The sequence below is a fragment of the Lissotriton vulgaris genome, chromosome 1_1 (genome assembly GCF_964263255.1).
Source record: "Lissotriton vulgaris chromosome 1_1, aLisVul1.2, whole genome shotgun sequence".
NCBI classification, from domain to species: domain Eukaryota; kingdom Metazoa; phylum Chordata; class Amphibia; order Caudata; family Salamandridae; genus Lissotriton; species Lissotriton vulgaris.
Window position 1 is genome coordinate 88377993 of NC_141685.1, and position 72089 is coordinate 88450081.

Sequence of the window (72089 nt, forward strand, 5' to 3'; positions counted from 1 at the left end):
CCCGCATCTGCAGCCTGCACCTCGGCACGAGCCTCCCCTCCCCAGAGAGGCTCGCACCGCTCCTGGCCCCCCGAGACCCCCCTGACACTCCCCGTGGCCGGTGCCCCCTCCGCCTCGAGTCGCGCACAGAAGTTTGACTCAATCTGAAAGCCAGACCCGGTCGTGCCCTTCGCCGCTCACGCGAGAAGCGTGAGCTTTGGCAGGCCGGGCCCGATTCCCTCACCAGAAGTGCACAGAGGCGTGGGGAAGCGCACAGAAGCGCTAAGGGGCACTATACTTGGCAGGAACTGGGCAAAAGGCCCCAAAGAACACCTTTGAAAGACTAGAAGAAGCAGAATAAGAACTGTGGCCTATTAAAAATTAACTGGAACCATTTTTTTGTACAAAGACCGTATTTACAAGCCTGCTTTAAAAATATATATAAAGAAGATATTTTTACAAAAATACAGTCTAGTGTCATTGTGTGGTGGGTTGAGGATTATTGTGTGTGATACTGCAAATGTTTAACCCTATGTACTCCAGAGTTTAGCCTAGACTGCTTGCGCCACACTACCTAGAGGGTGAGCAGGGGTTATTTCTGGGAGTAATCCTTTGCCCTGACTTAGAGGAGAGGGTCCCTGCTTGTCGCAAGTACATACCTGCGCCAACCAGAGACCCCCAATTCTAACACATACCAATTAATTTTGTTGGTCTCGCCACAGGGTTCATGACGGACTGCCTAGAAAACAAGGAGGAAAGAGACCTAGTGGACATCCTACTGACAGCGGCAGTGAAAATCATATTAACAAACTGGAAGAACACGGCCAAAGCCACTTTCAAAAACTGGATAATCTGGGTCACCTTCCTCAGAGGCGCAGATAACATCACTGGCAAATTCTCGAAGGAGCACAATGCCAAAAACGACACGTGGGAAGCCCTCGACGCACACTTGGAAACACGCCGGACCTAAAACGCGACCCCCACCCCCTCTCCTCCCCACTATCTTCATCTCCGCTTTCTTTCTCTCTCCAGGGGGGGTAATGTTATGTTATGTTATGTTATGTTATTGGTTCTTGTACCGCGCACAGCTGCCCCAGCAAAGGGGCGTCCTGGCGCCAGGAGAGATAAACACAACATCACAGAACGCAGCAAAGTCAGGAAAAATTAGTTAAAAAGAAAAGTTTTGATGGCACGTCTGAATAGCAGTAGATCTTCCAAAGCTCGGATTTCACTGGGAAGAGAGTTCCACAATTTGGCCGCCACTACCCGGAAGGAGCGGCCACCCATCCTGCTAAGCAGAAAGCGTGGGACAACAGCCAAATTCTGACCCATCGATCTCAATGATCGAGAAGGAACATATGGGGTCAGTAAATTACTCAAGATAGGTGGAGCCATACCTTTCAAAATTTTAAAAGCTAGGCAGAGCACCTTGAACTCGATCCGGCGAGCGACAGGCAACCAGTGAAGCGATTGCAATGCTCTAGACGCCGAGCAACGACGAGGCAATCCTAATACCGCTCTTGCGGCGGCATTCTGCACTCGTTGTAGCCGCATGAGTTCTGCCTTGTTCGTACCTGCTAGTAAGACACTGGCATAGTCTATCCTGGATAGGATCGCGGCCTGGACTACAAGCTGTCTAGTGGGGGCGTCGAAAAATTTAAGCACCGGCCTGATACCCCTAATTATGCCGAAACAGGAGGCAGCCACCCTCTTAGTTTGGCAGATGAAGTTCAATGTAGGGTCCAGCCATACCCCGAGATTTTTTATCTCGATGGCAGGAGAAGGAATTGTTCCTAGCTCGGGGGGCCACCAGTTGTCATTCCACCATCCAGGTTGCTTACCCACCACCATCACCTTGGTCTTCCTTGTGTTCAATTGGAGGCAGTTTAGGTTCATCCAATTGGCCACGGCACGTAGCCCCTCACAGAAGTTGTGGGCGTCCACGGCTGAGTCCCCACTTAGTGTGACCGCCAGCTGCGTGTCGTCCGCATAGGACACCATTGTTAGGCCCCAGCGTTTGACTACCGCAGCCAGCGGGCTCACATAAAGGTTAAAAAGCGTGGGGCTCAGAGATGAACCCTGTGGAACTCCCAGGGTGAGCGGGTGAGAGGTGGATTTGCCAGGTGGTATCGCAACCTGAAAGGATCTGTTGGTGAGGAGAGAGCGGAACCATCCTAGAGCCGAACCCCTAACCCCAGCTTCAGCTAATCTCCGCAAAAGGATCTCGTGGGACACCGTGTCGAAGGCGGCACTCAGATCTAACAACAGGAGTGCCGCTGTTCGTCCGGTGTCCAGCACGGAGCGCAGATGTTCAACCATGTATAACAAGGCAGTCTCCGTGCTGTGGCCTGCACGGAATCCATTTTGCGTGGGATCCAAGATGTTAGCTATGGCGAGATGGTCGGCCAGGATCCTATTCACGTGGGCTTCGGTAACTTTAGCAGGCCACGGCAGCAATGAGATGGGGCGATAGTTCTCGGGTTTTACCGGATCTAGGGTAGGCTTTTTTAGGATGGGGGTAACTACCGCTTGCTTCCACTTGGTGGGCACCATCCCTGAGGTCAGAGAAGTGTTAATAAGGGCCAGCAAAGGAGAGCGACATGTTGCCTGCATGTTTTTGAACTGAGTCGGTATGAGGGGGTCTGCTGGGGAGCCAGATTTAATTTTTTGGCTCAATAGATCGAAACCCTCCTCAGAGAGGGGGGCCAGCATATCCAAAGTTGGAGCATTGCCCTTAGGACCGACATCTAAGTCCAAGTGGTGCACGGCAGTTGGGAAGGTGCGATAGATTGTATGCACCTTTTGGACAAAGAAAGAGGCCAGACTCTCACAATGAGAGTCTGTACAAATTTCTGCAGCAGAGGCCCTCTTTGTCGTCAGATCTTTTAGGACCTTGAAGATAAGTTTAGAGGGGTTAGGGCTGTTCCGGAACTCCTTCGCATAATATGCAGCCCGCGTTCGGCAGACCGCTCTATGATATGCCTTGGATACGGTAAGGTAGCAGGATTTGCACACTGGATCATAGGCTTTCCTCCATTGCCTTTCCGCTTGCCTGCACTCTCTCTTGAGAGACGCCAAGGTCTCATCATACCACGGGCTATGAGCCTTAGTGCGGCACTTAGAGCGTACCAAGGGGATAAGGGAATCCAGGGCCGTTTCAATCCAGTTGCAGAAAGAGTCAAAACCCTCCGTCGACATCCGAAAAGGTAGGTAAGGGAGTCTTTCCAAGTAGGGAATGAAAATCTTCTAGTTTTAGTTTGCTCCACTGGCGAGAGAAAGAGGTTTTGTTTTGTGCCACAAAGATAGGGTCAGTCACAGGAATAGCTGCCTTCACCAGCATATGATCAGTCCATGTCAGCGGGACAGGTGGATACAAAATTATGTCCTCTAAGGTGGTAAAGAACGGGTCCAGAGTATGGCCGCCTGTTGTACACTCAAGGACGGGCCAAGCCCATACCTTAACTATGTTTACAGTGCACAACCTGGCGACGAACCAAGCCCAAACCACCCCCGCATTGCTCTGTACTGTTTGTATCTTCTGATATGCAAATGTATATATTTTAATTGAAATACTCATAAATGTGTCTCAGTGGAGCACTTTGGCGCTGAATACAGCTCAGAGATGTGCCATGTTTTGGGGTGATTCTAAAATCTCGGATCTGTTGAAAAAGCACAGCGTTTACAACAGTGGCAGTGAAATTCCCTTTATTTCAGGACAATGCATGTAAAGCATACATGAATTTCTATCGGTTTTAAAGGAAATAAAGTCATGAAAAAGAGGAACGCGCTTTTGGCGCCTTTCTTGTGAATGTCATGAAAGTTTTTCATGTTTTAGGTGCATCCTGTGTAGACGATAAAAGAAAGGGCGTACTCCAGCCATCCAGAGGGTTTGGAAGGAAACTCAAGGCAGGACTTCAGAAGGGCAGGCCAGAGCTGCAAATGCAGGTCTGTGCATAACAAAAGGGCCATGCTCTGTGTGGGCCTTGATTGCAGCAGGGAGGGGGCGGGGGGTGCAGACAAACACTGCCTGTGAACAGAAGCTCCATCCAAAAAGAAGGGCACAGCTGCCACAATCACACAGCTGGGAGAAGTGACTTTAAAGTGCAATGACATCATTGTAATGATTGTGGTTAAATAGCTGCAGTGCCTGCATGCCTGTGTTCACTGGGAAAGGGTCTCACATCTCTTTGAGCTGTGTTTCCTCAAGATGGTGAGATAGAAGGAAGGCGAACGCAGCAGAGCTCGGAACTATAACATATAAGGGGAAGACGGCGGAGACTCATACCATAGGAGCATACACATGTAGAGTTGCTTTATGAAGAGGTGTGAAAAGTGTATCGAACTATATATGTGTTAATACGTGTAAGGCTTTAGAGGGATTTGAAGGAGGGACGAGAATCACAGGAATGGCGTGAGGAATGTCGGGAAGTACAGATGGAAGGATTTGGGGTGAGCCTGGTGATATGGGTAAGAGGCACTTTACATCCAACGTTTAAAAGAATCCCTGCAGGCCTCCCTCCCTGGTATTGTAATAGGTTGTAATTTGGCACCTAGCTCATGCAAACTAATAATGGAAACCAAACTGCGTCCCTACTACTCTGTATGATGTGAACTGACCTATTAGTACATTGGTTGGTTCTGCAAATTGTAACCCCTTTTACCAAATGCATTCTCTGTACATAAGTCAAGGCAATGATTTGCTAAAATATCACACCGTGCAGTGCAGCAGCCCCAAATGCGGCACCGCATGAGAAGGAGAGAGCAAGGAGCACCGTATTTACAGAAATATGGCGCTGTACTCCACTCTCCCTAGCGTCAGTGCAGGAATATGCTGCTGTGCGCCATGCACACACCTTAGCACAATAGTGCCAGGGCGCCTGCATGAGCCTGCCATATGTTTTGTACTAAAAGGATAAAGCCTAGAGCCTGCCGCCTTTATAGCGCCTAGAGCCTGCCGCCTTTATAGTGCCGAGCCTGCTGCCTTTATAGTGCCTAGAGCCTGCCGCGTTTATAGCGCTGAGGCTGCTGACTTTATAGCGCCTAGAGCCTGCCGCCTTTATAGCGCCGAGCCTGCTGCCTTTATAGCACCTAGAGCCTGCCGCCTTTATAGCGCCTAGAGCAGGGGTACTCATAGTACGGCCCGCGGGCCTGGGGCGGCCCGGCAAGCCTTTCCTGGCAGCCCGCGGACCCCCGAGACATCATACCTGTGTTTTTTAAGTGTCTGCAGCAGCGCGAGAGACTCTGCTGCTCTGTGGGGGCTGCCGGCCGGCGATCCTAGCAAGGGCCAGAGTAAAGCTGCAGGGGCCTAGGAAGAGGTGAAATACAAAGGGCACATTAACATGCAAATGGTCTTTTAACCCCATCCATGCGACCTAGATTCCCCTCCGGTGCTGAGCCCTTATGCAAACGGGCGTGGTCATGACGGAACGGTTCCGCCATGAGCATCGAAGGGGTTAGAGACCTGTTAAGTGCTCGGGTGCGGTTGTGAGTCTGTGCACGCCCCGGCTGGCACACAGGCAGGGTGAGATGACAGGGGGAGTGGGAGGGAAAGGGAGGGGGAGGGGGAACGGAGAGGGAGTGAGTGAGTGAGAGGGAGTGAGTGAGTGAGAGGGAGTGAGTGAGTGAGAGGGAGGGAGGGAGTGAGAGTGAGTGAGAGGGATGGAGTGAGTGGGAGGGAGGGAGAGGGAGTGAGTGAGTGAGTGAGAGGGAGTGAGTGAGTGAGTGAGTGGGAGTGAGTGAGAGGGAGGGAGGGAGTGAGAGGGAGTGAGTGAGTGAGAAGGATGGAGTGAGTGGGAGGGAGGGAGAGGGAGTGAGTGAGTGAGTGAGAGGGAAGGAGTGACTGTGAGGGAATGAGAGGGAAGGAGTGAGTGAATGAGAGGGAAGGAGTGAGTGAATGAGTGGGAGGGAGTGAGTGGGAAGGAGTGAGTGGGAAGGAGTGAGTGGGAGGGAGTGAGTGGGAGGGAGTGAGTGGGAGGGAGTGAGTGGGAGGGAGTCAGTGAGTGGGAGGGAGTCAGTGAGTGGGAGGGAGTGAGTGGGAGGGAATGAGTGAGTGGGAGGGAGTGAGTGAGTGGGAGGGAGTGAGAGGGAGTGAGTGAGTGAGAGGGAGTGAGAGGGAGTGAGAGGGAGTGAGTGAGAGGGATGGAGTGAGTGGGAGGGAGGGAGAGGGAGTGAGTGAGTGAGAGTGAGTGGGAGGGAGTCAGTGAGTGGGAAGGAGTCAGTGAGTGGGAGGGAATGAGTGAGTGGGAGTGAGTGAGTGGGAGGGAGGGAGTGAGTGGAAGGGAGTGAGTTAGTGGGATTGAGTGGGAGGGAGGGAGGGAGTGAGAGGGAGGGAGTGAGGGAGGGAGTGGGAGGGAGGGAGTGGGAGGGAGGGAGGGAGTGAGAGGGAGGGAGTGAGAGAGAGACGGACAGGGAGGGAGAGAGACGGAGAGGGAGTGAGATGGACAGGGAGGGAGAGGGAATGAGGTGGAGAGAGGGAGGGAGAGGGAGGGAAAGGGATGGAGACGGAGAGGCAGTGAGAGGGAGGGAAAGGGAGGGAGACGGAGAGGGAGTGAAAGGGAGGGAGACGGAGAGGGAGGGAGAGGGAGGGAAAGGGAGGGAGACGGAGAGGGAGGGAGAGGGAGGGGAAGGGAGGGAAACGGAGAGGGAGTGAGGGAGAGGAAGGGAAATGGAGGGAGAGGGAGGGAAAGGGAGTGAAAGGGAGTGAGGGAGACGGGGAGGGAGGGCGAGAGAGAGGGAGGGAGAGAGAGAGGGAGAGAGAGAGAGAGGGAGGGAGAGAGAGTGGGAGTGAGAGAGAGGGAGTGAGACAGTCAGAGTGAGACAGAGGAAGACAGAAGAGAGGGAGGGAGAGTAGGAGAGAGAGGGAGAGAGAGCTATAGAGAGGGAGGGAGACCGAGAGAGAAATAGAGAGAGAGATGTGTGTATGCCGGGACGGCTCAGTGGACGAAGGCGTCCGCTGCAGGGACCTGTGATCAACCTCATGGTCAGTTTTATGTTGTTGCTCTAGCCCGCCCCTCCCCCACTGACCCCGCCCCCCAACGATGCGGCCCTCGGACAAAAACCAAACTGTAAATTTGGCCCCCGAGAGAAAGTTTGTGAGTACCCATGGCCTAGAGCCTGCCGCCTTTATAGCGCCTAGAGCCTGCTGCCTTTATAGCGCCTAGAGCCAGCCACCTTTATAGCGCCGAGCCTGCTGCCTTTATAGCGTCTAGAGCCTGTCGCCTTTATAGCGCTTAGAGCCTGTTGCCTTTATAGCGCCGAGCCTGCTGCCTTTATAGTGCCTAGAGCCTGCCGTCTTTATAGCGCTGAGTCTGCTGCCTTTATAGCACCTAGAGCCTGCCACCTTTATAGCGCCTAGAGCCTGCCGCCTTTATAGCGCCGAGCCTGCTGCCTTTATAGCACCTAGCGCCTGCCGCCTTTGTAGCGCCTAAGAGTCTGCTGCCTTTATAGCGCCTACAGTCTGCCACCTTTATAGCGCCTAGAGCCTGCCGCCTTTATAGTGCCTAAGAGTCTGCTGCCTTTATAGCAAGTTCAAGTTCAAGTTTATGAATTTGTATAGCGCACTACTCACCCAGAGGGTCTCAAGGCGCTTGAGGGAGGGGGGGGAGCTTTACTTATCAAATATCCAAGTTTTAAGTTCTTTTCTGAAGGAAATGTGGTTCTGTGTGAGGCGGAGGTGAGTGGGGAGAGAATTCCAGGTCTTGGCCGCCAGGTAGGAGAAAGATCTTCCTCCCATGGTGGATCTGTGGATGCGCGGAATTGCGGCGAGGGCTTGATTGGAGGATCTTAGTTGGCGGGTGGGTGTGTAGAAGGACAGTTGTGTGTTGAGGCATTCGGGTCCTAGTTTGTAGAGGGCCTTGTGTGCGTGGGTGAGGAGACGGAACGTTATTCTCTTGTTGACGGGAAGCCAGTGGAGGTCTTTCAGGTGGCCGGTAATGTGAGCTTGGCGAGGGATGTCCAATATGAGTCTGGCTGATGCATTTTGGATGCGTTGGAGTTTTTTCTGTAATTTGGCTGTGGTTCCGGCGTAGAGGGTGTTTCCATAGTCCAGTCGGCTCGTGACCAGTGCGTGGGTGACAGTCGTTCTTGTTTCTGTGGGGATTCAACTGAAGATTTTTTTGAGCATACGAAGTATGTTGAAGCATGAGGATGAGACGGCGTTGACTTGTCTGGTCATCGAGAGGGAGGAGTCTAGGATGAAGCCTAGGTTACGTGCGTGGTCTGTGGGTATGGGTGCTGTGCCCAGGGCCGATGGCCACCATGAGTCGTCGCAGGCAGAGGGGAATGATCCTAGGATGAGGACTTCCGTTTTGTCTGGGTTAAGTTTTAGGCGGCTGTTTTTCATCCATTCAGCTACTTCTTTCATGCCTTCATGAAGATTGGTTTTGGCGGTGTTAGGGTCTTTGGTGAGGGAAAGGATCAGCTGGGTGTCGTCTGCGTAGGAGATGATGTTGAGGTTGTGTTCTCGCGCGAGGGGGCTCATGTAAACGTTGAAGAGGGTGGGACTGAGTGATGATCCTTGTGGTACTCCGCAGATGACTTCGGTGGCCTCTGATTTGAATGGGGGGAGTCGGACTCTCTGGGTTCTCCCGGCGAGGAATGAGATGATCCAGTCCAAGGCTTTTCCTTGTATTCCGACGTTGCTGAGGCGTTGTATGAGGGTGCTATGACAGACTGTGTCGAAGGCGGTGGAGAGGTCGAGTAGGATGAGGGCAACTGTTTCTCGGTTGTCCAGTAGCGTGTTGGCGCGCGATGGATGCGAGTGGGCTCATGTATACGTTGAAGAGGGTGGGACTGAGTGATGATCCTTGTGGTATGCCACAGATGACTTCAGTTGCCTCTGAGATGAATGGGGGAAGACGGACTCTTTGAGTTCTCCCGGTGAGGAATGAGATGATCCAGCCCAGGGCTTTTCCTTGTATGCCGATGTTGCTGAGGCGTTGTATAAGGGTGCTGTGGCAGACTGTGTCGAAAGCGGCGGAGAGGTCGAGTAGTATGAGGGCCGCTGTTTCTCCGTTGTCCAGTAGTGTTCGGATGTCGTCTGTCGCTGCAATGAGGGCGGTTTCGGTGCTGTGTTTAGCTCGAAAGCCGGACTGTGAGGAGTCGAGGGAGTTGTTGGATTCAAGGAAGGCGGCGAGCTGGCTATTGACGGCTTTCTCAATGACTTTAGCAGGGAATAGGAGGAGGGAAATGGGGCGGTAGTTCTTAAGTTCAGAGGGGTCTGCTGTGGGTTTCTTCAGGAGGGCGCTGAGTTCGGCATGTTTCCAGCTTTCTGGGAAGGTAGCGGAGTTGAAGGAGCAGTTGATGACATCACGGAGATGGGGTGCGATGATGGAGTCTGCTTTGTTAAAGATGTGGTGGGGACAGGGGTCGGTTGGCGAACCTGAATGGATGGAGTTCATTAGGCGGATGGTGTCTTCAGTGGTGATTGGGTTCCAGGCGCTAAGGTTGCTAGAGAGCGGTTTAGGTTCGGAGGTGGGTGGGGTGGACTGTTCTTTGGAAATGTTCTTAAAGCTGTTATGTATGTCGGCGATTTTGTTGTAGAAGAAAGAGGATAACGAATCGCATAGGTCTTGGGAGGGAGTAATGTCGTTTGAGGCTGCGGTGGGATTGGTAAATTCTTTTACGATGTTGAAAAGTTCCTTGCTGTTATGGGCGTTGTTGTCGAGTCGATCCTTAAATGCTGATTTCTTGGTGGATCGGATCAATTAGTGGTGTTTGCGGGTGGCTGCCTTGAAGGTGGTCAGGTTGTCAGTGGTTGGGTTTTTTCTCCATGTTTTCTCGAGAGTACGGCATAGTTTCTTGGATTTCTTAAGGTCATCGATGAACCAGGGGGCCTTTTTGCTACCCTGTTTGGTTTGATGGTTTTTCAAGGGTGCTAATTCGTCAACGCTGTGAGTGATCCATTGTTTGAGTTTGGTGGCAGCTTCGTTTGGGTCCGATGAGAGGGTGCGAGGGTTTTGGTTGAGCGATGTGAGGAGTTGGTTGGTGGTGATTTTGTTCCAGTTTCTTCGAGGAATAGGTTGTTGGGGGTTGTGGATCGTGGTAGTTTTGTAGCTGAAGTGAACACAGCTGTGGTCCGTCCAATGGAGAGCTGTGGTGTGATCAAAGGAGATGTGTTTGCAGGAGGTGAAGATAGAGTCGAGCGTATGTCCTGCTACATAGGTGGGGGTGTCAACGAGTTGTTTGAGTCCGAGATTGGCCAGGTTGTCCAGAAGGGTGGTGGTGTTGCTGTCGTTTTTCTTTTCCAGGTGGAAGTTGAAGTTACCCAGTAGAATGTAGTTATCGGAGGGGAGGGGGTGTGGGCTGATGAAATCAGTGATGTCTTCGCTGAATTGTTTACGGGTTCCTGGTGGTCTGTAGATGAGGGTGCCTCTAAGTGTGGTCCTGGGGTCGGAGTGGATCTGGAAGTGGAGGTGTTCGACGGTTGCAAGGTTATCATCGGAGCTGGTCGTGATTCTGACGATGTTCTTATGGACGATGGCGATGCCTCCTCCTGTTTGGTTGGTGCGGTCTTTTCAGATGATCTTGTAAGCGTCCGGGATGGCTATGGCGATGTTGGGTGCTGATGATGCGTTCATCCAGGTTTCTGTAAGGAAGGCGATGTCCGGTGACGCAGTGTCGAGTAGGTCCCAGAGTTCAGTGGCGTGTCTGTGGACCGAGCGGGTGTTCAGCAGGATGCACTTCTAGTGGTTAGAGTCGGAGCTGTGTTTGGAGGTCATGGATTTGGTGTGGGTCTTGATGCAGGCGAACTTGCAGGAGTGGCAGGCGAAGGGACCATGGGTACGTCCTGGGGCAGCTTCGTAGCATTGTGGTGTGCGTCTGGGGTTAAGGGCTAAGAGGGTGGCGGCGTCATACGTTATGCGGGAGGAGTGCGGTTTGCGGGGACCAGGGGGTCTGGCGCTGGGCGCGGTCCAGGCGCGGACAGGTGTAGACGGGCTTACCTTCGGCGCGCATTGGGCGCGACCGCTGCACGTGAACGCTGCGCGCAACAGCATCTGTCATATGAGGACAGTGGGGGGGGAGGGGCGAGGGAGGAGCAGCTGGGAGGCGGGAGCGGGGTGGAGAGGGCGGGCTCCGGGCACAACAACAACAAAAATGGCGGCAGAAACTAAACCGGAAACCGGTTGGGGGAATTAAATAAATAAATAACGCTGTGGGCAGAGAGGCACTAACGAAATGGGGCACAAGTAGTTTAAACAATCAGGCAATGCGAGCGCTAGTCAGGGCAGAGCGGTCAAATGATAGAGGCAGGGCGATATAGACAGTCAATGCGAGCAAGCCCAGTGAAGCACAATCAAGTACAGGGCAGCAGAGCAGCGCTACGATATCCAGGCAGTACAGCGTAAGCCAGGCAGTAGAGAGGCACAGCAGTAAGCACAGGAGACCAGGGGCCGTAGGGAGCGACCACTTCTGACGAAGAGTCTGCTGCCTATATAGCGCCTAGAGCCTGACACCTTTATAGCGCCGAGCCTGCTGCCTTTATAGCACCTAGAGCCTACCGCCTTTATAGCGCCTAAGAGTCTGCTGCCTATATAGCGCCTAGAGTCTGCTGCCTTTATAGCACCTAGAGCCTGCCGCCTTTATAGCGCCTAAGAGTCTGCTGCCTTTATAGCGCCTAGAGCCTGCTGCCATTATAGCACCTAAAGGGAGGGAGGGGAGAGGGGAGGGAGGGAGAGGGAATGGAGGGAGGGAGGAAGGTAGGGGGGAGGGGGAGGGAGGGGAGAGGGGGGAGAGAGGGTGGGAGGGGGGAATGGAGGGAGGGGAGAGGGGGGAGAGAGGGAGGGGGGAGATAGGGAGGGGGGGAGGGAGGGGGGTACTTTAAAGAAAGGTCGGGGATCTTCAGAGTTGCTGCCTGTCTCGAGGCATCTTTCCTGGAACAACATGTGTCAGGGGCTCAATCAGAAGGACGGGGGCAAAAGGGTGAAATCCAAATCTTCCCCCAGGGTTTGCGCTCATGCTGTGGTGTGTGGTTGTGTGTAGTGCCCGAGTGTGCGCGGCAAACATTTGAAGAGAAGGATTCTGTTCAGAACGCGAAAGAGACAACGCAGGGCTGCAGAGAAACGCCCCATTAGGCAAGTGATATTTCCAGGAAAGCAGAAACATTACTGTAAAAAATATTTATCAATATATTTTGAAAAAATCGAAATTTGAAGTTGAGTGTAGTAATAAACACGGGCCAGTGGTATACAATTCATAGGACCGACCCAAACAGAAGAAACAACAAGTAAATAAGAGACACCGCCATTTACAACGCCAGGAGCTCAAACTCTCCAGAAACCTCTTGCACTGCCAATGTTTGTTTAAATGAGTCTAAAGAGCACCGAATGCCCCTTTCAGACCTTCTATATATCACCCTTCACCCCTGCAGGCACATTCAATACATGTATCTTGTAAAACATGAACCCTGCTGTATTAGAAGAAATATATGGGTTTTGCATCCATTTCTTTGAATGGGGGAGGGGCGTGGGGGGGGGGGGTCAGTGCTCCGGGTGTCGAGGGCTGAAGGGATCTCGGTTCTTTTGGGCGTTGAACCCACGACACGAGCGGGGCCGCTTTTAAAGTCATTAAATAAACTCCGGAAAGACACTTTCACTCATTTCAGGGAGGCGGCGACCCTTTCCAGTATTGAACGCACACAGGCCTCCTGGTCATGCAAACATGCCGCACACAGGCCTCCTGGTCATGCAAACATGCCGCACACATGCCTTCTGGTCATGCAAACATGCCGCACACAGGCCTCCTGGTCATGCAAACATGCCGCACACAGGCCTCCTGGTCATGCAAACATGCCGCACACAGGCCTTCTGGTCATGCAAACATGCCGCACACATGCCTTCTGGTCTGGTCATGCAAACATGCCGCACACATGCCTTCTGGTCTGGTCATGCAAACATGCCGCACACATGCCTTCTGGTCTGGTCATGCAAACATGCCGCACACAGGCCTCCTGGTCATGCAAACATGCCGCACACAGGCCTCCTGGTCATGCAAACATGCCGCACACAGGCCTCCTGGTCATGCAAACATGCCGCACACATGCCTTCTGGTCATGCAAACATGCCGCACACAGGCCTCCTGGTCATGCAAACATGCCGCACACAGGCCTCCTGGTCATGCAAACATGCCGCACACATGCCTTCTGGTCATGCAAACATGCCGCACACATGCCTTCTGGTCATGCAAACATGCCGCACACATGCCTTCTGGTCTGGTCATGCAAACATGCCGCACACAGGCCTCCTGGTCATGCAAACATGCCGCACACAGGCCTCCTGGTCATGCAAACATGCCGCACACATGCCTTCTGGTCATGCAAACATGCCGCACACAGGCCTCCTGGTCATGCAAACATGCCGCACACAGGCCTCCTGGTCATGCAAACATGCCGCACACATGCCTTCTGGTCATGCAAACATGCCGCACACAGGCCTCCTGGTCATGCAAACATGCCGCACACATGCCTTCTGGTCTGGTCATGCAAACATGCGTGGCTTCTGGGCGCGCCAGCTGGGTGTGGCGGCTTGACTGGTTTTAAGCTCACTCCTGCACTCAGAGGCTCAGCGTAGGATCTGCTGTGAGTGGGGGGAGGCGGGCCCTTCTCTCTTGGGGGAGGGGGAACAGCACCCCCCCCCCCCGCTCTCTGATTGGCCGTTTCAGGGTCCGCAGCAGTCCGGGCCCCACCCCCCTCCTCCACTCCGGCCTCCCCCGCCCTGGCGTCCGGGCCTCCGCACTCTAGCGCCTCGAGGCTGCCACCGACCCAGCGCCCAGTGAGGGGCACAGACGGAGGATCCCCCCAGCAGAGGGGGCACTGACCGTCCGGTACTGGTGAGTGAGCCCCCCAGAACTCCACCACGCCCAGGCCTCTGTATCTAGCGCCGCGAAGGAGCTTCAATTAGCTGAACTGCGGCTGAGGGCGCAGAGAGAGGACCCCCGAGCCCCAGGAGGGGGGCACTGACCGACCAGCACTGGTGAGTGACCCCCCCCCCCCCCACACCTCCTCCACTCCGACCCCCGCCGCTGTGTGTCCAGAGGAGGTCTGAGAGCCCTGGTGGGTGAGCAGCCCCGGCCTCGAGGCGCTAGCTCCTCTGATGGAGTCATTGGGGGGCCGAGGACTGCAGATGGGGCCTTGGGGGGGGGGGGCTGAGGACAGCGGGAGGGGCCTTGGGGTTCCAAGGACAGTGGGAGGGGTCTTGGGGGGCCCTGGTCTCCAGATCGAACTCCTCTGCCCCAGCTCCTCATGGACCATGAGGCTGTGACTTTGCCGCGGACTGCCTTTCTCCCCCGGACTTCCTGGCTATGGCAGCCTCTTCCTGGACTTTCGGACTCTGACCTTCGCACTTCCCGCCGTTTTCCTTTCTTTTCATGACTCGCTTCTTCTGCTACCTCTCTCCTCCGCCATTTTAGCGACCTCTGACCTCTCCCCTCTCTGTCCTAGAGACCTTTCTATTGTCTCTCCTGTTGCCTCTGACACACTCCGCGCTGTCTTACTCGTTACTAGCTGCTTCACTCTCTAGTTTGTCTCACTTTCCTGCCCTTCTCTGTCCCTCCCCTGGTGCTGTGACTGCATCCCCCCTCCGACTGCATCCCCCCTCCAACTGCATCCCCCATCCAACCACACGTAATGGATCTCTGCTTTTCTGTATATAGAGATAACTCTAATCACTGGTATATGCTGTTGACCTTTGTAGTCTCTACCATTCCTATGTGACTCTTAGAGTATATCCATGTGTATCCCTTCCCTGTGTATATAGAGATAACTCTAATCACTAGTATATGCAGTAGACCGTTGTACTCTCTACCATTCCTATGTGACTCTTAGAGAATATTCATTCGTATCCCTTCCCTATGTATATAGAGATAACTCTACTAACTAGTATATGCTGTCGACCTTTGTACTCTCTACCATTCCTATGTGACTCTTAGAGTATATCCATTTGTATCCCTTCCCTGTGTATATAGAGATAACTCTAATCACTAGTATGTGCAGCGGACCTTTGTAGTCTCTACCATTCCTATGTGACTCTTAGAGTATATCCATTTGTATCCCTTCCCTGTGTATATAGAGATAACTCTAATCACTAGTATGTGCAGCGGACCTTTGTAGTCTCTACCATTCCTATGTGACTCTTAGAGTATATCCATAGTATATGCTGTCGACCTTTGTACTCTCTGCCATTCCTATGTGACTCTTAGAGTATATCCATCCGTATCCCTTCCCTATGTATATAGAGATAACTCTAACCACTAGTATATGCAGTAGACCTTTGTACTCTCTACCATTCCTATGTGACTCTTAGAGTATATCCATTCTTATTCCTTCCCTGTGTATATAGAGATAACTCTAATCACTGGTATATGCTGTTGACCTTTGTACTCTCTACCATTCCTATGTGACTCTTAGAGTATATCCATTCATATCCCTTCCTTATGTATATAGAGATAACTCTAATCACTAGTATGTGCAGTAGACCTTTGTAGTCTCTACCATTCCTATGTGACTCTTAGAGTATATCCATTCGTATTCCTTCCCTGTGTATATAGAGATAACTCTAATCACTAGTATATGCAGTAGACCTTTGTACTCTCTACCATTCCTATGTGACTCTTAGAGTATATCCATTCGTATTCCTTCCTTATGTATATAGAGATAACTCTAATCACTAGTATATGCAGTAGACCTTTGTACTCTCTACCATTCCTATGTGACTCTTAGAGTATATCCATGTGTATCCCTTCCTTATGTATATAGAGATAACTCTAATCACTAGTATATGCAGTAGACCTTTGTACTCTCTACCATTCCTATGTGACTCTTAGAGTATATCCATGTGTATCCCTTCCTTATGTATATAGAGATAACTCTAATCACTAGTATATGCAGTAGACCTTTGTACTCTCTACCATTCCTATGTGACTCTTAGAGTATATCCATTCGTATTCCTTCCTTATGTATATAGAGATAACTCTAATCACTAGTATGTGCAGCGGACCTTTGTAGTCTCTACCATTCCTAAGCGACTCTCAGAGTATATCCATGTGTATCCCTTCCTTATGTATATAGAGATAACTCTAATCACTAGTATATGCAGTAGTCCGCTGTGCTCTCTACCATTCCTATGTGACTCTTAGAGTATATCCATTTGTATCCCTTCCCTATGTATATAGAGATAACTCTAATCACTAGTATATGCAGTAGACCTTTGTACTCTACCATTCCTATGTGACTCTTAGAGAATATTCATTCGTATCCCTTCCCTATGTATATAGAGATAACTCTACTAACTAGTATATGCTGTCGACCTTTGTACTCTCTACCATTCCTATGTGACTCTTAGAGTATATCTATGTGTATCCCTTCCCTATGTATATAGAGATATCTCTAATCACTAGTATGTGCAGCGGACCTTTGTAGTCTCTACCATTCCTATGTGACTCTTAGAGTATATCCATGTGTATCCCTTCCCTATGTATATAGAGATATCTCTAATCACTAGTATGTGCAGCGGACCTTTGTAGTCTCTACCATTCCTATGTGACTCTTAGAGTATATCCATTCGTATCCCTTCCCTATGTATATAGAGATACCTCTAATCACTAGTATATGCTGTCGACCTTTGTACTCTCTGCCATTCCTATGTGACTCTTAGAGTATATCCATCCGTATCCCTTCCCTATGTATATAGAGATAACTCTAACCACTAGTATATGCAGTAGACCTTTGTACTCTCTACCATTCCTATGTGACTCTTAGAGTATATCCATTCTTATTCCTTCCCTGTGTATATAGAGATCACTCTAATCACTGGTATATGCTGTTGACCTTTGTACTCTCTACCATTCCTATGTGACTCTTAGACTATATCCATTCATATCCCTTCCTTATGTATATAGAGATAACTCTAATCACTAGTATGTGCAGTAGACCTTTGTAGTCTCTACCATTCCTATGTGACTCTTAGAGTATATCCATTCGTATTCCTTCCCTGTGTATATAGAGATAACTCTAATCACTAGTATATGCAGTAGACCTTTGTACTCTCTACCATTCCTATGTGACTCTTAGAGTATATCCATTCGTATTCCTTCCTTATGTATATATAGATAACTCTAATCACTAGTATATGCAGTAGACCTTTGTACTCTCTACCATTCCTATGTGACTCTTAGAGTATATCCATGTGTATCCCTTCCTTATGTATATAGAGATAACTCTAATCACTAGTATATGCAGTAGACCTTTGTACTCTCTACCATTCCTATGTGACTCTTAGAGTATATCCATGTGTATCCCTTCCTTATGTATATAGAGATAACTCTAATCACTAGTATGTGCAGCGGACCTTTGTAGTCTCTACCATTCCTAAGTGACTCTCAGAGTATATCCATGTGTATCCCTTCCTTATGTATATAGAGATAACTCTAATCACTAGTATATGCAGTAGTCCGCTGTGCTCTCTACCATTCCTATGTGACTCTTAGAGTATATCCATTCGTATCCCTTCCTTATGTATATAGAGATAACTCTAATCACTACTATATGCAGTAGACCTTTGTAGTCTCTACCATTCCTATGTGACTCTTAGAGTATATCCATTTGTATTCCTTCCCTGTGTATATAGAGATAACTCTAATCACTAGTATATGCAGTAGACCTTTGTACTCTCTACCATTCCTATGTGACTCTTAGAGTATACCCATTCGTATTCCTTCCCTATGTATATGGAGATAACTCTAATCACTAGTATGTGCAGCGGACCTTTGTAGTCTCTACCATTCCTAAGTGACTCTTAGAGTATATCCATGTGTATCCCTTCCCTGTGTATATAGAGATAACTCTAATCACTAGTATATGCAGTAGACCTTTGTACTCTCTACCATTCCTATGTGACTCTTAGAGTATATCCATTTGTATCCCTTCCCTATGTATATAGAGATAACTCTAATCACTAGTATATGCAGTAGACCTTTGTACTCTCTACCATTCCTATGTGACTCTTAGAGTATATCCATTCGTATCCCTTCCCTATGTATATAGAGATAACTCTAATCACTAGTATATGCAGTAGACCATTGTACTCTCTACCATTCCTATGGTGGAGGGAATGTCCTCCTTAGAGAATACGTCACTCAAGAAAACAATTAGGGACTTTGTGTTGATGTTCACAAATTTGTAAGTAATCCAGTTTGAATAATAATCAATGAGCACCAATAGGTACCAATCCTGAGGTCCCTCTGTATGTGTAGGACCAGTGATGTCAAAATCTAGTTTGGCCCAAGGAGACTTAGGGATCTAAACTGGAATGAGAGGGGTGCGCCTGGTTGTTCCGGATTTATCACTCATTCCACATGCATAACAGTCTTTCACTTTTTCTTCCATTAACTGACCCATTCCAGGGAACCAATATTCAGACCTTAATCTTGCCTTGCAGAGACTCCTCCTCAAATGCCCTTCATGTGTAAGATCTGTTATTTGGAATCTCAGTCCATCCGGAGGAACTATTTTCCCTGACTTGAGAAGAAACTTCCCCTCAATGGATAGGTCTTCTCTTAAGTTCCAAAATGGTTGTATTTCCCCTGGAAGTTCTTTACATTTGATAGGCCAACCATTGATGACATATGATTTCACTTTGCTGCTGATCTCATCATTCTCCATGTGAAAGTCCCACTGGTCTTTTGTTACAGCTGGAAGCCTTACCTCCAGAACCCCTCCGTTACCTGTGGATTCAACATTTTCCTTTTCCACTGGTGCCCTTGATAGAAAATCCGCTACTTTATTCTGTTGGCCAGTGTAAGAACTGGGACCACCAGCTCTCCGGGGGGTAGCATGGCTCGAGCAGGAAGGCAGGCAGGGGCTTGCGTGTAAAGCAGCTACTTAACACACACATCCAATGTGACATGCAGTGGGCGCAATAATGGAGACCACACCATTGGTTGTATTTGTAAATCAAGATCTTTTATATAGATTTTAGATTAGAGAAAATCATGCAGTAGCAAATCATTAGCATTGCATTAAAGTACCACATTAAAACCTCTCATGAACGCTTTCCAAATTGCACTACCTGGAAAGTGATAAAACATTTCATCAAGTACTTTCAGTACAACAGAAAACTTCAAAGAACACAGCCTGTCACCGTATGCTACTCAGCAGGCCAAAAAGGTAATTTCATAGATCCTAGATTATCCTGTAGGAAATAACCACAAGCATTTCTTCTTGTGAATACTGAGGGTCTTGCGACCCAGAATCAGATCATCAGAATACCATTAGAATGAATCAATAAGTATCACAGTTTGATCCCCTCAGGAACTGTAGAAGCCCACCCCTGCAAGAAATTCAGTACAGGGAAAAGGACATCCCCTTATAGCAGGCATTAAGACATTTAAGTAAGCATAAACCAAACGGGTGGCGTAGACTGCCACTAAACATCAACCACCAATTGAGCGTCAGAGCTTAATCCCGTCAGGATTCCTTGAAGCCCGCCCCTGCAAGGGAATTCAAGACACAGTGCAATTCCCCATTTCAATTAACAGGCTTGTAAATATGGTATGAACAGAAGCCCTACAGGCCGGAAACTGGCAATATAGCAATTCAACATAGGGGTAAGTGTCTGTCCCCCAAGCCTCCAAACTCTCGAGGCACATTAGGTGGGGGCCAACGGGGCCCACTCTTAGTTCACCCCGGGGGAGGGGCGACCTCGGGCCTCAAACGGCCTACCGCCCTCCTCCCCGGGGGTTACCTGGTGTATTTCGGCCTTTCCGGCCCTTGCGGTGGCGTCGGCAGTGGGGGGCTCTCGTTCACTCGGGGAGCCCTCCGATCTCTGGCAGGCCTCGCTTGGACCTGCGGTGGCAACGGGGCAGTGGTGGTTCTTGGGGCGCCCACAGGGGGGTCGGGCGCGGTGTGCGGTGAAGCGGAGGGGGGCTCTCGTGGTCCTCCGCCCCCTCTGCGGTAAAACTGAACTTCCCCGGGTGCCTGGTCTTCGGGCAGAGGCTCGTTCCCGGCAGCCAATAGCTGGGCGGGGGGCGCGGCCGATGACGTAGCGGCGCTCCCCCGTCAATTGACACCAGCCCAGGCAGGCTTCAGGCCTAATGTGGCCTGGCAGTTTCGATGCGGCGGCCCTCTCCTGGATACAGCGCGAAGGCAGGCGGCCACAGGACAGGCCGGCAGCGCCTCAGAGGTGTCGCGTGGACCTCAAGGGAACCAGGTACAGCGCTTGGTGCCGAGGCAGAGGAGCGCTTGAAGAGGCAATCCAGCGCTTGGGGGTGACGCTTCACTGCGCTGGTTAGTCAGTCAGCAAATAATGCCGGCAGGATGATTTCTTGAGGAGAAAAGCGCCTCAGGATCACAGCGCTTGAACCCCGGGGGCACAGATAGCTCAGGGCAGGCAGTCTTAAATACAGCGCTGGACAGGGGGAGCAGGATATAGCGCTTTCCACACAGTTTAGCAAGGACAGCAGAGCAGTTCAGTCAGGGGGAGACAGGCAGGGCAAGGTGGGCCCAGTTGAAGGCAGGGGATGCGCAGGGCAGCACAGTCCAATACCTGGTCGATCCCCCAGCAGTCTCTGGTCAGAGAAAGGTAGACTTCTTGGCGCTTGGATGGTTCTGCGCCCTTGGATGCTGGTTACTTGAAGTTGCTGAGAGAGGGGGGGGGGGGGGGGGGGTTTGAGTTGAAGGCTGGATGAGTTTTTCCTCAGTCACTGCAGATGGACCCTGGGGTTCCCTACCACTGGGCCAGATCAGGGGGCTAGCTTAGGACACCTCACCCAGCTTAAGAGGCAGCACCTAAATCCTGTCACTCCGAGTAGCATAGGTTCCTAACTAGGCCCTCCTGCCTAAAACTCCTGCTTGGGTTCCCCAGGTCAGTGATGCCCCAACTGACTAGAAAAAGTTCCCTCCCTTGCTTATATATGCCCAGGTCAGGTGACCACTCTCTAAGGCGGGAAAACCTAACTCCGCCTTTCTTCTGGAAGGTTCCAGGATCTTCCCCACTCTACCTATGGACAGGGGCTGGATGGCTGGTATTGCAACATTGTATGGGGATCCAGCCTGCTCCTGGCAGCTAGGGTGCTACACTAAAAGACCACGCTGCGGTAGCAGGGGCCAGTGGCAGCCATGTTTGAAGGAGAGAGCACCTGCACCCTTACACAGATTAGCTATGAAAAGGTGCCCGAAGACCTATGGGCCAACAAAAAGAAGGTGGGAAAAATGAGGCAAGGGCAAAAAATCACAGGGAAAGACCACCCTAGGGCTGACAGGTCTAACATGCGTCCCCCCCAGCTGAAAGTGGGGAGAGCTACCCAACCTCTAGGGAGTTCTCGTCACTAAGGCGGAAAAACCGGGAGAGACCGTCAGCATTGGCGTGGTCAGCTCCGGGCCGATGTTCCACCCTAAAGTCCATCCCCTGTAGGGAAATGGACCACCTTAGCAACTTAGGGTTTTTGCCTCTTATCTGCATGAGCCAGCGAAGGGGACGGTGGTTGGTTTGAACTAGGAAGTGAGAGCCAAAAAGGTATGGCCTCAACTTCTTCAAAGCCCAGACCACCGCGAAGGCTTCTCGCTCGATGGTACTCCATCGCTGTTCCAGAGGGAGGAGTCTTCTGGAGATGAAGGCCACAGGTTGGTCTTGGCCATCATCGTTGAGTTGCGACAGCACGGCGCCTACGCCATGCTCTGAGGCATCTGTCTGCACAATGAATTCTTTTTGGAAGTCCGGAGTGGCCAGCACCGTTGCGGTGCACATCGCGCGCTTCAGTGTTTCAAATGCCTCCTGGCAAGCAGCCGTCCAGATGACCTTGCGTGGCTGCTTCTTGGACGTCAACTCGGTCAAGGGGGCCACGATGGTGCCATAACCCTTGACGAACCTGCGGTAGTAGCCAGTGAGGCCGAGGAAAGCTCGGACCTCAGTCTGAGTTTTGGGGGGCTCCCAGGCCATTATGGTCTCAATTTTGGCCTGGAGGGATTGTGCCTTACCTCCGCCCACCAAGTGCCCCAGGTACACGACAGATCCCTGTCCAATCTGGCACTTGCTAGCCTTGATGGTGAGGCCAGCGCGTTGCAACGCCTGCAGCACCTCCTGGAGATGCTGCAGATGGTCCTCCCAGGTGCTACTGAAGACAGCTATGTCATCCAGGTACGCCGCTGAGAAGGACTCCAGGCCAGATAGCACCTGGTTCACCAACCGCTGGAAGGTGGCCGGAGCATTCTTGAGCCCGAAGGGCATCACTCGAAATTGGAAGTGACCCTCGGGGGTGGAGAACGCTGTCTTCTCCTTCGCTCCATCGGCCATGGCAATCTGCCGGTACCCTGATGTCAAGTCGATGGTGCTGGGGTACTTGGCTGCTCCCAGCCGGTCAATCAGCTCATCTGCCCGTGGTATCGGGTGAGCATCTGTCTTGGTGACAGAGTTCAACCCCCGATAGTCCACACAGAACCGAAGTTCTGGTGTGGTGACTGGGGGAGCCGCTTTCGGCACCAGCACAACCGGACTAGCCCACGGGCTGCTGGAGGGTTCGATCACTCCCAGCTCCAGCATCTTGGTCACCTGACCCTGGATGCTGTTCTTTACTTTATCGGACAGCCGGTAAGTCTTGGTTTTTACTGGCGGACTGTCCCCTGTGTCCACATCTTGGGTACACAGATGAGTAATTCCAGGCGTGAGGTAGAACAACAAGGCGTGCTGCGCCAAGACCTGGCGGCAGTCCCTCTGTTGTTCTGGATTCAATGATGGGGAGAGGACAACTCCCTCCACTGAACCATCCTTCTCCTGAGCTGCTAGAAGGTCAGGAAGAGGCTCACTTTCCTCCTCCTCGCTCCCATCCATCACCATGAGGAGAGCAAGCTCCGATAGCTCATGGTGAGGCTTCAGGCGGTTGATGTGGAGCACCCGATGGGGCTGAAGGGGGGTCTTCAAGTCAACTAGGTAGGTGGTCTGGCCTCGACGCTCCACAATCTCGTACGGACCAGTCCACCGGTCCTGGAGGGCACTAAGCTCCCCAGGCTCCATGACCCACACCTTCTGTCCAGCGTCTAACTCTACCGTCCGAGCGTTGCGGTCATACCACTCCTTCATGATGGCTTGGCTAGCCTCTAAGTTGTCTGAGTTTTCTTTCCACAGCTTGGCCATCTGGCTGCGGAACGCCAGCATGTAGCTGACAACATCATGGGGAAGATTCTTCGAAGTCTTCCCCCGCCCCTCTTTGACCAGACTGAGGGGTCCCCTAATGGGATGGCCACAGAGCAATTCGAAGGGGCTGAACCCGACTCCCTTTTGTGGTACCTCGCGGTATGAAAACAACAGGCAAGGGAGGAGGATGTCCCATTTCCGCCTCAGGTCTTCTGGCAGACTCCGGATCATCCCCTTCAAGGTCTTGTTGAAGCTCTCTACGAGCCCGTTAGTCTGGGGGTGGTAAGGAGTGGAGAACCGATAGGTCACTCCGCACTCCTTCCACATGGCCTGCATGTAGGCCGACATGAAATTTGTGCCTCTGTTCGACACCACGACCTTGGGGAATCCCACTCGGGTGAATATCCCCATCAGGGCCCGCGCCACCACAGGTTCAGTAACGGTCCGCAGAGGGATGGCCTCCGGGTACCGAGTGGCGTGGTCCACTAACACCAGGATGAACCGATGTCCCGCAGAGGTCGGAGGGTCCAACGGCCCAACGATGTCTATACCGACCCGCTCGAAAGGGGTCCCGACCACTGGGAGCGGTTCCAACGGGGCCTTTACTTTGGTCCCCGTCTTGCCACTGGCCTGGCAAGTCTTGCAGGTCTTGCAGTAGGTGTCAGAGGCAACCCTCATCCTAGGCCAATAAAAATGTGGGACGAGCCTTGCAAAGGTCTTGTCCTGGCCCAGGTGTCCAGCTAAGGGTATCTCATGCGCCAGTTCCATTAAAAAGGCCCGGTAGCACTGGGGGACCACTAAGGCCCTCAATGATCCATGCACCGGAACCCATGGCTCACTGTACAGGAGGCCTTCCTCCCAATACACGTGGTAACTGCCGGTCTCTTGGTTGACCGCTTGGGCTGCGGCCTGTCACCGCATGCCTTCAAGCGTGGGGCACTCTTTCTGCCCCCGACAGAATTCCTCCCGGGTAGGCCCTCCTTCCACATGCCACTCGGCAAGGGTCGGCAGGTCCCCCACGGGAACAACATCCACCTCCACGGACTCCGGGGTTACCTCCGCGGGCTCCCCATCTATCACACGGGGTGTGTCCTCCACAACACTCTCCTGGACCGGCATTGTGTTGGTCCGTGGTTTCAGGCTCCAACCCGGGTTGAGCTTCTTGCCGGGCAGCCATGGACCGCGTGACTACGCAAGTCCACCCTGGTAATCCCAGCATCTCAGTGTGGGCCTTAAACTCTACTTCCTTCCAGGCGGTATGTTCGAGGTCATTACCGAGCAGACAGTCCACAGGCAAGGCAGGGCTGATCGCAACTCTCAAGGGGCCTGACACTCCTCCCCACTCAAAGGGAACTTGAGCCACCGGATAGTAGCTCAGACTGCCGTCAGCCAACATGGCCGGATGGTACACATCAGGAACAACCTGCTCAGGGGACACCAGCCGCCTCACTACAGTGGTCATGCTTGCTCCGGTGTCCCTCAGAGCGTCCACCTCCTCCCCATTGACGTTCACCCTCTGCTGGTACTTAGCAGTATTCGATGGTAAGGGCGTCACTGGGACCATCTCTCTATCCCCAAGTGAAACCAGGGTCAGGCATGTCCACTCCCCTTCCCTATCTAGGGGCAGCTCCAACCCAAGCGCTACGCTAGCCACCCCGGGACTCTTGCCACCAGTTATGGCTGGGGGTCGTTTGCGACACTGGGCATCTCCCTTGTAGTGTCCGACCTCTCCGCATTCATAGCACCGGACCACTTTTGGCTGCTGACTCTTGTCAGGGTAAGTGGGTTTTGGGGAACGGTTCTGAGGTGGGGTACCTACTCCTTTCCCAAACTGTCTAGTTTGTGGGCCTCGTGAGAACTCCAATCTTTTATCTCCACCCTCTTTCTTCTGGGGGGCGCCCTGTCCGCCTTTCGGGCCATCTCCCCCGGGGCGCTTGTGTGACACCCGGGTGCTAACCCAAGTATCCGCCTCCTTCGCAAGCTCACGGGGATCAGTAAGCTTGCGGTCCACCAGATGTTGGCGTAACTCCGGAAAACACTTATCCAAGAGGTGCTCTCTCAAAAAAAGGTTATACAAACCCTCAAATTCACGCACCTCGCTGCCACGCACCCAACCATCCAGAGCCTTACGGGCATATTCAAAAAAATCCACCCAATTCTGCGTGGACAGCTTATGGCTGCTACGAAACCTCTGGCGATACCTTTCAGGATTGAGGCCAAAATGTTTGATAAGCGCCTCCTTCATGGGGGTATACCTAAACTGATCTGCCTTTTCCAGATACAGGAGGGTGTCCCTGACGTCAGGAGGTATATACCGGTGCAAACCACCTCCCCAATGTTTCTCGGGCACCCCATGGGCAGTCAAGGCCGCTTCATACTCCTCCAACCACCTGGCAACGTCATCCCCCTTGGTGTAGCTTGCTATCACCTCCTTGGGTAACCAGAATCTGGGCTCCTGCTGAGCCTCTGGTACTCTGCCACCATTAGGACTCCCTGGCGCACTCAACTGTAATGCTCTCAGCTCCATTTCTTTGAGCTGAAGCTCGTGCGCCAGCTTCCTTTCCTCCATAGCAAACTGTTTATCCTCCCTTTCTCTCTCCCTCTAGTGCTCTAACTTGGCAAGCTCCCACCTCAATCGCCTCTCCTCCTTCCTGTCCTCGTACTCCTGCGATGATGCACTCCCCCTAGATACACTACTCCCCACCCCGGAACGTCTTCCTGGCAGCACATTGTCTGACATGTCAATGTTGAGTAGGCCTGGGTCTTCCTGAGTGTCCGCCTCCCCTTGTGTGACCTGTTCCCCATCCTCTTCCTCCTCTGGGTGGGCCCTTACCCATGCCCTTGAGGCGCAACGGAGCTCTTCTTTGACAGCTCTCGTCCCCACAGGCAACCCCATCCCCTGACAAAACTCCCTTAACTGCACTACTGTGTACTTATCAAGGTCAGCCAGCTGGAACTCCAATTTGTCAGGTGGGGACCCAGACAACCTGAAAGAAAAATTCTAGGACGTAGGCAACAATGCTGGGTCAACACCGGTTCCTACACACTTTGCAGACTTAGACAGTGGTGGACAATTAGGGTTTGCTTGCAGCACCACAGGTGTCCAATTAATTGCAGCGCACTCTGTCCCACTGGAGGGTGTTGGGTAGCTACAAGTCCTGGATCCCACCGCTCGCCACCAATGTAAGAACTGGGACCACCAGCTCTCCGGGGGTAGCATGGCTCGAGCAGGAAGGCAGCCAGGGGCTTGCGTGTAAAGCAGCTACTTAACACACTCATCCAATGTGACATGCAGTGGGCGCAATAATGGAGACCACACCATTGGTTGTATTTGTAAATCAAGATATTTTATGTAGATTTTAGATTAGAGCAAATCATGCAGTAGCAAATCATTAGCATTGCATTAAAGTACCACATTAAAACCTCTCATGAACGCTTTCCAAATTGCACTACCTGGAAAGTGATAAAACATTTCATCAAGTACTTTCAGTACAACAGAAAACTTCAAAGAACACAGCCTGTCACCGTATGCTACTCAGCAGGCCAAAAAGGTAATTTCATAGATCCTAGATTATCCTTTAGGAAATAACCACAAGCATTTCTTCTTGTGAATACTGAGGGTATTGCGACCCAGAATCAGATCATCAGAATACCATTAGAATGAATCAATAAGTATCACAGTTTGATCCCCTCAGGAACTGTAGAAGCCCACCCCTGCAAGAAATTCAGTACAGGGAAAAGGTCATCCCCTTATAGCAGGCATGAAGACATTTAAGTAAGCATAAACCAAACGGGTGGCGTAGACTGCCACTAAACATCAACCACCAATTGAGCGTCAGAGCTTAATCCCGTCAGGATTCCTTGAAGCCCGCCCCTGCAAGGGAATTCAAGACACAGTGCAAATCCCCATTTCAATTAACAGGCTTGTAAATATGGTATGAACAGAAGCCCTACAGGCCGGAAACTGGCAATATAGCAATTCAACATAGGGGTAAGTGTCTGTCCCCCAAGCCTCCAAACTCTCGAGGCACATTAGGTGGGGGCCAACGGGGCCCAGTCTTAGTTCACCCCGGGGGATGGGCGACCTCGGGCCTCAACCGGCGTACCTCCCTCCTCCCCGGGGGTTACCTGGTGTATTTCGGCCTTTCCGGCCCTTGCGGTGGCGTCAGCAGTGGGGGGCTCTCGTTCACTCGGGGAGCCCTCCGGTCTCTGGCAGGCCTCGCTCGGACCGCGGTGGCAACGGGCAGTGGTGGTTCTTGGGGCGCCCACAGGGGGGTCGGGCGCGGTGTGCGGTGAAGCGGAGGGGGGCTCTCGTGGTCCTCCACCCCCTCCGCGGTAAAACGGAACTTCCCCGGGTGCCGGGTCTCGCGGGCAGAGGCTCGTTCCCGGCAGCCAATGGCTGCGCGGCTTGGGCGGGGGGCGCGGCCGATGACGTGGCGGCGCTCCCCCATCACGTGACACCGGCCCAGGCAGGCTTCGGGCCTAATGCGGCCTGGCAGTTTCGATGCGGCGGCCCTCTCCTGGCATCGGGGGCCGCCGAGGGGGGTCAATCACGGCGCTGGACACAACGCGAAGGCAGACGGCCACAGGACAGGCCGGCAGCGCCTCAGAGGTGTCGCGTGGGCGGCGCTGATGCCGCGCTGACAAGGGGGACTCCTCAGGCGCCTCAGGGGAACCAGGTACAGCGCTTGGTGCCGAGGCAGAGGAGCGCTTGAAGGGGCAATCCAGCGCTTGGGGGTGACGCTTCACTGCGCTGGTTAGTCAGTCAGAAAATAATGCCGGCAGGATGATTTCTTGAGGAGAAAAGCGCCTCAGGATCACAGCGCTTGAACCCCGGGGGCACAGATAGCTCAGGGCAGGCAGTCTTAAATACAGCGCTGGACAGGGGGAGCAGGATATAGCGCATTCCACACAGTTTAGCAAGGACAGCAGAGCAGTTCAGTCAGGGGGAGACAGGCAGGGCAAGGTGGGCCCAGTTGAAGGCAGCGGATGCGCAGGACAGCACAGTCCAATACCTGGTCGATCCCCCAGCAGTCTCCTGTCAGAGAAAGGTAGACTTCTTGGCGCTTGGATGGTTCTGCGCCCTTGGATGCTGGTTACTTGAAGTTGCTGAGGGGGTAGGGGGGGGGGGGGGGGGGGGTTTGAGTTGAAGGCTGGATGAGTTTTTCCTCAGTTACTGCAGATGGACCCTGGGGTTCCCTACCACTGGGCCAAATCAGGGGGCTAGCTTAGGACACCTCACTCAGCTTAAGAGGCAGCACCTAAATCCTGTCACTCCCAGTAGCATAGGTTCCTAACTAGGCCCTCCCGCCTAAAACTCCTGCGTGGGTTCCCCAGGTCAGTGATGCCCCAACTGACTAGAAATCGTTCCCTCCCTTGCTTATATATGCCCAGGTCAGGTGACCACTCTCTAAGGCGGGAAAACCTAACTCCGCCTTTCTTCTGGAAGGTTCCAGGAGCTTCCCCACTCTACCTATGGACAGGGGCTGGGTGTCTGGTATTGCAATATTGTATGGGGATCCAGCCTGCTCCTGGCAGCTAGGGTGCTACACTAAAAGACCACGCTGCAGTAGCAGGGGCCAGTGGCAGCCATGTTTGAAGTAGAGAGCACCTGCACCCTTACACAGATTAGCTATGAAAAGGTGCCCGAAGACCTATGGGCCAACAAAAAGAAGGTGGGAAAAATGAGGCAAGGGCAAAAAATCACAGGGAAAGACCACCCTAGGGCTGACGGGTCTAACAGCCAGGAACATACACAATTTTGAAATGGAATCCTTGTAGCCCTAATGCCCCTTTTGCAATGCGGGGGGTCATATTGTCCATATCCTTTTTAGTGAACAAGGAAAATAGGGGTTTGTGATCCGTATATACTTCAAATGGTAGGCCCCAGGCATAGAAACTGAAGTGTTTTATTGCCCAAAAAACAGCCAACACCTACTTTTTCTACTGTAGAATAATTTGATTCAGCCCCTGTTAGTGTTCTAGAGGCGAAAGCCACTACATTCACCTTCTTGTCAATCCTCTGTGATAGTGTTGCTCCAATGCCTTTACCACTTGCATCTGTGGAAATAATGGTGTCTTTATCCACATTGAAGTTCCCAATGAACGGGGCAGAAATTATGGATTCCTTTATGCTCTCTAAAGCTTCTTTTTGTTCTATGCCCCAAATGAACGCTGTATCTTTTTTTTAGGAGATCTCTGAGAGATTGAGATAGCATTGCAAAATTTCTGATATACTTGGCCATATATTCAACTAAACCTAGGAAAGACAGAATTTCCTCTACACGTTGGGGTAGGTGCTCGTCTCACAGTTTCAACGAGATCTATCTTAGGTTTTATTCCCTCCTCAGAGATTGTGTGACCTAGATAGTCCACAGATGTAACACCTAGTTTACATTTGCTTTCTTTTGTAGTGAACCCTACCTCTCTGTCTTTTGAGGACCATACCAGCATTAGAATTGTGTTCTGTTTCACTTGAACCATAGATCAAAATATTGTCCTGAAAACACATAGTCTTGGGGCAATCTTTAAGTACATGTTGCATTGTATGTTGAAATGCTGCAGCTGCAGACGCCAACCCAAATGGCATCCTCAAGAATTTGTAGTTGCCAAATGGGGTGGTGAATGCTGTCATAGGTTGAGATTCAGGATGTAACTGGATTTGATAATAGGCCGAGGAAAGATCAAGAACACTAAAAAATGTTGGTCCTTGTATCTTACTCAGCATTTTATTGATCCTCGGTAAAGGATGTCTGTCAACTAAAATGTTAGCATTTAAGGCCCTTAACTCCACACATAGTCTAATACTCTGACCACTATCCTTGGTTGTGATGACTATGGGTGCCAACCAAGCAGAGCTCTCTATTTCTTGAATTACACCTTAGTTGACCAATTTTTCAATTTCCAATCTTAAAGGTTCTCTCATAAGTAAAGAAATAGAATGTGCTTTGCGAACTACTGGGACAGCACCTTCTTTTAGAGCAATTTTATGCTTGGTGGTCGAGAGCTGAGTTTAAGTTTGTTTGTTTGTTAATTGATTTGTAGAATGAGTGTAAGTTGCTTGTAAACTGGCCAATTGAAGACGCCTCAAAATATTTTACTATATTACAAGAGATTGATGCAGATTTACAGACAACAATGCAAAGTCAAAGACCGGGTAAAAGAGGGCGCATCTTTTAGCGTTGAATTCCGAGGGTAGTGCACATATCCAGCAAAATGTGAGATGAGATTTTGTTGTAACCAAAGTTCTGTAGTGACAATTTTGTTACTAAGCAGAAAAATATCAAAGAAAAAATAATGAGCGCTCAGACAAAAATGTTCCAGAAGGGTGACGGAATTGGTTCTCACGGATTGTATTCTGGGTTTGTTGCTGGTGGGAATTTGGATATGCACGACGTACGTGTGCAGAGTAATGATGTTCAGTATGTGCAAGGAGGAAATGTTGTTCCTCTGGGTCAGGGCCGGACTGGGAACCCAAACCAGGCCTGACTTTTTTGATGGCCCAGATCCATGCCTCTTTTGTTGCTGGGGGCGATATAGCAGCACCACAGCAAAACCAGCCCCTAGTACTGAACAATCGTCCCCCACTCTTCCAGCCTCCCGGGGAAATACCTGAGCATTGCCCAGCCCTGCTTAGGGTATAGGTTTTACTGACAGTGGCAATTTAAATACTTCAAACACTAATAATGTGCAGAATAAGAGATGCTCCTTGCAATGTTCGCAGGAACCTGGGAAACTGGAACATGAATCAGATGGCACAGAATGGGATGTCACAGTCAATGGTCCCAGCCCAACTGGCCTCTGTGCCGAGCATGTAGAATCAAAGGCAGATATATTAGAACATGCCTTCAGTCCCGATGGCCCCACAGCCCAGTGCAGAATAGAACGCCAAATTCTCAACAAATTTAAGATTTCAACAAAATCCTTTTTTGCTTAATAATGATTTTCCACAACTTGCATCTACGCTTGGAGTTTCTACTGGACAGAATCAGACACAATGACGGTGCCTGAGACGGGAGAAGGGCTGTATGCTTGGTGCAGTCCTAGAGGTCACCCAGAGTGGCCCTTTTGTAGAAGAAGTAAATGGGAATCCGGCATCTCTTTTAATTTTAATCAATAAATGTGCCTCCCGTGCCACAGTCAGACTGACTGGAGCGCCCAACCCACCCCTCTTGGGAAAGGAGTGCAGGTTGTAGGCATTTCTAATAAGCAACTAATAAGCTGTCAGCAAATGTTCTCGTACAAATTGGGTCAATGATGAAAGGCCACAAACTGTGATTAAGATCCAGTTATTATGTTAGGGAATAACCTTTTAAAATGACTTGTGGCTGTTAGGGGAAGAGTCTCAATTAATTATTCATTTTGTAGGTGTGGTTTATTAAACTACATTTTGTTGTGCCATGTTTTCATGAACATTTATTGATTGCTGTCATTTTTACTACTTCATGAACCATGTCAATAATATGTTCTCTCTGTCTAAAAACTTATATAATGTATTATTTTGGGAGATTTGCTGGAATTGTTTTATTTTACACTTTTCCTAAAGTCAGACTACATGTCAGTCCTCTTACTGATTTTGTACTTAAGAACTTTTCCTTGATTTTTAATTAAGCAGAATCTGACAGTTTGCTATTTGATATTGTAGAAAAACGTTTTCTTTTTTCTTAGAACACATTTGTTGTGGTGGTCTGTCTATTGACTTTACAGCTAGAGTTATTTCTGAATCTGGCTTTTGATATACTTTATAGGTTACCTTTATTTGATTCTCCTGCAAATATTATGATAATTATTTCACTGACTGAGTAACCATGTTTATGCCTTCAGTAATTATTTGAAACCTTTAATATAGCTTTGAAGCTTGTTGTAGCTCCAAAGGCAAGGGCCTTTACCAAGGGAGCGGTCCTTTAATGGGCAGTATTGCCTGCTACGGCTGACTATAAGGTCTTTATACTGTTTGCCCCATGAGGGCAGAATGTGTTAATTAATAAAACAGCGGTGTCCCAGAGACCGAGGGGGTTGAAACACCCCCGGTACTCTGAAACCTTTGTTTCACAGCTGTTGCTGTGAATGTTCACAGTTAACAGCTGCATGCAGGACCATGGCTGTTAATTGTTGAACATTCACAGCATAGCTTTGAAAAGAGGCTGAAGTCAGGCTTGGTTCTCCCGGGGCTCGGCTAAACTGCTTTTCACAATTCAGGCGAGCCGGAGAGATGCAGGAAATGAGCAGAACCCCCACCCTCCTTCTGAGACGCCAGTGACACTACGAGCTACCGGAGGAGAAAGGGGGGAGGCTCCTGTGTGTCCTGCTGCAGGCTTTATCTTCAGCCTTCTCCTGCCCAATACATATATTTTGGAGAGGCAGGGGAAAGAGAGAGGCAGAGGCTGTGTATTAAGACATTGTAATGTTGAGAGCAGCGTGTCTATATCAGGTTCTAGAGGCTGCTGCTCCTTTGTCTTCAATGGAGGTCTCAACATTTCAATATTCTAAGCTTTGTCTTGCAAAGGATTTATTCCAAATTATAGTCTTTGGGTCGCCGTCCTGTAGGGCTCACAAGACTCTGACCCTCTGCATCATCTCTTTAGATAATTTATACATTCAAAGTGCCAACACATTGATGTCTTGTTGCTTCCCTTGCTCAGCATTCAAACTCTGCACCAGCATGAGCTTGAATTGCAGTTGCTCAGAGAAAATCTAAGAGTCTGGTTGAATTATTTATGAACGGTGGGCAGAATTAAGTACAAGGACTTAAACATGCCTTTTGTGAACCAGATTGTTTTGATTTGCAAGTTTCATGGGCTGGAAATGGAAATATGGGGGTTATGAAGACGTGGACTGGGTTGTTGGGGTTGGTTCTCTGAGACTGTGGGTGCACTCCATATTCACAGAGACCTTTTCCAGCAAAGGATTGTGGTTCTTGAACCAAAAAAATTATTTATTCATAACCAGAGTTACTTGGCAATGGCCTCCAGAGAATAAGAGATTCTTTTATTTTGGAAGTTCAGGATGGGTATTTGGAAGATGGGATGAAGTGTGATAGTCGCCTGAAGCAAAACTATTTCTTTACTTCCTTTCAAGGTATTCTGGGATGACCAGGTGGTGCAGCTTGGCTGCCACCCTCGGAGGAACAAAATATAATATAACTTTCAGGTAAGGATTCTTATAACTCTAAGTTTCCTTTTCCCCTGTTTCTTCTTACTTTATTCCCTTTCTTGATCTCTGTTGTTTTTGTCTCTTCAACTTCAACATTTGACTCCCTCTGTGCACTATTCTTGTTGTTATCAAACTTCTGATAATCACCTGATGGAGCCACATTCCTCCTGGAACATGTTGGGTGTGTAGTGCAGGTCCAGTTCCTTTTTAAGTCCGTTTTGCCCACCAGTTCCTTAACTATTATCACATTTGTCTCCTCCTCTACACCACGTGATACCATCCTCCCTCTGTCTGTCTTTCGGCGTCTTTTCTCTCTGGATCTGACTTCCATCTCTTTGCGTCCTCCGATCCTGCTCTTTTCTGTCTTGTCAACTACAAGCAAAAGACACAGTACATGTGCGTGGACACACATGCACAGAGGACTTGCTTTAGGGTGGTGCGAGTGGTGGAGCTGCACCTGGTGCTGACCTTGGGGGCACTGTGTTTAAAAATAACTTATGGGTTCACAAGCATCTGCTGCACAGTTTTCTGTGCTTGAAAATGTGATGAGAGTGGAAGGTAGCCTTTTTTCTCTTTCCTCTGCTTCGTGTTTTTCTTTTCTTGACCCTTTTCGGTTTCCTCTAGTGTTGTGCTGTTTTTTTTCTCTTTTTCAGGTGTTGAAGTGCCCGGGTCCTGTCGAAGGAGCATGATGAGTTCTGGGCCACCAAGTAAGTCCGTATCATCCACACAATTTGAAACTGCATTCCACTGAGCTAACTTGACACAGCGTCAGTCTACAGTGGCATTTAAAGCACTGAGTGCAACAAGGCCAATACCTTCGTTCAATAAAATGTCCCTTCCTAGAACACTGGAAAAAGGAATAGATAAACAGTCTAGTTGGGCAGGGGAGTAAATACCATATGATCATTTATTAAAAGTATTACAAATATCTCATTGTGATGCCAGCCTTTGCCACAGAAATTGTAAATTGATAGTGTTGGCTGCTGCTGAAAATCTGTGTCACAATATATGTGCAACTTGTGTTTCTTTCTTAAATATTGGTTAAGTTTGCTCTCACATCCTTGAGTTCCAGTAATACCAAGCTCCCGATCTACACTGTTTCACCACTATCATAAATGCAACTCAACTGATTTCCTATCTTGTTTTTGTCAATACTTTCTTTGTGCAAAGTATAAGGTCAAATATTTTTTCTTTGTGTTCATTTACAATTTTTGACTCTATTTCTACAGGTGACTGAAGCATGAACAGAAAAAAGAAGGTTTACATTTAGAGAAACACAACAAAAAGGATTATTTCAAGGAAAGTTAAAACATTCTCAAACTCTAAAGAAGAAACACATTCTATGTGCCAGGAATGGTGAGGATGTTGTAGCGGAATAAACTGATAAATGTGAAAGTTGTCAAATTCCTAAAGTAAAAGGAGCATAAATGTTTACCAGTGTCAGTAACTGAGATTAAGGAGAACATTGGCCGCAATTGATCCCCACGCCGTGCACTTGAGAAAACTCAGTGCTGTAAATTCTGTTTGATGGTTTATGAGAAATGCTTTGGAGACCCAAACCCTCCCCAACAGATCAGCATCCGTAGACGTGTTGTGATGTGACAGGACCGTAAAAAAGACTAATATCCTCGGTTTACAATTGCAAGCTTTTGTCTCCGTCTCCTGGAGACAAGAGGAAGGAAAAGATTATTTAAAAGAAAATCATTGTAAATACACTTTCTCAGATGTCGTTACAGCAAAGTTGCTGGATTATCGTTTCCAATATAGGAAGATTTTCCCCGACCAACTCTGTCTCTTGGGTTAATCCGAGTGGTTTCAAAGTGTCCTGTAACTCCAAAGTGGATCATGTACCTGTCTTAGCCACTGAGCAAAAAAGCATATACTGACAAAGTATAAAAGGGGCCAGTGTTACGCTATTGATAATTCATAAACCACCCTGGCATGCCCTAATCAGCTGTCATTACTTGTATGTACAAACATACCTTACAGGCAAACACTAAACCCCAAAGGCCTTATCAGTGCTTTTAAAACTCCTAAATCAAATATGAAGAAACTAGAATCACTAAATGAGACTAATTAAACTTGAGAGAATTCACCCAGGCATAACTTGGAGAAAATGAATCCATGAGGAACATTTTAATAAATACAAGGGGCTCCTCAGTGAAAGTTTATAAGACAAGTTAAATCTGTGCCTTTAAAGGTAGGAAAATGATCTCCAGGTAAAAACTATCATTAGTTAAATTTATTTTATTTATTTATTTAAACTTTTACCGCGCACAGCTACCCACAGTGGGTTTCCCGGCGCTATACATATATTAAGAAGAGCATCTGAAATGTACTTTAGAAGTTAATGCTGAGTTGTAACATAAACAAGTACACAATCCGATTCAGTCGTAAGATGACTTGTATTCAGGAACAAACCCAACTTGGAGAAACAAATAACTCGAATAAGCACAATGAATGTGAGAACAGCTTTAGTTATCAATCCAACTTCACTAAACGTGAGAAAACTAGCTCTGGACGAAAACCCTATCAGTGTCCTGAATTTCAGAAAGACTTCAGTCTCAAAACCAACCTTACGTTACATGAAATAACCCATACTGGGCATAAAACGTATCAGTGCCCTGAATGCCAGAAAAGCTTCAGTAGCGAATCCAATCTCACTTTACATGAAAGAACCCACACTGGACAAAAACCTTATCAGTGCTCTGAATGCTGTAAATGCTTCAATCGGAAATCAGGCCTTACTATACATGAAAGAACTCACACTGGACAAAAACCATATCAGTGCTCCACGTGCCAAAAAAGCTTCAGTTTTTGTAGCAGTCTGATTAAACATCAGGTAACTCACACTGGACAAAAACCTTATCAGTGCTATGAATGCTGTAAAAGCTTCAGTAGTAAATCAGCTCTCTCTCAACATGAGAGAGCCCATACTGGACAAAAACCTTATCAGTGCTCTGAATGCTGTAAAAGCTTCAGTCAGAAAGGCAACCTTACTAAACATGAAAGGACCCACACTGGGCATAAGCCGTATCAGTGTTCTGAATGCCAAAAAGGTTTCTATCACAAATCCGGTTTAACTCAACATGAGAGAATCCATACTGGGCTCAAACCCTATCAGTGCTCTAAATGCCAGAAAGGTTTTTATCATAAATCCGGTTTAACTCTACATCAGAGAATCCATACTGGGTTCAAACCGTATCAGTGCTCTGAATGCCAGAAAAGCTTCAGTCATAAAATATCTCTCACTCTCCATGAGAGAACTCACACTGGGCAGAAACCGTATCAGTGCTCTGAATGCCAGAAAAGCTTCAGTCATAAAATATCTCTCACTCTCCATGAGAGAACTCACACTGGGCAGAAACCGTATCAGTGCTCTGAATGCCGGAAAGGATTTAGTCAGAGATGCAGTTTAATTGAACACAAGAGAACTCACACTGGACAAAAACCTTATCAGTGCTCTGAATGCTGGAAAAGCTTCAGTCGGAAATCCAGCCTTACTATACATGAGAGAACCCACACTGGACAAAAACCTTATCAGTGCTCTGAATGCTGTAAATGCTTCAATCGGAAATCCAGCCTTACTATACATGAGAGAATCCACACTGGACAAAAACCTTATCAGTGCTCTGAATGCTGTAAATGCTTCAATCGGAAATCCAGCCTTACTATACATGAAAGAACTCACACTGGACAAAAACCTTATCAGTGCTCTGAATGCTATAAAAGCTTCAGTAGTAAATCAGCTCTCTCTCAACATGAGAGAGCCCATACTGGACAAAAACCTTATCAGTGCTCTGAATGCTGGAAAAGCTTCAGTCAGAAAGGCCATCTAACTCAACATGAAAGGACCCACACTGGGCATAAGCCGTATGAGTGTTCTGAATGCCAAAAAGTTTTCCCTCAGAAATACGGTTTAACTCTACATCAGAGAATCCATACTGGGTTCAAACCGTATCAGTGCTCTGAATGCCAAAAAGGTTTTTATCATAAATTCGGTTTAACTCTACATCAGAGAATCCATACTGGGTTCAAACCGTATCAGTGCTCTGAATGCCAGAAAAGCTTCAGTCATAAAATATCTTTCACTCTCCATGAGAGAACTCACACTGGGCAGAAACCGTATCAGTGCTCTGAATGCCGGAAAGGATTTAGTCAGAGATGCAGTTTAATTGAACACAAGAGAACTCACACTTGACAAAAACCTTATCAGTGCTCTGAAAGCTGGAAAAGCTTCAATCGGAAATTCAGCCTTACTGTACATGAAAGAACTCACACTGGGCTCAAACCGTATCAGTGCTCTGAATGCCAAAAAAACTTCAGAGATAGATCTGGTTTAATTGATCATGAAAGAACCCACACTGGACAAAAACATTATCAGTGCCCTGAATGCTGGAAAAGCTTCAGTAAGAAAATATATCTCTCTACACATGAGAGAACTCACACTGGACAAAAACCTTATTAGTGCTCTGAATGCTGGAAAAGATTCAGTCAGAAATCCAACCTTACTAGACATGAAAGAACCCACACTGGGTATACACCATTTCAGTGCTCTGAATGCCAGGAAATCTTCCGACTGAAAAAGACTCTCACTAGACATGAAAGAACTCACACTGGGGAAAGACCTTATTAGCTCTCTGAATGCTAGAAAAGTTTCAGTCGGAAATTTGGTCTTCAATTTGGGAGAACTTACCTGAAAAAAAACCTTGTCTTTGTTCTAAATGCCAGGGAAGCGACAGCTGGAGATTCCGTTTCATTCAACATGAGAGAACCCACAATGAGAAAGAAAATGACCCGTGCTCTCAATGTGACAAAAACTTCAGTTGTAAATGTAACCTTTCCACATAGGAGAGACAATGTGGGAGAATAAAAGGTGCTCACTGTAAACCCTGAGGAGGAGCTTTCAGCATCACAAAACATTTACATGAAGCAGCCACAAAGACACCGCTCCATTGATTGTCCTACAAACTGTCTACTGAGAAAAGCGCACAGCGAGGGATGGAAATGCTTGAATTAACCTCATTCTTTTGTAACTATTTCATTCTTTTGTAACTATTTGTGGCCTCATTCCATTCAGTGTGTTTTGCTTCCTGAGTGTTTATAAGCTGTGGCTCTGACCCTCAAAGGCCATGCGATCCTGATCTTTGAGGCCACGCCCCCAAGGGTCTGGAATGCATGTAACCTCAAACTGTTTCCAGCCTTAATGAGCCTCACCAGGGCCCTGAAGCAGGAGTCCCTTTGTCGAAGGTCTCCATGGGACCAACATCTGTTCATGTTTGTACCACGTAGGGGTGATCATTGAGAAAAACCTAAGGTGATGGATGAACTGGTAGCTAATCTCGGCAACATCCCACCACATCATTCTCTAGTCTTTGTGTAACTACAGACAAGGCCAGCCATATGCAAACCATTCTTGGCTCCACCCTAAATAGTCCTAATGACTTCTGTTCCATTGGGACACAGCTTCATATTACAAAGATCCGCATGAGTGGCCTCTTTCCATCTTCTTTTTGTTTCAAATGGATCCTGCTATCCCCTTAACCATGCCTCAGGCCTGCCACGTTCCATGCTTTCGCTCTTATCAACCTTGAACCATCTCCATAACTTGGAAGCTCCGAAGACTTCGCAGCTGTTGTAACTGCTTGAAGTTTCCCACATTTTGATGGCTGTGGATTCAGGTTCAACTTGATAACCCAACTCTATTCTGTGGGAATGTTGCACTTCAAGCCACTTCTGTGCAGCTCGTCATCATCTGAGACTGATTCAGGCAAAATCCTTGCATCAAATTCCAGTGTTATTCATCACCAGAGACTAAACTTATCTTTGCCCTCTCGAGCATAGCTACCGAAGTCAGCTACAATTTTGTAGGTAACTTCCTGATTGATTCAGTGGATCTGCTTTTTTTAAAATGTATTTAACTTTTTGTTTGGTTTGGACAGTTGTTTTTGCTAAGTAATAATCCATAAATCACAGCCCTCCTTTAGATTTTGCTTCTGAATAATTATTAAATATTATTTTTGATCTAAACTTGGTTTGAATCTTTAAGTTCCTTGTCTATTTTTAATAACCTATTGAAATTTGTGACTTCCACTGTTTTGCTCTACCTTCGAGCCCGCCGTAGGCCCTACTGCTCAAGCCACGTTACCAAAAGTGAGCTAGGAACACTTTAGTAGAAGACATATTTACCTTTGCTGACCAAAGTTTGGAAAAAGCAAAGCAGGCTGACTCCAGAAAGCACACTAAGGTTACTCTCCTAGGTGGCATCTGCACCACCTGTAGATGCAAAAATCAAAGATTATGAGGGAAGCTGTTGGTATCTGTGCCCCCAGAATTTGAGACTGCCACCCTCTCTCAAACAGTTGAAAGAGCTAATAATGCAACCGTCAGAGATTCATGTCTCAGCAACTAAGACTGCTTGCTCCTGCCATACAACACTCACACTGTTACCTGAATCACACTCCCTGTGCAATGTACAAACTTTTACATAAACAAGTTGTGTTGTGCTATGTGAACAGGCTTTCACCCCCCCTTAATATGTAAATGAGTTTCTATGATCAGACGCCCCCCGGCTCCCATTTCTTCTAGTGCGGATGATAATGTGAGAACTGTAACGAGATCACAAACAAGGGCTATATTGAGAAATAATCATCTTCCAAGTCACACAGTAGTTTGTAGTTCTTTATTAGTCTTTTAAATGTACATCCCCATCCTCGATCGAATGACGGGAAAGACTGGCGTGTTATTTGACCGCGGAGAAGCTTATCAGACCGTCCATTAACAGGCGTTTGTCAGCACATAACAGAATTCTTGGATGTGCCCAAATCTCCACGGAGTAATTATTTCCTCCTGCTGTACTTTTTAGAAGAATAGAAAACCCTACCTGAGACCCTCCTAAAAGACTCCAACCGGTGGTCACCATTTTCAGATCGATTACCAACAGTATTAGAGCCGCTCAAAATCGCAAAAGCTAAGATACTGGCTAGTGATTCTCGCCCTTGGGGATTTACAATATTTTGTTTCAATTTGTCCTGATGATGGTCTCATTGAGTTGTCCGTAGAGACCGAAACGTCGACTTCTGCTTTATCCAAAAGAAATTTTCTCCACCCCTTGTTTTTGGATAAGCTTGTCACAGGCCATACAGAGATTTTGATTTATTTCCTAATACCTGTCTTGTATTCATGTGTTACTCATTTTGATTTATTGTAATTTTTCCCTGCTAACCTTAATTTTGATAAAATCTATTTTTTGCATATACACATGTCTATTTGTTTTTATGTTAACATTTGTGTCACTGTTGAGTATTGTTGTGTCTAGTTAGTTTTAGCCATTTGATTTATTTAATTAAGTTACTTTAGGATAATTCACTTACCTATACTCAATCCATTTAGAATAAGCAAAGTGAATATTGAAAACAAACTCCTTTGGAGGCCCTCTCACCCTTTTGATCATATTTCACCCAGCCCCCAAAGGTTTACTGGGTAGCTCACTCTATCGAATATATCAATGGTTAGAGCGGCAGACCCTGATGCAGAGGTCTAGCTCGGGACCAGGGTTCAATTCCCCGCCTCGGCGGGTCTTGGGCTCAAAATTCCACGGACCTGATAATTCTCGCCTCAGTGCCTATTCCAATCATGGAGTCCCACTCTGCAACTCTGGGCAATAGCTTGCTTAATCTCCACAACGGCCCCCACAACGCTAAGGATGCCTGACCTCCACCTTGGGGGTGCCCAGGAGTGGACGCCTCACAGGGAAAGCCAGGATGGGTTCCACAGCGGTATTCGTACAAGCGCCTTGAGACCCTTACAGGTGAGTAGTGCGCTATACAAGTATCAATTTACATTTTAAGAACAGAAACAGAGTCCAATTTCCTGAAGAAGCGGCGGGTGGGTAAACTGGGGGGGTCGAGAAGCAGTATAAATGTATCAACAGCGTTTTTGCAACTGCCACTCTACCCAGGGGTCGATAGTGGCAGCGAGCCCCAAAACGACAGGGAGCTGCAAACATAGGACATCACCTAAGTTGCCCTGTATTGTTTGTGTGGTACATTCACCCCTAAATACCTATACATATATAGATACGCATGCACTTACCTGAGTTACACAAATGCATAATCAGCATACAGTGTTATGGCCTCCCAATTTGGCTCACACGTTATACCGACTGCTGGGTCCTGCAAACGGAACAGGCCATGGCTAGAGCGAAAGTAATCGACAGCGGGCATCTTTGCCACATCCTTCAAAAGAAACTGAGATTTCTGCATGTCCAGATGCGGGACAGCGGGTTGGTGTAGAGGAGATTTATCCAGTGCTGTATTTCTGCTCCTGGTTTCATGCACATCAGCACTTTCGTTAAGTAAAACTACCCCAGGGTGTCGAAGGCCTTCTCTATATCTAGTGAGAGGGCTGTGTATGGAGGCAATTCATGAAGATTCGCCTCCATCAGCCGCAGAAGCGTCATAGGTTTAGACATGTTTTTCTCCCAGGTACGAAACCATTCTGCAGACCTTCCAGGATTTCGCGATTTGCCGCGAAATCGGCACTTTTGTAAAAGTGCAGCGATATTTACAAAAGTGCAGCGAAATCGGCTCTTTTGTAAAAATGGTGGGATTTTTACAAAAGTGCCCGCGAAATCTAGACATCCAGACCCCTTTCAAGGGGGCGGGTCTGCGGAGGCATGGGGGTGGGGGGGGAAGAGCAATCTGGTGGATCGCAGGCATCTTGAGGCAGTGGCAGCCCCCGCTCCGTGGGAAGCCTGGGAGGGGCAGCTCTGTGAGTCTCTGAGTCCCCAGGGGTGTTCCCTGCTGATACCACGATCGAGAGGAGAGAGAGGCAGGCTGTAACCATTGAGATTTCCACGTGCTACAAGAAACTAATTCATATGTAAATAAAGAATCCCATTGTGGTTAAATCAGGTTGCTGAGGATCATGCACATATGTAAATAAATAATTAGTCATGAAAAATGTAAACATGCACCATACGTTTAAGCACAAAATCAGATATAATTCTCAAATAACTTACATATCCCTTGGCATGTAACAACACCCCGAAATAGGATGAATGAGGTGCTGCCAGTGAGGCAGTGCAAGATGTGATATCAAACCACATACAATTAGACAATTTGGGTGAAAAGTACAGTGGATAAAGGTAAGCAAGATTTTTACCTATATTGAAATGTGTTAGTTTCTATGACAGCCATTCTGATGTCCAAAGAGTTGAAGGTAAACTTCATAAAATTGCTTCTCTCCTTGACTAATCTTATAAGGACAAAAACCACATATTCTTATAGAAATACTTGTAGACATAATCGAAATTTCTTTAACCTCGTCTGTTACGCAGAAGAAACCAAGTATTGGAACGTGTCAAAACCTTTCAAAGGGTAATCAATCTAAAATGAGATAGAGGCTGTGCCCTCCATTAACCATTCAGTCATAAATTGCCAGATTTATTTGCTTTCTTCGTACATCTAAATAGCTATAGAAAGAAATATGTAAATGCACAGCTGTTAAAAGCACTCAAGATCCGCTCTGATGTTGCTAGGAACTCACATGACTGTATGAGCATAGCTCCCCCAGCACGGATGTGTGATTGCACAAAATGTAGTGGCTTAGCTGACATTGTTTTCAAGATTGCACTGAATTCAAAGCTACCTTATGATGGGCTTCATCAAACACACATTGATTTGATACATGATTATTCAATTAGGAATAGTGAGAGGCAAGCGCGGGTAAGCAGTATTTCTTCCATTATCCTGGTACTAAGCTTCCTGCTAAGCGGTCAGAGCTGCTTTAAATTGACTAACCATAATACATCCCAGATCACCAACGTCTTGTGTAAAACATGGAGCTGTTGTCGGGAACCTCGAATCCAGCATCCTCGGTTAATTTTGGCAGATGCACACAGTGCAGTTGATGAGTTTCATTTCAAACAACGCTTGCATTAACAGATTTTCTTGCTAAGTAGAAGCTGGTACACATGTTTGCATATATTTATCATGAACGTGCTGTAGCCCTACTAGCTCGTGACCACACCCTGGCACACATAATTATGCACGTGTGGTACTAGACACTGTTCACAGTCTGGGTGGAAAATCTACTCTACAACACTCAATGCCAACTCTATGCCACTCTACAATACTATTCCACTCACCACTACTCTTAAGTAATTCTGCAGCGTGCCGATTGTGCGGCCGGCCGATGGGGGGATTGCTTTTGGGGCATTTATTCATTAGTTTATGTCCTATATGCAGCCTTGAAGCCAAACAAAGTGTCTACATTGTAAATAAACCAAAAATACATAGCTTCATGTTGTTAAACAACTAAAAAAAGAAGATATCTGTGTTTGTTGTAGGAAAAACCACCAAATAAAATGCCGCTAAATTTCCATATTTGTGCCGCTAAATTTCCATTTTTGTGCCGCTAAATTTGCTAATCCATGCCGCTATATCCTGGGGGTCTGATTCTGGTCTTGGTGCCAATGTAGAGAGGCAGGGGAGCAACCTGTTTGCAAGAACCTTCCTATGAATCTTGTGGTCGGTGTACTGTGGCCAGTAGGAGTGTAGCTCCAGGGGGTCCCTGTTGGGGTTAGGCAGGACCAACCTCATAGACTCCCATAGGGATCCCGGCAATGTGCCCTCTGCCGGGCTTGTTGGTACATTTGGATTAGCTTTGGAGAGCGGGTTGCTCTGTAGGTGAAGTAAAAGTCCACCAGGAACCCGTCCATCCCAGGAGTTTTGTTGCACGCGATCTTGTCAATCATGAAGCCAATTTCCTCAGTGGTCAGGGTTTCATCTGGTGTATGTCCCTGAAGAGGGTTAAGTCTGGGGGTCGATAGTCTATTCAAATACTCATCTAATTGGGGAGCTTGCACTCCCAACACAGCCTGATATACAGACGTCTGGTACTACAGGAAAGCCTGGTTTATATCTGCTTGCACAATCAATATCTCTACCACCGGGGATCTGCTGGCCTTACTGGGTGTCTTTGGGGTCAACGGACTTAGGAGCCATGCAAGTATCTGATAGTGTAGTGTTCCTAGTCTGACACCCGCCTCTCTTTACTCCTTTCAGAGAGGGTTGATTGTGTTCTAGTTTCATGCAGCTACCCCAGATATATTTCCGTTGTTTGTATAGTTCGTTCAAGGGAGAGGTTCTGGGCTTGCAAGGCATGTTTTACACCGTGCTACATCTTGATGCACATGCCTTATGTGACACCCTTAAAGGTATCCCACTCTATCACTGTCATAGAGGCCGTCCCTTCACTCTGTCCTGTAGGGCCGGGCATACAGCCTCCTAGTAGGTACTGGTGCATGTCGTCTGCCCCACTGAATATTCAGTTTGAGGTGGTTGTGGTTCAAAAGTGTGTGGCCTAGACATTCAGGTCACTAGACCAAGGAAGCCACAGAGGGATTGCATAGGAGCAAGCCGATTCTGGTGTCCCATGGAGCACGGCATACCCCCATCAACATACCATGCCTGCAACCTCTGCATCATTCTGGATAGCAAGCTATCCATGAAGAAACAAGTCAATGGAGTCTCGTCCACCTGCTGCCACACCCTTTGCAGGCTCCACAAGAGCTTCAGATGGCTCCCGGCAGACACCAGAAGGACCATCATGCAAGCCCTCATCACTAGCAGACTGGACACTGGAAACACAATCTGCGTAAGAATCACTACACGCCTCCAGATGAGACTCCAGACAATACAGAACTCAGCGGCAAGACTCATAGTCACCCTCCCAGAAGGACCCACGTCACACCCCATCTCAAGAAACTACACTGGCTCCCGATTCAGAAGAGATGCCAGTTCAAGATGATGAGTCATGCCTACATGGCCTTGCACAACGAAGGACCAGCATACACAACAAACGTCTGACCTTCTACCAACTGACCAGACAGCTTCGATCAGCTTCCCTCTCCCTCGCAAACACCCCACAGATCTACTGAGCCAACAGCAGAGGACACCATTCGAATCGCTGCAGCTCAACAATTTCCCAGCACAAGCTCCTCTCATCTCCTGTGGACGGCAGCCTTGACGACCGTACCGACACTGGCAGTGTAGGGCGTTAGTTCTATCGAAGTTCAAGCCATCATGTAACCCCATTTCTCACCCTCCCTTCTGTACATCAAGAGCACCTTTGCTTTCCTTAATTATGTTCAGTCTAAGGCTGTCAACGCAGGGGACCTAGTGGTGTTTCTGGGGTCACATCACCTTGTCCTCTGTCATCAGGGGAAGAGCAGGGCCCGTTCACAGTCTGCTGGAATGTTCTCCAAGGCGAGGGCCAACTCTCCGTGCAGCAAGGCTCCCCCCCCTGACATGGTGGCTATCAATGCTGCTCACAATGACACTCTCTTGCTGAAAGGCTTTCCACTCAAGTACTCCTACAAGTTAGATGCACCAAACATTCCGTATACTGAAATTCTAGGAGTGTGGTATAGAGTAATACCAAACACTGCTCGCAGATTGGGTTTAATACTAGCTGCACACAAAGGTCTGGGGTCAGCACACACAGGGGTCGTGGATACAGGTTTTTTTTAGTATCGCTATTGGTGGCCTGGTATTACAAAATAGACCAAGGACTTTCTCCTCAATGTGACGCTGCAAGGTGATGGAAGAAAGAGAACAACAATGGCCGACCCTCTGTTGTGAGAGACTGGATCTGACTCCCATGGCGCCCGGAAGGAGCAGTCCTGCCCCCAGTGAATATTAAGAATCTACAAATGTTCACAAGCGAAGGGTTGTGAGAATCTGCGCATACTATCTTGGAAGTTGGGAGGGATTAGAACACCCACAGAACAAAGGAACCAGTGGAATTATTACTCAAGGATGAAATGTGTTTTGAGCGACACAGCACCTTTGCACACAGTGACAATGCTCCAATGTACAGGTGCAGAGTTACAATGTAGTGCTTGTAAAGTTTCACTGTAGTACTCCTGGAAAGCTGCGCTGGGCTCTGGTCTTCAGACGTACCACTGGAAATGTTATGTGAAATCACCTGTGGACTTCTGATCCCAGCAGCTTCTTTCAATCACTCAGTAGATTTGTAGATTTATAGAGCGCTTCTTGTCACCTGTGAAAGTATCCAGGCAATTCGTTCCCTTGTCCTCTGCCTCTCCTCCTCCTTGGATCACGGCAGTCACCTCAGATTCTCTGCATCCTTCCTTTATTACAATCGTAAAGTGTACATCTCACACCCGTGTCAATGCATCTAACGCGTGCACCGAGATCCTGAGTGACGTCTCACTTCTGAAATGTTTTCTGTGATATTTATTCCATTATCTGGCTCCGTTGTTGGGTGGTTACTGCTCTTCATCTTCCTCTTGCTGCAGTATGTGCGTCATCATGGAAACATCTGCTTTTCTGGGTCTTCCCCCCACCTCGTCTCCACCTCTCTCTGTCCCCTCCCTCCGACTCCCATAGGCACTCTCTTGCATTTCAGTTCATTTATCCACATAATACAATGTCACCGCATAATTATAGGTAACTCAGGCATGATGCAATGTGGACACCAGTAATCCTCTGCTCTTTATATTCTATTATACGTCACTCTTCTGGTTTCATTTCATATTTCCTTTTACCAAGAATGTGTTTCCCGGCTTTTTATTGACATTTCCGTTTCGTCCTTGTGTCTTTGAACAGCAGTGCCTAGGAGTGCTTGTTTGTGCCTCTGTGTGCTTGTTTTTGCCTATGAGTGCTTGTTTTTGCCTATGAGTTTCTGTATGTGCCCATGAGTGCCTGTGCATGCCTATGAGTGACTGTGTGTGCCTGTGAGTGCCTGTGTGTGTCTACCAGTGCTTTTTTGTCTCTGTGCATGCCTGTGTATTCATATGTGTGTGCCTATGAGGGCTTGTGTACGTGTATGAGTGTCCAACGGTGCCTATACAGGACTGTGTGTTCCTATCTATGCCTGTGTGTGTGCCCATTTGTGCTTTCAGGTGCTTTTGAGTGCCTGTGAGTGACTGTGTGTTCCTGTGTGTGTCTACCAGTGCCTATTTGTGTTTGTACAATTTGAAAAGAGTAGGTGCTGAGGTATTACCAGCGCATAGCCCATGCAGCAATAAATCTAGAAAGGATTATTCCAAAGTGGCATCAAGGGAACCAAAGACAGCTACCACCCACCGCTGTCAAGAGACAGCAATTTACAGAGTAATTGTTGTCACAATAGAGCAAACTTATAGGAATCCCTGAGCACAAAAGTATACGTATCTGTGAGATTTACAGATAATATCTATTCAAACAATAATTGTCCATATCTGTACATCCAAGTTATGAAAAAGTCCTTATTTTTATTTTCTCAGTCCAGATGATCACGAAGACTTGTAGGTACAGCAGTACAGTCTTGGTACAGTATACAACAGCCAAACGCCAACACGTGTTTCGTCAAGGGACATCACCCAATGACTTCCTCAGGGCTGTAACAATAAATTGTACCCCATTATAATCCCCATACAATGGGGAGCCAAGTCAAGACACAAAGAACCACCACCGAACGCTCACCGAATGTGCCAAATAAAGATAAAAATCACCTCAACCAAGGAATAAAAGGTTAAGTAAACAAATGGGAAAGGAAAGAACACAATTACCAAAAGTGTATATACCTGATTCCAGAAGCGTGTCAGTATATGAGACACCCCGTGACAAAGGGGGAGAGAAATACACTGGAAGGACCGGAGGGAGGGTGAAGGACCATCACACAAGCACCCATTCCAAACCAGAATTAATGTCCAATTTAGTTTATTGTGAAAAAGAATATCTAGTAAACACCCTCAATGAGTTGTGTGTAGAATACCCAAGAATTAGATACTTGTACTTATCACAAACTGATAAACTAACACTCACCCTAAAACTGTTATCACTTGCAGTTGCAAAACAGACAGGATGGTATCAAGGACCTTTGTCATATAATTCACTATAAGAAAAGGGGGAAAGGGGGGGGAGGGGATTTTAGAAATAGTCTAAGTATTCATACTTATAAGTCACTGCAAAAAACGAAATTCTAAAACAACCACCACACACTATTCAATAGGAAACTCTCTTACCCTTCAAATGAACTTGCAACTATATCGCTAATTAATGTCTTCCCAAATATAGTGTTCTCGTTTTAGAGGAATAGGCAATATCAGCCTTAGTTCTCTGGAACCATCAAGCGTATCTGAAAAGTAAAAACCGAGCAAAGAAATGTATTTAAAAATGTACCCGGAACGAGTCGCGTCCACACTATTGACATAACGTTTTCAGCAACCAAATATTTATAACTAGAACGTACTCGCCGCCACAACTAATAAAATACAGAGAACCCCAATTGTGCTAACATCCTGAAGGTCTATTCACTATGCCCGATATCAAGCTGCAGTACAGTGCAGAGTAAAAAAAGGTTAAGCCTATTAAACGCAAACAACATAATTTAGACCGTAACTCCAGTCATGCGGGCATGCACTATCTCATTAATGCTCGACAACCCCCAGATGACACTCACCTCGGGTTCCCGTAGCAAAACGTGTAACCGATCCTCTTGTCAATACGGCATGTTGCACCCGCGCCATCTTAGGTAGGTATTATATACTGAAGCTCCAATGATAGTAAAAACGGACTAAACACGCGAAAATAGATATCCCAGCGCTTCAAGTCAACCGGCTGATATCAACTGCGGCAGTAATAATAAATATATCATTCTTAAAACCTAATGTAATATACTAACAATCCAGTAATTATTTTATAACGTGAGATGGGAGTCAAAATAAAATCGAAGCCTAACAATAAACCAACCGGATTACACCGGCCAACTGCTCACTACCACCGGCACCATTTTGAAGTGGTCCGGTTAACATTAAATCACTATGTAGTCATATATATCATTTTTAACAAAAAAGCTGTAGTATTAGGCAAGAGTGCACTAAATATAAATTAAATTGCTTGGTTTGAATCCCAACTAAAATGCAAGAATTATGAGAACCAAGGATTAAATAAAGACAGTCATAATCGGAGGTGTGAAGAAAGTAAGAAAAGTAAAGGGACAAGATAAAGGCAGCACCATAGACAAAGTGAAAAAAGGGTAATAATGATGTACAAGTAAAGTAGCCAAAGTTACAGAAGCACAAAATTAACACTTCACATACCATATACATTTATAATTATGTGAGGTGATACTAACCACACATATCAACATTTTACATTTTTTATGGATTTAACATCAACATATGCACACATTGGATCCTTATTTTTGACAATACCGGGAAGATATTAATATACTCTAACTCTTCATATAAGTTTGTTATGACAGTTAGAGCTGAAGAGAAATATATTAGATCAAATTATCTTCCGAAAAAGTATTGCAGTTCTGAATCGATGTTAATTCCCTGTTCAACTGCACGTAATTTAAGTATCCAACGTGCTTCGCATTGACGCAACCGTAATTCTCTGTTACCTCCTCTGACATCACTCCAAGAGTAGGGATCAAAACTGGTTGAGTAACTTGAACTGTGGGTCATTTAAATGTGGCAGATGTAGTATGTGTAGATTAGCGGAACAGGGAACTAAGGAATTTCAACATAACAACTCACCAGTCTTTAAAATTTATCAACATATTGACTGTGGTACTAAGTATGTTGTGTATATTATCAAATGCAAGTGCTCCAAAATTTACGTAGGCAGTACAATAAGATGTCTCAGGGAACGTATAGCTGAGCACTTTAGAGCCTTAAAAAATGTGGATGGGCGTTACCCATTAGCAATTCATGCATGTGAATGCCCTAGCCAGGGAAGTAGTAAATCATTTTCCTTTTATGGCATAGAAAGTATACCATCCAATGTGTGCATATGTTGATGTTAAATCCATAAAAAATGTAAAATGTTGATATGTGTGGTTAGTATCACCTCACATAATTATAAATGTATATGGTATGTGAAGTGTTAATTTTGTGCTTCTGTAACTTTGGCTACTTTACTTGTACATCATTATTACCCTTTTTTCACTTTGTCTATGGTGCTGCCTTTATCTTGTCCCTTTACTTTTCTTACTTTCTTCACACCTCCGATTATGACTGTCTTTATTTAATCCTTGGTTCTCATAATTCTTGCATTTTAGTTGGGATTCAAACCAAGCAATTTAATTTATATTTAGTGCACTCTTGCCTAATACTACAGCTTTTTTGTTAAAAATTATATATATGACTACATAGTGATTTAATGTTAACCGGACCACTTCAAAATGGTGCCGGTGGTAGTGAGCAGTTGGCCGGTGTAATCCGGTTGGTTTATTGTTAGGCTTCGATTTTATTTTGACTCCCATCTCACGTTATAGAATAATTACTGGATTGTTAGTATATTACATTAGGTTTTAAGAATGATATATTTATTATTACTGCCGCAGTTGATATCGGCCGGTTGACTTGAAGCGCTGGGATATCTATTTTCGCGTGTTTAGTCCGTTTTTACTATCATTGGAGCTTCAGTATATAATACCTACCTAAGATGGCGCGGGTGCAACACGCCGTATTGACAAGAGGATCCGTTACACGTTTTGCTACGGGAACCCAAGGTGAGTGTCATCTGGGGGTTGTCGAGCATTAATGAGATAGTGCAAGCCCGCATGACTGGAGTTACGGTCTAAATTATGTTGTTTGCGTTTAATAGGCTTACCCTTTTTTTACTCTGCACTGTACTGCAACTTGATATCGGGCATAGTGAATAGACCTCCAGGATGTTAGCACAATTGGGGTTCTCTGTATTTTATTAGTTGTGGCGGCGAGTACGTTCTAGTTATAAATATTTGGTTGCTGAAAACGTTATGTCAATAGTGTGGACGCGACTCGTTCCGGGTACATTTTTAAATACATTTCTTTGCTCGGTTTTTTACTTTTCAGATACGCTTGATGGTTCCAGAGAACTAAGGCTGATATTGCCTGTTCCTCTAAAACGAGAACACTATATTTGGGAAGACATTAATTAGCGATATAGTTGCAAGTTCATTTGAAGGGTAAGAGAGTTTCCTATTGAATAGTGTGTGGTGGTTGTTTTAGAATTTCGTTTTTTGCAGTGACTTATAAGTATGAATACTTAGACTATTTCTAAAATCCCCTCCCCCCTTTCCCCCTTTTCTTATAGTGAATTATATGACAAAGGTCCTTGATACCATCCTGTCTGTTTTGCAACTGCAAGTGATAACAGTTTTAGGGTGAGTGTTAGTTTATCAGTTTGTGATAAGTACAAGTATCTAATTCTTGGGTATTCTACACACAACTCATTGAGGGTGTTTACTAGATATTCTTTTTCACAATAAACTAAATTGGACAATGATTCTGGTTTGGAATGGGTGCTTGTGTGATGGTCCTTCACCGTCCCTCCGGTCCTTCCAGTGTATTTCTCTCCCCCTTTGTCACGGGGTGTCTCATATACTGACACGCTTCTGGAATCAGGTATATACACTTTTGGTAATTGTGTTCTTTCCTTTCCCATTTGTTTACTTAACCTTTTATTCCTTGGGTGAGGTGATTTTTATCTTTATTTGGCACATTCGGTGAGCGTTCGGTGGTGGTTCTTTGTGTCTTGACTTGGCTCCCCATTGTATGGGGATTATAATGGGGTACAATTTATTGTTACAGCCCTGAGGAAGTCATTGGGTGATGTCCCTTGACGAAACACGTGTTGGCGTTTGGCTGTTGTATACTGTACCAAGACTGTACTGCTGTACCTACAAGTCTTCGTGATCATCTGGACTGAGAAAATAAAAATAAGGACTTTTTCATAACTTGGATGTACAGATATGGACAATAATTGTTTGAATAGATATTATCTGTAAATCTCACAGATACGTATACTTTTGTGCTCAGGGATTCCTATAAGTTTGCCCTTTTTGTGTTTGTGTATGCCTGTGCATTCATATGTGTGTGCCTATGAGTGCATCTATGTGCCTGTGAGTGCCTGTGTGTGCCTATGTGTGCATTTCAGTGCCTGTATGTGCCTATGAGTGCCTATGTATGCCTATGTGGGACTGTGTGGTCCTATAAATGCCTGTGAGTGGCTGTACGTGCCTAGATGTAACTGCACGTGCCTATGAAGGCTTGTGTGTCACTATGAGTGCCTGTTTGGTCCTCCGTGTGCCTATGAGCGTTTGTACTTATGTTTTACTGTGCATGCCCGTGTCTTTTTGAGGGTGCCTATGAATGCTTGGGTGTGCCTATGAGGGACTGTGTGGTTCTATGAATGCCTGTGTGTGTACCCTTTTGTGTGCTTTCGAGTGCCTGTGAGTGCTTGTGTGTATCTACCAGTTCCTTTTTGTGTCTGTGTATTACTGTGCATTCTAGTGTGTGTGCTTGTGAGTGCCTTTGTTCATCTGTGTGCCTGTGCATGAATGTGAGTGCCTGTGTGTGCCCCTGTGTGCATGTGCGTGCCTATGAGTTCCTGTATGTGCCTCTATGTGCCATTGTGTGTTTGAATACACTTTTGAGTGCCTGTGAGATTTGTACCTGTGTGTGCCTGTGCATGCATGTGAGTGTCTGTGTGTGTCTCTGTGTGCATGCCTATGAGTTCCTGTGTGTGCCTATGTGTGCATCTATGTGCCCATGAGTGTTTGTATGTGCCTTTCAGTGCCTGTGAGTTTTGTACATGTGTGTGCCTGTGAGTGCCTGTGTGTTCCTGCAAGTGCCTATGTGTGCATGTATGCACCTTTGAGTGCCTGTTTGCTTTGTACCTGTGTGTGTCTCTGTGTGCCTTTGTGTGGCTATAAGTGCCTCTATGTGCCCATGTGTGTTTGTATGTGCCTTTGAGTTCCTGTGAGTTTTATACCTGTCTGTGCCTATGAGTGCCTGTGTATCCCTAGAAACATATGACCAGTGGCATTTGCAAGCTGTGTGAGAATTAATTCAAACACAGGCTTCTGTATGTTAAAGATGTTCTGAGGCGGTGTGGACTGGATACAAACCATTACTTGTGTTATTTACCCCTGAGGCGGAAGCCCGGGGCTGCGAACTTGGTGGGCTATTTACTGTAACGTGCTCTTTTATGTAATATAAATTGATACTTGTATAGCGCACTACTCACCCGCAAGGGTCTCAAGGCGCTTGTACGAATACCGCTGTGGAACCCATCCTGGCGTTCCCTGTGAGGTGTCCACTCCTGGGCACCCCCAAGGTGGAGGCCAGGCATCCTTAGCGTTGTGGGGGCCGTTGTGGAGATTAAGCAAGCTATTGCCCAGAGTTGCAGAGTGGGACTCCATGATTGGAATAGGCACCGAGGCGAGAATTATCAGGTCCGTGGAATTTTGAGCCCAAGACCCGCCGAGGCGGGGAATTGAACCCTGGTCCCGGGCCAGACCTCTGCATCAGGGTCTGCCGCTCTAACCATTGAGCCACACTTCTCCACACTTTTATAAAAACGAATTTAGCATCCTTCAGAGCATTTTGGACACGCTCGTTTTAATGGTGTTTTAATGTGTTGGCAATTCATGCCTTGTATTACCTGTTAATCTGCACTTTAAAAACTCTGCTCCTACCTTGCACTCACTCCCCGCACAGCCGATTAGGCGCTGGGGCGAGCATGGGGTGGACGCCATTTTGGGTGAGGAAGGGGTAGCGCTCTAGTTGCGGCTGCCTCCCGCCCTCCCTCCCTCACTACTTAAGCTGCCTAAAAAACGAGCAACACAGATTACTTGTGTTTTTTACCCCTGAGGCGGAAGCCGGGGGCTGCGAACTTGGTGGGCTATTTACTGTAACGCGCTCTTTTATAAAAACGAATTTAGCATCCTTCAGAGTATTTTGCACACGCTCGTTTTAATGGTGTTTTAATGTGTTGGGAATTCATGCCTTGTATTACCTGTTAATCTGCACTTTAAAAACTCTGCTCCTACCTTGCACTCACTCCACGCACAGCCGATTAGGCGCTGGTGCGAGCGTGGGGTGGATGCCATTTTGGGTGAGGAAGGGGTAGCGCTCTAGTTGCGGCTGCCTCCTGCCCTCCCTCACTACTTAAGCTGCCTAAAAACCGAGCCACACAGATTACTTGTGTTATTTACCCCTGAGGCGGAAGCCGGGGGCTGCGAACTTGGTGGGCTATTTACTGTATTGCGCTCTTTTATAAAAACAAATTTAGCATCCTTCAGAGCATTTTGCACACGCTCGTTTTAATGGTGTTTCAATGTGTTGGCAATTCATGCCTTGTATTACCTGTTAATCTGCACTTTAAAAACTCTGCTCCTACCTTGCACTCACTCCCCGCACAGCCGATTAGGCACTGGTGCGAGCGTGGGGTGGACGCCATTTTGGGTGAGGAAGGGGTAGCGCTCTAGTTGCGGCTGCCTCCCACCCTCCTTAAAATGAATACCAATCCCCGACGGCGCAGCGGGCGCGCCGAAGGCACGCCAAAGGCAAGCACGTCTGCGCCCGTCATCGCCAAGACATCGCCTCTCGCCTGTCCACCTGGCCAAAGTTCACGGGAAATTCGTCACTATGATAAGGAGTCTTTGCGTGCACTGAATCCTGGCCAGACCTCTGGTGAGCTACCGGGCTATCTTGGACAGACCTGCTTGCAATGTAAGTCTTGTGATTTTTCTGCACCTAGACCCTGCCTGCCTGGACACAGGTTAGGTTCGCCTAAACAAGCTCTTCTCACCGTCTTCCATCTGAATGTTAGATCCCTCGCAAAACATTATCTAGAGGTTCACACACTCATCCTTGATGAATCCCCTGATGTTCTCTTTCTATGTGAAACGTGGCTTCGCTATGACATGGCTAGTTTACCAAACCTTACGCTGCCAGACGGCTATCTGATTAGGACTCTAAACAGAGATGCTAGGGGTGGCGATATAGCAGTTATTTATAAAAGTCAATATGCTTGCTCCTTTATCAAGGAAGAAATTTGGGGCTGTGAAGGCGCCCGATTTAAGATCACCATAGGCCCACATTTTGTACTGTCAGGGCTCTACATTTATCGACCCCCTGGACCTGCTTCTAAATTCATTGAATCTCTTCTTGAGGTGGCCAGTTCCTTGGTTGTGGGCTCGGCTAACTTCACAATTTTGGGGGATCTAAATCTCCATTTTGATCTAACACGTGACCCTATTTTTATAAATCTTTTGGCGGATTTAGCGGCCTTACAATTAAATTCCTTAATCCAGACCGCCACGCACTCGGCAGGGCATGTCCTAGATCTTGTGTTTACTAACATCCCGGAGGTTAGGACGTATGCGCCCAAATCCATGGGTTGGACAGACAAGTCTAATCAAGGCCACCATGATGGTCATGGAACCATTTATTAAGGATGAGCCGACTCGGCTCTTCAAGAGACCCTGGCATAAACTTAAATCCAAAGATCTCCACACTACCTTAGGAATGTTTCATTGTGAGGACAATATGGACCCTGATACGGCATACACTGCCTTCCATGACTGGATCACCAGGGGATTAGATGCCCTCATCCCAGCCAAATGGACCAAGGGGCGTAGATCCCCCTCCAACCTGTGGTACAATGACATCCTGAGAACCATGAGGAAAGAATGTAAGAAGGCTGTGCGAATTTGGAGAAGGGACTATAAAGACAGCGATAAAGTTCTGTACCTGGCCAAACAAAAACTTTATCACAAAGGAATTTGCTCCACGCGTGCCTCTTTCTACGCAGATGAAATTACCTCTAGCCCTAATCCCACCAAATGTATTTTTAAACTGGTACAAGAACTCCAGAGTAGTAGAACCCCTGTCTCCAGCATTACCTCCGCTCAGCAATGTGAGGACCTTGCCACTTTCTTTGTTGAAAAAGTGCAAAAAATATACAGGTCATTCCCGCAGCACTCTTTGGATCTACACAACCCCACTAATATCATCACTGGTGGCATTACGTTGGCGCTCATGCCAGAAATTACGTATGATGACCTGACTAAACTCTGCAGGAAAGTCAAGTCTGGATCTCCGGCAGATCCCATGAGGCCGGCACAATTTACTGAGTCACTAGCGCACTTCTTGCAACCACTGGCCTCTATACTCAATCTGTCCTTTTCCTCGGCCAGTGTCCCTACTGCCTGGAAACAGGCATGGGTCTCCCCTATCATTAAGAAGCCTACCCTGGATCCTTCCAAACCAGAAAACTTCAGGCCTATTTCCCTGCTCCCATGGGTGTCCAAACTTGCGGAGGCCCACGTAAACAATGTGCTGTCCCAATACATGCACCAAAACAACATCCTGGACCCATCACAAAATGGGTTCAGGCCTGGCCACAGTACCGAGTCTGCCCTACTGTCCACGTCCGAACATCTCCGGACGATTCTTGATGCCGGTCAGAGTGCTGCGCTGATCCTGTTAGATCTCAGCGTGGCCTTTGATACGGTATCACATGACATTCTGTTATATCGTCTGGCGACAGTGGGGATTACCGGTCTTGCCCTGGAATGGTTTCGTTCATTCTTAAAGGACAGATCCTTCCGGGTGTCAGCTCCCCCGTATCTCTCTCAGTCCCATTCCATCGGCCAGGGAGTCCCTCAGGGCTCTGCACTCAGCCCATCCCTTTTCAATCTCTACGTGCAGCCACTTGCGGCAGTGGCTAAAGTGTGGGACCTTACGCTGGTGTCATATGCAGATGATACTCAGCTGGTCATCACTCTTACCGAGGGGCCATCTACATCGGCCTCGAGATTCAGGGATGGGCTGGCTTCAGTAGCCCAGTGGCAGCTTAATGCAGGCAAGACGGAGGTGTTGCTTGTCGGGAAAAATACCGCCTATTGGAATGAGCACTGGTGGCCTTCTTCTTTAGGCACCATCCCACCACCCAAATCATTGGTAAAAAACTTGGGAGTCTGGATGGACTCCTCGCTCAGCTTTCAGACCCACACTAAAAGAGTGGCAGCTACATGTGTGAGCCTGCTGAGGAGTCTTAATCCGATACTGAAGTTTTTTTACTCCAAAGTTCGGCAGCTTATTGTACAGGCCATAATCCTTTCTCGCCTAGATTACGCCAGTGTTCTATTTCTGGGCGCTAACAAAGCTGAGATTGCATGACTCCAACGAGTTCAGAACTCGGCAGCAAGAACTCTGGTGGGTCTTCCCCGCAGATGCTCTGCAAGAGCCACTATCAGAAAGCTGCATTGGCTTTCTATTGAATCCCGCATTCAGTTTAAAACTCTTACCCTGGCATTCAAGATCCTTAAATCCAGGTGCCCTAAACTTCTATGCCCGCTTCTGACACCATATGTGCCTCAGCGCAGTCTGCGCTCACTGGGTCAACACCTAGTGATCGTGCCTCGCACGAAACTCTGTCGCATTGGCGGCCGTTCCTTCAGGGTGATGGGAGCTAAGCTTTGGAACTCCCTGCCATTGAACATTCGCTCCATGGAGAACCTGTTTGCTTTCCGGAAAGCCGTTAAGACCCATTTATTTCCCCCTCCTTAGGACTGCCGTTCCTGCTCTTTCACCTCTATTGGTACTGCACTTGTTAATCTTTAGCGCCGGGATGCCTCTTTGCTGGGACAGCTGTCGCGCTTACGCAACCTTATTAACATAACATAACATAACATTTGCTACTGAATGTGCATTTGTCTGCTCTGCACTGCTATATAGTTGTCCCTGTCTGGTGTCTGGTTGTCCCTCTCTGGTATGTGGCTGTCCCTGTCTGGAGTTTGGCTGTCCCTGTCTGGTTGTCCCTGTCTGGAGTGTGGTTGTCCCTGTCTGGCGTGTGGTTGTCGCTGTCTGGTGTGTGGTTGTCTCTGTCTGGTGTGTGGTTATCCCTGTCTGGTGTGTGGTTGTCCCTGTCTGGTGTGTGGTTGTCCTTGTCTGGTGTGTGGTTGTCCCTTGGCTGGCATGTGGTTGTCCCTGTCTGGAGTGTGGTTGTGAAGGAGGTAAGGGGTGGTTGTATGGGAACAATAATCCGTAGTTGATGGATCAACAAACCTAGCCATAGGAAAGGGTTCACTTAATGAGTGGAAAACATTCCTGTCTTGAGAAAAGAAAATTTGTTTCTTGAGTCCCCTCACTTACCAGGGGTTACCCCTAGGTGACATGCTTCATCATTGGGGCCATCCTAAACAGCTACTGCCTGGGGCGTGCTGCGACTTGCGGATTTACGTAGGAGCAGTTTTATTTTGACATGTGTGTAGTGCAGTGTGGGGAAGTGATGCCGGTGACGTTAAAAGTTACCTAGCGAGTGAGCCTATACTTTATTCTTGCTCCTAGTTGGTTAGGGTTCAGAGGAGGGGTGCAGAGGAGGTAAGGCCACGTCATCCTTATCAGAGATTTACCCTAAAATAGCTTCATGTCAATGGCTCTCTAAAACTCGGAGCCGCCCACTTCACCACAGCAGGTCTTAAGGTCGCTCGGTGTGTTTACTTTATGTCGCCACCAGGAAGATCTGCTGCTTTATTAACTTCCACTTTCCACAATGAGCTGCTTCTGTTCTGGTACTCTGCCTATTCCATATCACCCTGACTAGTGGCCACTGAAGCAAGATTTTCAGATCTGATCTGTTTTGTCTTATTTCGTGTTTTTTTTTGTTATCATTTTTTTTATTTGTCTTCTCATTTATTCAGCGTGCAGTCTGCAGCAGTCCACATCATTCTGGTGCTGGGTGCTGAGTCACCGCCTGGGTGTTCAACCCTTCACCCCGCCATGCCCACCTGCCACACGGACTGCCTGGAGCGGCCCCTCTCCAAGGTCTTCGGCGGCCTGGGCACACTGATCGCCAGGCATCCCTGGTGGCTCCTGCTGGTGCCCGTGGTGCTGACTGCAGGGCTGGGAGCTGGGTTCTAATTCTTGCCCAAGAGGCTGTCCAATGACATCAAGGAGCAATTCACTCCCATCATGGGGCCCACCAAGAGCGAGAGGGCTGTTATAATAGACCATTTCCCTACCAACGACTCCGGGCTCTTCTCGGCACAGAGGCAGTACACCGAGGTCACTTACGCCTCCCTCACTGCGGTGACCAGAGGCAACAGTAGTATCCTGACCCTGCCGCCTTCGGGCAGCTGCTGAGGCTGGACCGGATGGTGAGAGCTCTGTGTGCGACCAGCATGAACCTGACCTTCAAGCAACTCTAAACCCGCAGCAGGGATTCCTGTGTGCCCCCCAACCCACTGCTGCACGTGGTGCAAGGCAACCCTGCTGCCATTCAGAGCCTCAACATCACTAAAGTAAAATAACAAACTGTTTGAAAAGCATACACGATTTAAAAGACTGTTCTCATCACGTTGGGTAATTTTCAAATCACCTGTCATTCACCCACGCTCACTCGAATAAGGAAGGGACAAGATATTTGTAGTTAAACTGCAACTGTCTAGTAAGAGCGCTCACTTTACAGTACACATCGCTGCATATAACAAACACCAGTACTCCTTTTCGGCTAACAAATTTTTCAACAAAGTGTGTCACAACAAAAGCACACACAGGTACGATATTTTCATATTCTCATACTGTTACAGTACAGTATTAAATCAGATTTCTTAAATCCTAGCTTAGTTGTCAAGTAGATGTTTGATCACATCACTGTCGCTCAGAAGGACACAGAGAAAGGCTATTTTCATGCAGCGTTTCAAACCACACATCTGCAGTTTCAAGGCGTTGTAAATCACAGGAGGCGCCTTAACTAATCTAACGGTACTGCGCCCAAATGGTAGATTTGTCTTGATTTCTCTAAAGAAAGCATCGCATTTCTGAACGCAACTTATAACGATGATCTTCAAATCAGTCTCTATACATTTACTATTATAAAAGCTTCAAATCTCTTGAGTGCTTGTTTTCCTTTTCATAGTGCTTAAGACCCCTGCTTATCTTTTCGGAGCACTGCAAATAAAACAAGTGGGAGGGGTGGGGGCTGCGAGAGAACACACAGCTGATTCCCTTGCGGGAGCGAGCAAACATATCTCGCCAAAGCTCGCTGCCGCAAGGGAATCGCCAAATGTGCACGCATTGCCATTGAAAGCAATGCGTGCACGTTTGTGGCTGAAAAGCCGAAACGATTTCAGTAGGTCTTTTTCCTATCAGCGCATGTGTGCTGCGTAGGCGAAACCTAAAATGGGGGGTTAATAATAGGGAAAGTAACTGCTATGTGTTTTAGTCCCTAATATTTTGTCAACATTGTTGGACTTGGCCTTTTTCCCCCAAAATTTTTCGCTTTTGATCCCCTTATCTAGACTGTCTCCCCCATGGGATTAAACCTGTATAGGCCATGAGTGGTGTGAGACACCTTTGTGTAAATGTAATTACATGTAATAATATGAGCACTTGTAAAATCACCCATTTTAAAACTGCACCTGATTGAAATGTATTGTATTTAAAATGGATGCCATGGCCATGGGTTTTGCCACTGGACTGCCATAGGTCAGCGGTCTAGATAATATTACCCAGCTACCCCTAGCTTTTGGAGGGAAAGCCTGGCACCCAGGGTGCTGACCCCCTCCCCTAGAACCAGTTTAGGCCAGATTTGCCAACATTCCGGAAGGTGCTGGCTCTGTGAGGGAGGAGGGTATAAATAGGGAGAAGTGCCACCAGACAGTCAGTCAGCGCTGGGACAAAGAAGAGAGGGGACCTGCTGTGAGGTGCTACCGCCACATGGGCCTGTGAGCTGGGCCCTGCACCCCTATAAAACCCCCCCTCTGCTGTCCCCATGGGCCCCTGACAAGGGAGGGCCCCTATCCAGGTCACTGACGCTATTTGACCGGGTACCACGCCAGCGCTGTGTGAAGAAGCGCCCAGGAGGTGAGGAGTGTGCCCCTGAGGAGGACTGTGTGAGGTGTGCTGCCAGATGCTGTGCTGCATTAGCGCTGTTTTGGGGAGGTTGATGCCCCCAAGGAAGCTGTGGCCCCTTTGGAAGCGCTGGGCTGTGAGGTGCCTAGGGTGAAAGGCTGTGGACAGCTGACTGGCGTGAACTGCAGTATCGCCCCATAAGCGCTGGATGTCTAAAGGCTGTTGCTGCCTGTGGAGCTACCTGGGGAGGATTGTGCCCCTAGGGGACTGTGCCCTGTGATTGGTGTGGCCCCCGAAGTGCTGTTGGCTCTGAGGACTGTGTGGGCTGAGGGAGGAGCTGTCCTCTGAGAAAAGCGCCCCTGTCTCTGTGGAGAATAGCGACAGGAAGATAATTAATTAAAAGGGAGCCTACCCCTTGTCCTGTCCTCGCGCTGTGTGGCAGCGCCGAAAATCACCGCAGCGGCCCGGCGCTGCCTTGAGGAGACCCCCCCTCTTGCTGGGGTGTGCAACGTTGCGGCAGCCCCCGATGCCAGGAGGGGGCCGCCGAAGCAGGGAGAGGGCCGCGCTAGGCCCTGAGGCCGTCCCGGCCCGTATCATGTGACAGGGGGTCAGGCCGCGTCATCGGCCCGCCCCCGCCGCGCACGGATTGGCCTGCGCGGCCGTGACCACTGAAGGCCGCGCAGGGATTGGCTGTTGGCTGAGAAGGCCAGAGGAAGGGGATAAGAAGCCCCGGGTCCCCGTGAGGTAGGAGGGGGACCCGGGTGAAGTTTCGTTGCAGGGCCCCCGTGCCAACGAGGGAGCCCAGAGTGAAACGACCGGAGCGGGAGGCTACCCCGCCGGTCTGTGCCCCGAGGGAGAGGGCCCGCCTCCCGACCTGAGGCGCCCGGAGCAGAGCAGCTGCGAGGCTCCCGTCAGGAGGAGGGAGCCCCGATTGAGCCGCCCGGCCCCCGGTGAGGAAGAGGAGCCGGGTTAATCCCCCAGAGGGGGAGAAAAGTTCCCTTTGCGTGCGCTACGTCAGGGGACCTCGAGGCACATTGTCGGTGCCTGGCCCCCCCCTCCGCCTTGCAGCCCAGGTCCCCATAGGATAAGAGGGGCCTGGGAGAGACAGAGGTCACGAGAAGGTGCTGCAGGTCCCGCAGGGCTCCCGGTTGGTCAGGGAAGCCCTGCAATTGAAAGCACTGTGCAGCAGGGGCATCGAGGCACATTGCCGGTGCCTGCCCCCACCGCAAAGAAGGTCCTGGACAGCCCGGTGAGTGTGGGCAACAATACACAGTGTGGGGGTGGAGAGGGCAACGGGGCACAGGGTCGGTGCTCGCCCCCCCCCCCCCCCCGGGAGACATTGTAATTGAGCTTGTGGGCCCTAATTACGCCAGGGCCCCCGTGAGAAGTACCAGCAGGATTGCCAGGCCTCTGAACCGGGCCATGACATTAGTTAATCCCTGCCTAGGGTGTCCAGGTGAATGCCAGCTAGCGTAGGCCCTGGGATTTGTGTCAGTGTGGCAAGGCAGTGCTTTCGCTGTATTTCGCACCCAGTGTGTTAGTGTGTTTATGGCCTAAGGGCACGCCCCCCATTTAGGTTGGCCTGAATGAGCCGGGAGGGAACAGATGCCTAGGGAGCCTTCATTAGATGATGCACCAGTGGGGAGGATTAGGCTCATGCGTATGGTTTAATACCTGCCAATGCCCTATAATGTGTATGCCTAATGTTCATGAAGAGAGTTGGCTGTTGTGTACACCCTGATGTCTTATGCTTATAGTGATGCCAACGTTCTGCCTGATGTTGATACCCCAAGGTTGTTGGTAGAGGGAGCCTAGCTATTTCCTTACAGGTGTTCCTGATATATAAGGAGGGCTCCTACCTGATATCTATGCTGGGCGATGTATGTTCCGCCTAGGTTGGTCAAAGGGTTGGCCTGATGTTATTCCAGGCCCTTGTTATGTACCAGATTGATGGGCCAGATAGGCTGAATTATTGCAGGTGTTCCTGCCCATGTTATGCCGTGATGCCCTAATGTTTTCTTTCCCTAACAGGGGTTGGGTTGGTGTTAATGTGCATGATGGTTAGCTATGCTAATGTAGAACTTTTGCATTTACAGCCTTCCCTGTAGGATGAGAGTCTGAGTTGGCCCCGCCAGATTGGGCTCCAGACCTAATGACATTTTTGATTCCATCCTTTTTCTCTTTCAGCATGGACTACTTCCTATGTACATAATTTCCCCCCTTTATTTACTTGGCTCTGGCGCCATTGGGCGTCTTGTGTGACACTACTGTTTTGCATTCTTTTGCCTTGCAGGTTGGAAATCCTACTAAACGACGTATCTTTTTCCAACTCAAACTGGTGTCCTGCCTCTTTTGTGGTGTGCCTGGTGTGTTGACTGTGGGTACTGCGTGAATGCTTCACATGTCCTCGAAGTTTGGCCTGCCCGCTTGATGCCATGCTACCCCGGTTGAGATTTGGGTAACCCCCATTTCTTACAGACATGTTTCGAGGTGTCCCCTAAAACACTTCTTCTGGACCACATGGGGACCAGTCCCATGTGTACCACTGCATGACAAACCTATAATAAAGAATATTGTAATACAATCAATACAGATGCACACCTAATACGTGGGCATCAAATAAAATACATACAGCTTAATTAGACTTGTGGTATTTATTTTTAGGCAATAATGAGCCTTATGGTCAGCTAGGGTGGAGGGGCCTGTAGTAACCTTGACTCAGAAACCCTCCGTCGCAATGACCTGCTCATTCCCAGGGTTCCTACCAGCCCTGCCCTGCCAACCCTGCCCTGCCCGGCTCTGCCCTGCCAGCCCAGCCCTTCCCTGTCAGTGCTGCCCAACCCTGCCACCCTGCCCTGCCCGCAGACACTAGCATTTGGAGCCAGGTCCGGGACATGGCAGAATGACCCAAAGGCGTTTACTGCAAAGTTAACTTTTTAATATTATGGTCTCTTTTGGAACAATTGTTCCAGAGCTTAATACTTTTAAGTAAGTTAAACCAGGCGATTGAGAGACAAAACTTGTGTGAAGCAGAGTTGGTGAATTGTGACAAGTTGTTTGCGATAATTATAGCCTGATTGTTGTCTTGGTTATCAATACCTGGGCATATTTTCTTTACGTTTGTGACATTTAGGAAGGGGCCTAGAAAAGCCACATGATGACATGTAGCTGCATATTGTGGCTCGGCAGCAGGTGGAGATTCACCTTATCAAGTGACGTATTCCATACATTAAAGGGTCAGCGCGGTGGAGGCGCCTCGAGGGCCGCGCTGGGGGCTCCGTCACATTTCCACTCTGCCTCGGAAGGATGAAAGGCTTCCTCCCTGCAATGGACTCTCTGCCTTGTAAGGGCGGCGCCAGTCCGTGCCCCGCGGGTACTGCACCCTCCAGTGCCGGCGCCGCAGCTCCCCTGCCCCCCCTGCAGGTGTGGGGGGCCATGGATCCTGCCTGCCAGACTCCCTTCTTGCCTTCAAACCCTCCTCCGGGGCAGCCTGGCCCAGCCTCAGCCTCGTGATTAGACCCCGAACATTCTTCAGCGGCCCCCATGCCCCCCTCTCACCCCCACTCACTTTCTTTGTCCCCCCCACTGAAGTGTCTTCTGCTACCTGTGCTGCGCCACCCCCCACCCCCCCCGGACCGACCCCCTCCCTGAGAGACACACCGACCGCCCAGGGTCACAGGAGGTTGTGGCGCCAAGATTCATAGTGCCAATATCGGCCCACTCACCAGCCCTCTTGCAGCAACATACATGAAGCATAAATAAGTAGAGAAGACAACTTTTTGTTGGAGAGGAAATTGCTGCAGGTTTATTAGCATACACATATGCCAACATGGTAGGTTATCTTACAGGTGATCCAAAGGCAAGCCGCCCCTCCCGGCCTACCACCTGAAGGGCCAAATTGCATCGTGGCCTTAGCCAATCGTTGCTTAGCGGTTGTGGTGAGGGATAGCCACTCCCACTTCCAGTGAACCATTGGTCCACCCTCTTGCTCACGCCCCCCCTACGAGGGGTGGATCGTTCAAGCAAGTTTTCCAACCACCCGTAGGATAGCGGGGCGCCGTCGCACCCCAGGGTCCACGGCACAGACTTCCTGGGATATTAGACCTCAGCACCCTTTGTGCTCCTGAAGAGGGTACCCCTGAGTACCTTTCCGCCTCTGGATCACCCTGTAACTTTGCCACAGCCCTGGGCGTAGCGACCGTCGCAGCCAGGGCCCCCCACCAAGGCCGGCATTCCTACTTACATCCTGCTATTTCTAAGGCCTCTCCCCTAGCCAGCAAGCACCGGTCCATACTTATACTGGTCCTTCTCGACACACCCTGTGAATTTGGCGTGTAGCATCCAGGTCTAAGGAGGCCAAGTCTCCTCTGCCCAGTCAATTTACACATAGCGCATAACTTCCTGCGCGCAGGCTCCAACGCCTCCCCTGCCAAGCTCCCTGCCAGGGGTAATTTCAGACCACTGACGAATACCTGTCCCCCACTGGTTGCTAATTTGCCCCGTGTGGTCATTGTGGTCTTCATCCCTGGTTCATACTTTGCCGCATTGACCAGACAACTTCATAGTTATTTTCAAATTATCCCTGGTGCCCATTGCAATGGTGTCACACAGGTTTGAGGGAATAATTGTGTGGCGTCCATCATTAGACACTGCACCATATCGTGAAGTGCCAACCTATAGGTGCCCGGACCCTGTTATCCACCTGTGACCCATGATACTTATACCAGTAATGGTGACAAACTACAAGATAGTGTGTCACATGTTTAGCTATACTCCTTTTTGGTGAACTCGCTGGGACCCATCTGTGTCCCTGCCAATGCTGCGTCACCCACTTCAGCCCTATAATGCCCTAGCCCGTCCCTCAAAGACACCTACAGCCTGATACCCCCGCTGACTTTGTGAGGGGGTTTTGAGCCCAGCGCTCCCCGTCTAAGTTTCTAACCTTTCTCTCCCTTGCAGGCTCCAGCTCGTGTGAGCGGCTATCTCTGTCCTGGCGAGGCATATCAAAGGCCATTTCCCACCGTCGAAACTAACCTGCCCTGGGAAAAGTGACATAGAAACGAGTGTCCATGTGTCTTTGTCGTATAAAAGGGGGAAACACATGAACGCAAAACACTTGACCCTTTTTGGGCAGTCGGACCGCCAAAACAACCTTCTTCAATCATTGTAGCCAAATTATGTTGACCCCACGTTCTCCTCAGGTTATTGCACCGCAATTCGCAATTTAACTGGCAGCTACCACCACTGCCCGCTCCCTGGCTAATGCGCAGGTGTTATTGTCTGTCTTGAATAGACTTGAGCATCCATCACTTGGTGCGTGCTTGCCCTTAATGTAATCACCTTGGTTGTGCAAGCCCCTGCCTGGCCGCAAGCTTAGCTAAGCCCCTGCGGAAATCACCTGCCTGTGTAGGCCGACCAAGCTACCTCCCTTGGCATCCCGTCCCTACAACACAAGGCTTACCTCTTGGGCATGTCACTAATTGTCTCCATCATGCGTATAAGGCTAGTTGGGACCTTCTTAGGCAATCTCCCTTCTAGTACACCGTGCCGAGTAACTATTAATGTCTGTCTCTTGACCAGTCACCCCGATTGGGCACTTGTTGGACCCAAGGTGGCTATTAACAATTGTATATATCAGGTTGGGCAACTTGGGACACTACTACTTTCTCACTGTGTACTTCCCGGCGTGGAGATACTGCCTACGATCTCCCCACCTTAGCTCCTGAATAACGACTAAAAGAATCTGACTCAGCCCGAACGATTACTAGTGCACCTATCCAAGGGCCCTCCACTGCATGTGAACCCCAGCAGTTCATTTTAAGTCTGTGGTTATTACCTGCCCACATCTGTACCCTACAAGTGAAACCCAGCCAAATCAATCGCAGGCCCTCCTGCTAAGACACAACCCATCCGGCCGTAACGTGACAATACGTGTCTAAATATGCTGGGCACCAGAATTTACAACAAACCAATAAAACCAACGGCAATAGTCACCAATGATCTCGACTTACCCCGTGGCTGTTGTAGCGGTCTTCACTGAAAGCCAGACAGTGCTATTTAGTGACAATTGAGGGACGGTGCCCCTGGGCAGGCCCTCTCCCCTGCTGTCTGCAAACCCTATAGTGTGTTACAAGTACTGACCTTCAGATAACTTCTGGCAAAGACCCCTGGGCACCCCCTAATAATTACCATACCAGTCGTCTGCCAATCTACCTGTGTGGTTATCCCTCCTGTCATCTATGAGTTGAGGCCAGTGGCTGAAAAAGGTAAATGAGCACAACTGAGCTGAAGTGTAAGGATGTCATGGCAATTGCACAACCGCTACACTTCACACTGCTTCTACTTCTCCCCTACGAGAATTCTGAACCGAGTTGCAACCTTGCCCCCCAAGAGCACTTAACCCGGAACAGCATTCAGGCTCCTGGCCCGGAGCACGCCCTGGCAATTCCTGCTTCCGTTCCCACCTGTCCTTCTCAGAGTGGTGCCTGTGTCCTTGATCCGATTTTCCTGAATTTAGGAAAAGGTTACACTCCAACCCTGGACGTGCTGACCCAGAACCCCACACAATGGCCCCAGTGTGTTCTTCCCCTGTATCTGTTCCAAGCCCTGGCAGGCCGGTCTGCTAGGCATGGTTTAACCAAAATAGAATGAAACCCGTGCGTTTCTGGAAGACAGAACAAATCCATGAAAACAGCCCCTAACCAGCACTGACCGGTAAGCCTATTGCTAACTCGATCACCTGGAACAGTGCCCCTTACTTGCGCACCAGTTGCTGTACAAAAGAACACATTCCATTATTACACATGGGATGCATGAGATGCCCAGACACACCAATTGTTTAAAAGAAAACACATTTCAATTTTGTCACAGGGGATGCCACACACCCATTCACGGGGTTTGTCCACACTGTGCCATTGCTTACCGAGCGAACACCCCAATTAATTTCCTAGTAAATCAACAAATTGCCCAGACTCATCAGTTGTTTTAAAAGAGAAAACATCCCAGTAGTGCACAGGAACTACCTGCTCTGCTCAGATTCACCAGTTGACTACTAATGTATTACTTCCATGGGGCGTAACCTGCGCGCCCCACAACAGGGACAGTAATGACTCCTGGAGGGAACCTGGGTGTCCCAGACCCTAGTTTACTGGCCTCCCCCCCAGTGTGCATTACCCTTATACCTGTTGATAGTTCAGGTGGCCCCCCATGTGAGTCGGGCGGTTCTCCAGCGCGGTTCCTGCATGTGAGACATAAAACATCCATTAGAAACCCTGCCCCCGCTCATATACCAATATATATTGTCTGCAATGAGGCAGGGGCCGTCAATGCCCCCCACTGTACCAGGCCAAGCCTGTTTGTCAGTTACGAGAACTAGTTTGTCCAAGTTACATTCTCGGAAGGAGTTGGGTGGGGAAAACACTTGCGTACCGTCCGAGGCAGTAGTGTAGTGTTGTGTCTTGAAACTAAGTCAATTATTCAAATGCAAAGTCTGATAATGACCATTGTACTTTGGTGTGTGTGATTTAGAATTACATCTTAACTCGGCCCCTTACCATTCTACCTAGGAACACCTCCTCTTCCCAGGCCTTCAAACTGACCTCAAAGTTCTCCTACTTTAAAGACACTTCCAAAGTCAATTCATGCCCTCGCTAATACCTGAAGGATGACCTTTTATTATAGCAAGTTCTATTCTCATTGACAATAGAAGTGTCTTCCCAGAGTGGTCTTGTGGTTAGAGAGTCTGCCATTCATTGCAGTGTTATCCTTCTACCGGTTATTGGTCCTCTTTTGTAACATGCACACGTCACTTTTATCTTGTAACACACTATTTGCTACCTCTTACATCGTGTTTGCTTCCAGTACTTGCACAAGTGCCACCAATGCTTACGTTACGTTTGTTCTTGTGCTTGAGTGTCTGACATGTATTGCAGTCTTATACCTCTACTTGTACTTTGTACGCTTTTGTAACGCTTTTGTAACTTGCACTCATGACACTCTTTCTTCCTGTAAAGCAACGTTAGCTCCTTCTTGTATTATATGCCCCCGTTTGTCACCTTGCTTCATGTAACTTAGCGTTTGCTTTTGTAAGGTGTTCACTTATAGTGCTCCCATGTATCCGTTCTGTTCCTAATGAGAAGCCCATGACACCTTCGGGTAAAGTCTGCGCTATTTAAAGGCATAATTAAGATTTGGGATCGCATGCCAAGATGATAGCTGCCACAGAGGTGTGTTGATAGAAGTGACCTTTCCATGATTTCAGTGTGACAGTGTCGTCGACTCGATAGACACTTACTCGTGAGCAAGCCCGAATGAAGGTGGGAAAACCCCATGTAACTATCAGACGATGCCCCAATTGGAGAACAAAACCTTTACGGCGAACGTACCCCCGCTAAAAAGCACCAACACGGGAGGGCCCTTAAGTCTGTAGGTTTGCAGGGTTCTCAACTCCCTCACTCTATTTATAAACCGCTATTAAACTGGACCCTGTACTGACCTGAAAGACGGTCAAGACAAAACTTTATCGACCCGGCCTATCACAGACATGAACATTCCAGCCGGATTACAGCTCAGTATCTAGCACAGCATCAGAGGCGTAGGGGTCCATGAGAAGAGACGGACTAATGAAACAGAGGAAAAAGAACCGGCCATGTGAGGTGAGAAGCGTTACCTCAAAACAAGAAGAAACAAGCCTCTGGCTGAGCTGCCACCACCTGCCAACACTCGCACTCCCCCAGCTCCCAGTTCTCTGCAAGCTGCCAAGCACCCTCTGTCCCCCTTGTCTGCCCCACACCTGGAATACACAGGAGATGTGTTGCTGTATGCATTCACCTCAGCAGACTCAAACTAAATGTGCACGCCTACCTAGTCCCACTTATATACTAGATAAAACCAAGTGTGAAGAAATCCAAACAGCATAAAATTACACATAAACACTTGGCATGAAAGTAAACATTGTGAAATAGTTATACAAGGAAGAAAGCGAAGATGTTCGCCGCACTTATTAGTCAGGATAGTTCAGGGGAAACCCTGGCACTCATTCATGCTGCTCTCCATGATGGCTCCCTGCAAGGTTGCCGTGGTCCACGTGTGAGACTGTCCCTGTTGGGCGCTGCACTCAGAGAAGTCGGGACACGCTGACACCAAGTTAGCTGAGAGGGACAGACAGGACCCTGTAATTACCTAACATAAACTCTCTTAGTGGCGCTGCAACACTGCCTGGGCCCCTCCTCCGGACAGTGTAGACAAAGCAAGCTCCCACTCCACGCATGGCAGCGGTGAAAGCGCACCCCGGGTGTGCTAATGATCAATAACCAGCTAGACACGCTTAACTCCAAGTTAGACAATTGGAAACAATTATTTATTTATTTTCTTTTTAAACCAGATCGACACCAGGAACAGAACCCTGCCTGTCAGTGCCGACGTGCCGGGACCAGCCGCGATGCATAGCTTACAACCGCAACCACACCCAAGGTTGTGGAGACTCCGACCCGTATTGCAGGTGAAGCCATCCTAGGAACATTAACCACCGCTTGCACGAACTCAGCCTGCCACATTTCGAAGCAAAACCTGTATTCACTGTCCAAGGAGCAGGAAACACCGAGACTGGACGTATCCCTTGCGGGGGGAAGTAACACCCGTAACATAAATAAGTAGGACATGAACATGCCCGACAGCAAGCGACAAAGCAATACGCAGGATAATAAGTCCAGAAATGGGAATACCAGCTCCTCCCCGAGAACTGAAGAAGTGCTAGGCCATCCGGAAGGCGAGATGAGGGAAACGACAGTAAGTGCATGGGGCAGCTCACTATCAGATCAAAGAAAAACCACAGGAATAGCAGAAAGTTGAAAAAGAGAAATTCAGCCAGCTCATATATGCCATAATCCACCGCGGCACGGGGCTGGACTAAAACACACCTGTTACTGTGATATAGTATGGACATGGCGGCAACTAAACACATAACACCGTACCGCTAAAATCAGCTAACTTCAACATGCTTCAATGAAAAAAAGTCTATTGTCCAACCAGATACTGAAGGCTCTTGCCAGAGCCCCCAGCCCCTCAGCGTCGTATGTTGGCACCACCCCTGTCCCAGCCAGGGCTCGACAGCACAAGGGCATCATGCCACCCAGCGTTTTGACCTCCTTAAACCCGAGGCAGTGTTTGCCTGCCTGCCAGCGACGTTCCGATCTGTATACACTCTCAACACCTTACACTGCTGTGGTTCTCAAATCCGACACTGGCCAACCCTAATGCAAAACTATGCCTTAACCCCAGGCAGAGAGCCCCAAGTAGGCAGGAGACACCCGATGACCGTCGTGAGAAGAGCCTGGGCATATTTGAGACCATAGAGTCAGGAAGGCAGCTGCACCAAACATGGCCACGTAAACACTTTCCTTAACTCCCACAAAGAGACCTCTGCAAAGAAAGCACGTATTTACTCCTGAGGGACCCGGAGGCACGCCGCTAAGCACGAGGCCGGGCTTGGCCCCTCCATTAGCGCTTCCCCAACCCCCCACGCCGCGCATGGAGTGGGAAGAGGAAGAGAGAAAATGACCACTGAAAAGGGGGAACAAGACCTGCTAAAGGCAGCTGGTAGCGCACTGACTAAACCAATATATATGCTAGCGTTCCTGCGCACCCGGAAACGGACAGTCTGGGTGCGTCTTACTACCAGGGGAGCTATCCCCCCTCCTCTGAGCAGAGTATCCTGATGCGTTTACGAACCCTAGGTCTGCTAGATTAGTCTAAGCAAGATGACAAAATATGCCAGCACTGCCCAAAACTCAACCCGCCTGAGGCGGAAAAATTCTGCCTCCGAACCTAGGAGCGACGGAGATGATGTCTTAAGGTACTAAGACCTAGCGCAAAAGAAAGCTCAGTCCGTCGCCTGCTCTTACTGCTCCAACCACCCGTAATCCAACATAGGAAAGCAGTGGCCGAGCTGCACCAGGTGCAGATGAGAGGAGCCTCGATCCTCAACTATGGCGCAGCGGAAGTTGGGCCCCTGCTCCGACCACCGTTCCCAACGCCTGCCACAAAACACACGCCAGAACCGACCCCCGGCACTGCCAGCATCACAAACTGGGCCCTACAGTCTTTGCACAACTCTTAGCGTCATATGCGCATTCGCCCAACACTCTATCCCACTTCTGTCTGATTCCCGAGCCCCGCCGGGAGACTGTGCC

General features: G+C 48.5%; 1 long non-coding RNA gene and 1 pseudogene across 1 annotated transcript; both read left to right on the plus strand.

Moving 5' to 3' along the window:
* Nucleotides 1-13811: 13811 nt before the first annotated feature.
* Nucleotides 13812-35112, plus strand: LOC147737486 (uncharacterized). The gene is made up of 4 exons (XR_015299091.1): nt 13812-13946; nt 33174-33245; nt 33902-33955; nt 34478-35112. It is a non-coding gene; the product is annotated as an uncharacterized LOC147737486 (long non-coding RNA).
* A 36-nt stretch (nt 35113-35148) lies between these two features.
* Nucleotides 35149-40360, plus strand: LOC147737487 (uncharacterized; annotated as a pseudogene).
* Nucleotides 40361-72089: the final 31729 nt, after the last annotated feature.